At 33.8% G+C, this 61269-nt stretch overlaps 2 protein-coding genes, 2 non-coding genes and 1 pseudogene across 5 annotated transcripts; 1 reads left to right on the top strand and 4 right to left on the bottom strand.

Moving 5' to 3' along the window:
- Positions 1-11728: 11728 nt before the first annotated feature.
- On the bottom strand, positions 11729-12235 carry LOC122304608 (annotated as a pseudogene).
- A 2432-nt stretch (positions 12236-14667) lies between these two features.
- Positions 14668-14881, top strand: LOC122305969. Its single transcript, XR_006241393.1, has one exon. It is a non-coding gene; the product is annotated as a small nucleolar RNA U3 (small nucleolar RNA).
- Positions 14882-36917: 22036 nt separating this feature from the next.
- On the bottom strand, positions 36918-37870 carry LOC122304607. The gene is made up of 3 exons (XM_043116867.1): positions 37708-37870; positions 37490-37653; positions 36918-37430 (listed from the first exon to the last, which is right to left on the bottom strand). The coding sequence occupies exons 1-3, from the start codon at positions 37868-37870 to the stop codon at positions 36918-36920; spliced, it is 840 nt and encodes a 279-aa protein (XP_042972801.1).
- On the bottom strand, positions 37702-37840 carry LOC122305935. The gene has a single exon (XR_006241366.1). It is a non-coding gene; the product is annotated as a small nucleolar RNA Z247 (small nucleolar RNA).
- A 1879-nt stretch (positions 37871-39749) lies between the features above and the next one.
- On the bottom strand, positions 39750-47337 carry LOC122303782 (lysM domain receptor-like kinase 3). 2 transcript variants are annotated; one of them, XM_043115732.1, is made up of 12 exons: positions 46488-47337; positions 44025-44058; positions 43919-43926; positions 43632-43793; positions 43005-43190; positions 42529-42641; positions 41574-41670; positions 41337-41488; positions 41166-41257; positions 40470-40608; positions 40199-40297; positions 39750-40115 (listed from the first exon to the last, which is right to left on the bottom strand). In XM_043115732.1, the coding sequence occupies exons 1-12, from the start codon at positions 47131-47133 to the stop codon at positions 39951-39953; spliced, it is 1893 nt and encodes a 630-aa protein (XP_042971666.1). In that variant the 5' UTR covers positions 47134-47337; the 3' UTR covers positions 39750-39950. The 2 variants fall into 2 exon arrangements, with proteins under 2 accessions (XP_042971666.1, XP_042971667.1); XM_043115733.1 differs by having other exon boundaries at positions 42529-42618; positions 43000-43190; positions 46488-47334.
- Between the last annotated feature and the right edge of the window lie 13932 nt (positions 47338-61269).

Here is a 61269-nt window from a genome sequence, read left to right as displayed (position 1 = left end):
TTCTTCTACTCTAAAGTTTATTTGGAAGCGAAAAAAGTTGCTACTTTAGTCTCATTATTTCTTCATTTGGTCGAATTCAAATAAATTTTTTATGCCACATTTCTAATTCCAGAAAGTCATGAATGTTGAAAAATTGTATTAGTCTTTGAGAGATGACATTAGGCTAGTTTTGTTTATTTTGAGCATTCACTTTTTTTTCTTGATACATTGCCACTAGTCACCACTTTGTGCCTATTGATTAGCTTTTCTTTCTTAAACTTTTTTCCTAAAGTGTTTCAAGAATAGACTTGTTGAATTAGCTTTAGTATGATGAAAATGTGGGGATTGATCTGGAATGTCCCTACGGTCCTCTATCTCTATTGTCTCAACTTTTTAATGTTTCACTTTACAAGTGCTTGGGCTCACGTTTTTATTTATTTACATTTTTTTTCCTCTTTTCTTTCCTCATTAGCTTTTTACGATTTCTTTCTTCCAATCACCTTTGAATAAACCGCCCACACCAAATACTTTTGCTTCCCTTTAGTTTCAAAATTTATCTTTTTTGCTACTTCTATTTTTATTGAAGTATAATTCCATCTTCTAAAAAAATTTTAAAAGTATAATTATTAACATTATATAATTGTGGTAATGCTTTATTTAAAATAGTATAATTATGCGCAATTCAACTATTATCACACTTCCCAACCAGTTTATTGCCAGTCTCTAGTAATTAAAACAACTAAAAATTAAAGATAAATGCTATATAATTAATTTTGATTTTTTTCATTTTCCTTAGCAAAAAGTTCAATGGAGGATCAAAATCCTACAAATAGTAAATAAATTTCACATGCCTTCAATACTCACTATGAGTGAAAGTTTTAGCCTACACAAAACACACTCCTTAATTCAAGATAAACGTAACTCGAATTTTTTTTGAAAATATGCTTCAACTCAAATCTTGTTAGGGTGTATGCTCAACAAATAAAATCACTCTGAATGTGATATAACACTCTTAACAATATAATATGTAAGCGGAATAATGTAAGAAAAATAAAATATCTCACATATAAATTATAAGAAAAAAATGCTTGGTAAGAAAAAATAAATAGCCTCATGGAAGGATGCCGAAAATAGAATTTGTGTCACACTTCATTATATAATCATATTAATATCTAAATTATACAATTCTCAAGATTAAATAAGAACTTTATTCGCACGTAATGTATGGTAAAAGAAAAGAAATATATAATATGTGGGTCATTGTAACGATAAGAAGTGTTTTTAAGAATAGTTAGACTTTTAACTCTTTTTGATATTTTCATTTCATTCATTTTTCCAATATTTACGGTTTCAATAAGGCAGTATATATTTTCTTCATTGTATACTTCTTCAATTTTATGATCTATTTTTTTTGTTCTCTCTTTCTTTTCTTTTTCTTTTTGCTTTTTCTACTCTCTCTCTCTCTCTCTCTCTCTCTCTCTCGTTTTGTTTTTTCTTTCAATCCCCACACTTTCTCCATACTAATTCAGTTTCAAAGCCATGAGTCCAGATTTTTCATTCATTTTGCTATTCATAGAGTGCATTGACTCATTGGCCATAATAAAATTGTCCAAGATCAATCTTCCAGGAATGAAAGAACTTTGTGTTGCATAAATAATCTTAGGGAGGATTAATTTCAATCTATTGGCCAGCACCTTTGCTATGGTCTTATAAAGCATATTGCAAAAACTAATTGGTCTGAATTGGAGACTTTGGTGGAAACTTTGATATTATGGATTATAACAATATATGTGTCATTGATATCATCTATTCAGGCATTTATGTTTAGGATTTCAAGAACTGTTGTACAAACATCTTGGTTTATTATACTCTAGTGATTTTTATAAAAGGCTACTGAGAAACTATCGGGACATAGGGGCCTTAAAGGGTTCATTTGAAATATTTATTGTTTAACTTTAGTAGCAATGAATTCTTGTATCAATCTTGCATTTATCTTAGTGGTAACTCTTGTAGTCGAACACAAAAGGCAATCCTCTACTCCTTCATGCAATGATGTTGTAAATAAGTTTTAGAAGAATTTTTAGAATAGAAAACTTATATCCATAGAAGAAGTGGCAAAATTCCCTTCCCCTTCTAAAATTTTATTGATATTGTTTTGGTTTGTTCACATAAAAAAATTTCATGTTTTTATCTTCTTTCTGCAACTATAATTGTTTTTTTCTTTGTATTCATCTTAGGTTTTCTTCTTTATACAATTATTCCACCTCCTTCTACAGTTCTTTTATTCTTCTTGTAAATTCTCCATTATTGGTCATTTGACGAATTTTGACTTGGTTTAGCTTGTTATTGATTATACCCTTTTGTCTAGGTCTGCAACCCGACAGATTAGAAGAATTCGGGTCGGGTCAACTTGGTTTTTTTTTTTTTAATTTTTATTTATTTATTTTTTAAGATGGCAATGAGTTTGGGCTTGTACTGAAGATGGAAATAATAGAAAAATGACACATTTGCAACATAATAAAAAACTATTAACACCATCCACAAATAAAAAAAACAAAAATCAAACATAGAATCAAGGGAAAAAACATATGAAAAGAAAAAAAACTTCATGGCCATAAAATTCAAACGAAGGTAAGCAAAACAAATCAAAGTAAAGGATATTCAAATATTTGGAATAGATTCAAATCCAAGTCTTGTCCACAACATCAACAAACCTCTTGAGTTTTCAACAAATTGACCACAGATAGAGGATGGATGAGGATCAAAGCAAAGATGATAATGACATTTAGATAAACTTCGGGGCTGGGATTGGGATGCAGAGGGAGAGATCACTCTCATCCTCATCTTCTTCCCTCAGAAAGCCTCTCCTTTTTACTAAGAGGACCAACAATACCTCCCAACTTGCTATAATTGGTGCCAATGTTGGCTTGGAGCTATCCACATGACATAAAGATAAAGACTCAAAATGGATCCCAAATATGAAAAGGAATGTAATGATGAACATAGGAAATGGAGGCAACGACCACTTCGATGAATAAAGGTGATGACAATGAGGAAGAGAATGGGGTGGGCTAGTCGGCTAGGGTTTGATTTGGATGAAATGCTTAAAATGTGACTTTAGGCGGGTAGAAACTAGCAGCTCAAAGGTTCGACTTGAAATTTAGTTTAACTCGCATTTATTGGTCAAGTTGGGTCATTCAGACGAACTGATTCTGCAGTTTTTCTTCCCAGACCTAATTTTAACAATTTCTCTTTGCATTAATGTAAGCCAACTGTTGTATTCTCTAGATTGTTATTTGAAAGTGCTGAGCTATCCCAAGCTTCATCGATCAAATTCTGACACTCCTCCCTTTTAGCCCAGCTTACTTCATACTTGAATATTCTTCTCCTATTCCTTCCTTCATTCATATGGTTTCCCACTGTTATTAGTAATGGACAATGGTTATAACTTTGAGCTGCTAAGGTTCTCACATTAGTAACTGCATATAAATTATGCTATTAAGACTTTTCCAAAACTCTATCTAGTCTTTCTTTAGTAAATCCACTCCCTTGTTGTTTTATGTGTATTTGGAACATTGGAAACCTAAATCACTCAAACCACAATTGATAAACTGTCATAATTGCATGATTAAGCTGCCAAAGTGAATAAATTGTTTAACCAAAAATGAATTAAGTACTTAATCATGCAGTAAATTATGATACTTAAGTCAATTAATAAATTAATTATGATATTTTGCACTTTAAAGGATTTATAATGAAGCTGTTAAGTCACATAAGAATTAATATCTCAATTTTACCCCTCTCATTATGAACACTTAATCTTAATTGTTGTAGAGTATTTTTGGAAAATGGCTGCTAATTGGACTTGTGGCATAGAGGTAGGAGCATGTCGAGGTGTTATGTGCTGGAATGAATATGGGACTAGAAGGCACAGGAGCACGATCTGGCCTTAACATTGTCATAGATCAAAAGCTAAACGGATCAAGAGCTAGCTTCAAGCTGGCGCAATAGATCACGCATGCAGGCAGAGTGCTAAAATGAAAGAGAGAAGCACGTATGGGTGCAGGGGCATGAACCAAAACCATCAAGTGTTAGAGCAAGAGCCAGCCAATCACGGGCAGATCACGCAAGGGACATAAAAGGAGCATTTCGATTTTTGGAGAAAAAATTCATTCTTCTTGCTTTTTTTTTTTGAGCGATTTTTATTCTTCAATTTCTGTTTGGATAGATTTTGATATGTGGAGAGGATATTTGGATTCAAAGATGTTAGGTTAAATTTCTAAGCCTAAGTTTTGGGGAGTAACCCAAAAATAGATTGGTTCAATTTGCTTTCTTTTCCATTGATTTCCATTTCACAACTTGTTGAGTTGCAATGCTATTATATTAGGAGAAGTTTGGAATTCTTTCTCATGAATCCTGATCTATTGTTGACGCTAGGCACAATTGATGCTTGAACTAATGCAAAATTTTGATAGTCTTCTTTCATTGTACATCTAGTTTTGCAACTCAGTAGGGAATTTGGCTAAAACATAACTTGTGCATGATTTATCACATCTTCCAACCATAATCCTTACGAATGGGTTGGTGGTTGAGTAAAGAGAGTATTTTTCATTAACAATCTGTGAAAGAGTGAAACCTAAAACTTAGGTGTTTGATATATTGTCATTTAGGAGTTGATTTTTCTACAATTTCAAATTTCCTTATACCCATTTCTCTAGCATTCATTTTTCTCACTTCTTTTAATTTACAATTATCCAGAAAATTATTCCTTTAAAGAGAGAAAAGACCTTAACCATATTTCATTATTACACTCTATATCAGTAAATAAATATATTTTTCTTGTTTCTCTTATTAGCTGTGTAAATAGCCATCTCATAAACAAGTTTCTCACAAAAACGCAACTCATTATATATTTGATCAACATAAATATTGTTGTCTCCGTGGAAATGGCTATGAAACTCGTCAATGTACTACTTTAATAGTTTCTGCACTTGGAAGACAAATTTAGAAGGCCATCAACAATCTTTAATGGTTTCTCTAAGACCTTCCATTTGATTGTATGGTTTAAAAACTACACCATGTTTCTCATCTTGTTGAATTACTTCATTGAAATTTCTCATGCATAGCCAAGCCATAGTAGCATATGGCCTCGATCCTCTGCGTAATCTCCAACTTTCTTCCCTTTTAGCTGTCATTGGTCTATCATAGAAGCCTATTAGTAGTCATTGTGTCCAATTATCATGTAATGTAACTAGAAGAGAGATATGTCTTTGACTGAAAGAGTCTGATTGTACTTTCATTTGACTTTTCTATAGAAAAGTTAATCCTCCACTCAACCCTTTACTATCCACAACAAACTTTGTTCAAAAGCTAATTGATTCCTGATCTTTTCTACCTTCCTCCTATTGCATTTTACTTTTATTAGAGAAACAAATATTGTGCACTTTGTTCTCACAAAATGGTGAAGATCTTTGAGTGTCTGAGATTTTTCAAGCCCACGGTAGTACTAATTTAGGCAAATCATTGTTGTTGGCAGGGTTGCATTGTAGCCAACACCAATTCATCTTGATTTAAGCTCATTTCAAGTGAAAGCATACATTTGGGCTTTTTAATATAGGGGGTTTTGAATTCTACAAACACTAATTCATTGCTCTACATTTTTCTAGAATCTTTTTTCATTAAAAAATCATGAGTGTGTTAGTTAAGATTGTTTTATGGTTGGACTTTCTCTAGCTCTTCTTTTCCAACTAGAATTATTTTTTGTCTTAAAAACAAGCTTAATTTGATCAAAAGTGAGAATCTCAAGTGTACTTACAAGATTGTAATGTTTGCTGGGGTCTTCTTGAATGCTAGTTGACTTGCAAACTGTATCGGTCTCCTCAAGCTCCATTTTGTCTAGAGTATCATTTCCTTCCGTGATTCCTTCATACACCAGGCTTGATTTAGTTGGGCTGGTTTGACTTTCCCTCTTCGAGTTGTTACCTTTTGAAGATAGCTTAGAATTTTGAATTGGCATGTGATTCAGGAATTCTCCCATTTCATAAGCTTGATCGATGTTAGTCTCCTTGAGAAGGAAATGACCATTATGTTTCCTAGAATCTCCTTGAATGCTAGTTGACTTGAAAATTGTGTTAGTATAATTAAGCTCCATTTTGACTAGAGTATCATTTCCTTTTGTGATTCCTTTTGGCACTAGACTTGGTACAACTGGGTTGGTTAGACTTTATCTCTTTGAGTCGTTACCTTTTGGAGAAAACTTAGGATTTTGGATTGGCATGTGATCCGTAAATTCTTCCCTTTTATAAGCTTGTTTGATGTTTTCCCTTAAAAGTCTTCCACTGTGTCCCTTCAATTGAAATTGATTGTTAGAATATTCTTGAGATCCTCTGCATTTTCTTTAGAGACTGATGTTAGTAATATTACCTTTGGATATGCCGCTAATCTTTCCGCTTGAAATTAATTGACTTTCCCATAATCGTTATGTTCCCCATCATCAGAGCTCCTCCGTTTTCAATCCTTGACTTGAAATTGTGTTGGCCTACCATCATACCTTCTCATACCATTGACATTTGGGTTTTCCCGATTGACCATATTGAATCTACTCATCCCCTAGCAAGTGCTTTTCTCGATTCATCTTTGAACAATTCCACAAATGCTTCTCACCAATATTCAATAGCTTGCCTCATACTAGTAGTTTTGTTATGTCAACTTCCACTCCACTCTTAAGAACTTACCCCACCTAAATCTTTTTCCATAAACATGCACCATTACTACTTTTCCAATTGTAGAGCTGAGTCTTTTATCGATCTCCTTAGTCATTCCATCCAAAACATATTTTACAATTAAATCCATAAAATTTTTTCGTGAAAAATAATATGCTTTGGTGGTATGTTGTCGTTAAGTTTGTATACAAACAAGGCAGATGTGAAACAACCATGACCTTCCCTACATCACTTTTTTTTTTCTATTTGGTTCCTTTTGGGATTCCATGAGGAAAAGGTTCATCCCTACTTTGACATTAATCGACCCTTCTAGTTACCAAAATTTTGACATTGTTGATCTAAATACTTTCCTGTTCATGCTTTTATCTGCTATAATCAATATTAAAAGATAATCTTTCTATTGTAACAAACTCTTTCAGAGCTTGTTCCGGAAGGATAATTTCTTGGTCCTCTTGTTTTGTGAGTTTGAGTCCTTCCCATAGTTTGGACTTTGGATAATTTTTTCTCCATTTTCTCACATTTGTAGACTATTGTCTTAGAGATAGAAAATCTTTACCTCAACAAAGGACATTCATCTTACCCTTCAAAGAAAGAAATGACCGTTGTACCACATCCCAAAGTGGAATGATGATATAATATATAATATAATCTTCTTTTATGTTTTGATCATGCTTGCCCAGCGGCTCACTCAGCTACTAGCTAGCTTATTTGTATTTTTCTTCTTTTCAATATTTTCTTTTGTAAAAATGGTGTCAGCCATTTGGCGAAATATCCTAACTGATAAATTTCTTGTCTGAAAAAAAATGCTTATTAGTTTGAACATTTTATGGAAAATGATATTTATAAATATATAACCTCTTTTGACAACCTTATGGAATATCCAATACATATTTTTTTAAAAAAAATATTTTTAGACTTTTTTTTTTCTTCTTTCAAATTTAGGATTTTTTAATTAGATAAAAAGATAACTTTTTGTGGAATTTGGTTATAGTGGTCAAATTGAGTGCTCTCTAAAATTGGCCCAAAAACTCAGATGAAGTTTCTAGATTTTTGTCAAGAATTTTATTTGAATTTTGAACTTCAAACTAAATCCCTTTTCAAGTTGTAAGTCTAGAAGGTCTAAGGGGAAGAAAATCCCACCGATTAAAAGTCAATCCATTTTTATAAGGATAAATTTTTCCTCCAAACTAGGTCACACATCTATAAAAATGAGATGTGTCCTTTGAACATGTGACAAATGCATACTTTCTTAAAAAGTATAGCTTAAAAAAGTATCATTTGTTCCTTTATTGAAAAAAAACCATATGATTGTCATATGTTTATGAAATTTTTAAATGGATTAAAAGAAGTTTCGCCCAACCTAATTTAAAGAAAAATTCTATCATTTTTATATGGTGTTTGTACAATGAGCTTCGTGTCAACGACCATGCCCTTCCTTTCACTTCTCATAGACTCAGCAAAAAGAGACAAATAAGAGAGAACAAAGCTTGCAATAGTTGTTGGCAAAGGAAGGCTTAAATGCTCAAGTTATCAACCAAAAAACTGAACATGTGAGAAAATTCTATATATTCAATGTGTATTTTAAATATACAAGGGTAGCCTATTTATAATGTAAGAAGGCTTTATAATAAAGGAAATATAATCAATGCCTAAATACAAATATTCTAACTTAGAATATTTACAAAGAGAGTGATAGACACACAATCTTTTTTTAATCTTTTATATAACTATGTTTTAAATGAGTGATCATTTTATAAATTAGTTTATAAAAGTAATATCACTTTACATAAATACTCTCATTTTAAAACATAATTATATAAAGGGTTGTTAAAAGGTTTTACGTGATTTTGAACATACTGTTGGTCTCCTAACATTGGCTGAGGGGTTTGTCTCTTGCTGTAGGCAAGTTTATTTCCTAGTCCTTTGACTTAGGAGAAGAGGTGTAATTGTATAGTTCTTATAAAGTTTTGCAATGAAATGGCTGATGAAATAATAATTATAAAAAGTCACTACTTTTTTCAGTTATAAAGGTAGATATTTTTCAAAACTTGTTCTAGGGCTTTTAAGTCTGGGAATGTATCAATTGCTGTTATTTTTGGTTGTTTAGTTGGTTACTTTGATAGCTTGCATAAGCCAATAACATTAGTTAAAGATTTGGTTGCTTGAATGTTACTTTTGAAATATCTAACTAATGATCCCAAAAACATAGATATCTATCAAATGTTTGCTATATGGTTGAGTGAATTTTTTTTTTTCATATTGTGGGAAAAAAAAAAAAAAAAAACTTATTTTGGTTGATGCATCAATTGCAGTTTATCTTGATGGCTGTGTTTGCATATCAATCCTACATCCTCTTGGTGAGGACCCGAATGGCTATGAGCTTATAAGTGAATTCAAGACAACAGTTTATACGGTATGTCATAAACATTTCAAACTAAAGCTCTCTTACTTTCATTTTATAAATATGGTAAATATGAGATTGGAAGTCTTTGCTTTCCAAGTTTTGGTTCAAGGAAGATTGTTGTGTTATGTTCATATTCGAAAGCAGTTGTTACACTGTAGATTAAATTGCAAAATATTTTATATTATTTCTTTGTAAGTGCAAAATACTATTAAGCTTTATTTGTGGATATCGATGAGTGTGTGAATATACTGATGGTAGGTTGGTTTGGATAGACTGAAGTATAAAAATAAAACTTGTGATGGTTTAATAAATTAATGCATTTAATAGTGGTTCAACGAACTAATATCTCTATTATAACTTACAAGAATAAAAGACTTCGAAGTAACTATTATATTAAGCTTTTGTAGATTGCATGTATACATATTATGTACTTGACAGGAAAGTGGTGTGAGGCGTAGTTATATGCATGAAGAAAGTTCCATGTTTATTAATATATGAAAAAAAAATTACTTTACTGTAGAAACGAAGCTTGCTCTCTTCTTTAGTTTTTTTTTTTCATAGGAGATAAAGAGAAGTTTTAGATTAAAAGAAAAGAAAAAAAGAGTTGGTGTCTATTCTTGGATAGTTGAGGGTTGAAACAGTGTGCAAGTGGATTTGAATGAATGTATGAATGTTAAGTAGATTATATGCAAGTGTAAAAAAATTACTACAGTTTCAGTTGTAATATTTTTATTTTTATTTTTTGTAATCAAGTATTTCTAGCAACTGAAAATCGTTAGAAATAGTTTAAAACTCGTCGCAATGGCTTTGTTTCAACGATTTTAGTCCTTAAAAAAATGTTAAATGCAACAAAAGAAGTAAGTGCTGCTTCTGATGTGGGCTTTTTGTAGCGATTTTTTGACCTTTTGCAGCAATTTTAGTCATTGGAGAAAAGGTTAAATGCAACAAAAGAAGCAATTGCTTCTGATATGGGGTATTGGCAGAGCTTTTTTCGATCTTTTGCAGCGATTTTAGTCATTGGAAAAAATATTAAATGCAAGGAAGGAAGCAAACATTGCTTTTGATATGGGGTAATTGCAGTGCTATTGAGAGCTTTTGCAATGATTAAAATTGTTGGAATTGCTCAAAAGCAGGGATCCTAATGGAAATTTCATAACCCATTCAACCCATTCCCAATGTGTTATTTTCTAATTTGCAATGAAAATACATCGCTGAAATTGATACTATTTGCAACATTTTTTTTTATATTGTTGCAATTGATCAAAAAAGAAAGATTACAGTGTTGAATGTGCAAAGAAATAAAAAACGCTGTAATATATCACTTTTTTTGATATCGTTGCAATTGATCAAAAAAGAAAGGATTATAGTGTCGAATGTGCAAAGAACTAAAAAACGCTGTAATTGATATATTGCAGCGTTTTTAAGTAGTATTTACAACGTTTTTGAGCATTGCAAAAAGTCAAATTCTTGGTAGTGATGATCTCATATATGATCTTTCTATAGTAACCATTGTGACTTAAGCGTGATTTTTTTAATATTGTCATTCGAACAATAATCTAATTACCTCTCCGTACCCCTTGGTTTCTTGACACATGCAGAGTACCCTTAATGCCATTTTGTACATATATATTTTGGTTAGTAGATTATGAAAAATAAGAGTACCATTCCAAAAATACGTTATTTTTTATTAAAATATTTGACATTTCTTTCTTTTATTATTACAGAGAGTCATTCATGGCTTATCGAACTTAAATGAGGGAGTTTTAAAATGGGATAGCCGATAGATCATATAAAACAAACATATATTTTAAATAACTCAAGTCTAAGGTATAAATATATATTTATATATATATTAGACTTTCTTTATTTCTTCTTATTTTACTTTCAGCCCCTTTGGTTTGTAAAAACTATTCATAATGTTTGATTACTGATATCGATCAAAAGAGACTGAGATTATTACTTTGGCCGACTATTATGGTTCTTGAAATTTTTTATTACACTTTAAAATTCAGGCACGATATTTCATATATATATATATAGGACATAATTATGTCATATTGTGTGTATATATATTTAAATAATTTAGAGAAAAAATAGATAAATTGATATATGGTAGTATATCCTAACTCAATCTCTAGGCTTATTGTTTGCTGGCCAGTTTGGACCTAATTAGTAATTATAAGACGCCTACCTTTAATTAGTAGTACTATTACTTGTAAGGTTGAACCCCCAATATTTGAGCCTTATGGGAAGCCGATCATCTTGTGTAACACATGCATGGTGCTTACTCAAATTAATTCCCAAGTTTAAGTGAAGTTTTTCATTCGATCGAGTAATTAATTATTCGATAATATCTAAATACAAATGAAGTAGTAATCTCATTCAATTTCAAGATACGTCGCCATGCCGGCCACAAGTAATACGCTTATGCCTAGGATTCTCAATTTCTCATATTTTTTGTGAGCATTGATCAGAAAGCCCTTCACGATTTAATGACTGTGCAACATGGGTAATGGGTGCTTCATATAACAATATTATGTATGGATAACTAATCACAAGCATTCAATTCAAACGAGGGATATTTGCTTGCACTAAACAGTACTTAAAAAGTGACGATAGTATCTTAGAGCTTTACTTTCATATTGAAATGAGCTGCCTTGCTAGCATAGTAGGATCCTGCCCATGTGGTTGATATCTTTCTCATGACGCTCCCAATATTCACAATGCTCCCGCTGCTTCGCAAATCGATGTGAGGCATGAGTTGTTGCACCAGTCTCAATTGCTCCAAGGTGTTGATTTTCCAAGTTTTTCTAATTGTATCAAGAGGAAGCTTAGCCAAAGGACCGGTGCTTCCGGTTCTAACATTGTTTAACATTGTTGATTAGAATGTCGATGCATCTGCACTTGGATAAAATAGTGTTCACGGCTGATGCTACACTTTCATCAGATGCGACATCAAGCTTGAGTGTCTTGATGTTGTTCGGCGAGAGGTCTGACATTCTTGCATGTGTTGGGGTATGTCGGAGCTAAAGACATGACAATTTTGCTCAGCAAATGCCATGCAATACTCGTAACCAATGCCACCTTTGGCACAGCCAGTGACTAAAACAACCAGCTTCTTGTCATTCATCATGGTTCTTCTTTTTTCATAAATTACTCTTGCATGCATAATGTAAGGTTTAGAAAGGAACTATGATATCTCCGCCTGCATGTTTCTTGTTTATGAACCTAGGTCTAGTCTATTTAAATATGCTTCAATGTCTAGAAAATATGCTTCTTTGATTAAGGTGGGCCGGTTGAAACTTTGACTCTTCACCTTTGAAACGGATATACATGTGAGGGGAGACAACTTTTCTATTGTATGATACATTTATGTAAAAAATAATATTAAATATAAAGTATGTAAGCTCTACGCATTTTTTTTCTTAAAAAGTAAAGTCAGTCACATTAAAAAATTAAAATAATATAATTGGACTTTCACTTCACCCGACACTCTAGAGTGTAGAAGCTAACACCTACCACCCTAGACTCTAACATCCTACAATACTCAAACACTCTCACTTTAACTTTAATGATTTGACATGTTACTTTTTAAATACAATTTTTTATTTGATTTGGACACAACTTTGATGCGGGATCGATATAATATTTTGATTTTATATTCGAACAAACTTACATTGTTACTCAATCCATCACAAATATTGTATATCTCTCTTTTTCTACCACACAATATAATATTGTTACTCAATATAATATTAAGCCTTTTTTTTTTTTCATTCTCTACAACAGTAACACTAGATCAGCACAACTGCACAGACCATAATTATCTCCTGCATGTAGCTATTTCCACAAGTAACACTAGATTTATAGTTTTGGATATGTTAATCTAAACATGTACAATGTACTAATATACGTTATTATTATTATTTATTTGCAAGAAAATTATCTTATAAGATAATTTATAGGCATATATATTTTACATATAATTTTATGATTATGATTATTATTTTTTATATAGTCACGTACCAAAAACACGTATTGCTTGTACTACACATATCATATACCTTATCAGTCTCTTCTCCCAACACCAAATCCCTGCATATTATGTATATATAAAAGCTTTAAAAAATAGTATAAAAAAAAATTCATACTTTCCATAATTTTGTCATGTACGGCTAGCAGCGGTACTATTATGGATCCGACTAATTGCCTCTTTATGCAAAAGTCATTGAACTATCGATCTCCTGTTAATTAAATTCAATTGCCAATGATCACATGAAAATATTTAACCAACCCCACAATTGTGTAGAAAATTTATTTTTATCACGAGAATGCTAAAAGCAATGTAAAAAGTCATCGTTTTTCTTATATGCTCCTAAAAGAACTGATCATTCGGAAGGACATTATGTTTTTATGTATACTCGTCATATAAAGTCGCATTTTAGTTTTGTGAAATGTTATTTTTTGAGTACTAGCGCATTGATGCTCAGGGCAAGTTTTACATGTGTTTTGTTTACAACTGAATTCTTGAAAGCCAATTTTGATAAATATATCTGTTAATTACACATTTGAGAGTAATACAATATTTACCAACGTTATATCACAAGTTAGAACAAGACATCCCACTTCACATTCTAAGAGTACTTTTTACAAACACTTGTCCTATAGTTTCAACTTGATCGACAACCATAATAGCCTATTTCATAAAGAAAACCAGATTACAAATACATCATGAAAATACTGCAATATTTCCTTATATTATTCTCTTATTGGGACCCATAACTGCACTCTTCTTGTTCTTATTTTTCATCTTCTATTGCAAACCGTAGCTATTGATGAGATATTCTCAATGCACAACTTTTACCATGATAGATTTATAGCTCCACACACATACACACACACACACACACACACACACATATCTTTATGGATTCTTTGTAAAAATGATGAAGATTCAATAATAATTATCTTAGAAGGCGATAATCTGACCATTAACTTTTTTCTCCTAAAAAATGAGGCTTCAAGTTCGAATTTTGGCTAGGTTCGATTTGGCCATGAAAATTCTCATCTCAAACTCAAAATTCTCATCTCATCATTATAATTTTTCCAAATCCTTATACAAAATATAATAAATAATTCAATTTTTTCTTAACTTTTTTAAATTCTAAAATAATAATAATATTAAAATATAATATTTTATCTTAAAACTCAAAATTTTCATCTAAAAAGAAAATTCTAATTTACCAAACCATACCTAAATTTTTTAAGGGAAAGAGCTAGAGATTTCATCGGTTCTATCGGTAAATAGAAAGTTTATGAATCTTGGGCATGTTTTTGTTTTCAAAAGGATAATAGAGTTTAGAAGCATTTGACAAAAAGGAATTAAATTCTCTTAAAAGTTCAGCATAAAAGTTAAAAACAAGAAGAAACCGATAAACCAATAGCATATTATATGCCATGTGATCAGGAAATTGGCAAAAAGGTAATCACAATAGCATCCCACATCGAGAACTTGAAGAAGAAAATGGATGTTTTAATAGCAAGACTTGCTTGTCAATGGGCACGACCTTACTTGAACAAGATCTGTTCTATAGGCTCGTACCTCTGTATCCTTGATCGCTAAGGAGACAGTACCTCAAGTCTGGTGGATGAACTATGTCTGTGTGATCAGAGCATGATTAACGGCTTCATGGTCTTCGGGCTTATGAACGCAGTAGGGGATCGTTCATGGCTAAAAGTGCCTGGTTGTGATGGTCACACGGTTGTTTGACAGACATTTCCAAGTTCTTTTTTAATTTTTAATTAATAATTTCTTGGAAACATTAGCATTCTATGTTTGTTAATATGAATAAAAGAAATTAAATCCACTTTATAACTAAAACAATAATAAAAGAGAGATTTTGGCAATTCGGGTTGAAGAAAAAATTAATTCTTTAATTAAACCCAATTTATAACTAAAAAAATAATAAAAGAGAGATTATGTTCTCTATCCCCATGATCTGCCAAATTTCCTTCTTCGTGATAGTATAAATGAAACATACTCAATGACTCTTGTATGTCTTGTGCATATTAAGATTTTTTAAGCCTATAACAAATATGCTTTTATTTTGGAGTAGCCTTGCAACTATTTGAAGAGATCTTTTGTGGAGCAGGTGTGTAACTGGTTTGATTCAGTCCAATTTTGAATATATTTTAGAACCAAGTCGGTGTGTATCGATTTTGAGATTTGAAGAACCGATATTGCACCAGTTACACTCCTAAATTGATACTTTTGATTTTACTGGTCCGATCTAGTTTTTTCAATATATTATATAGTATATAATAATTTAATGATAATATATTATACTATATAATATAGTGGTATTTTATAGAATATTATAATATAATGTGATATATTATAGGACATTATAAATCTTGTATATCCACCGTGAGTTCTCCATATTGGTGAAATGGTACTACAATGGGTTTGAGTTTCTTTAGAAACTCGAGGGATTTGACACAAGGTGACCTCCTATCTCCATTATTATTATTTTCCATAATGGAAGCTTTTAGTAAATTGATCGCAGGTCTTTGGAAGGTGAATTTCTATATGGATTTGTAGTAGGGGAAGCAAGAATTGGCCTTCCTGAGATGACTGACCTCTTATTTTTAGATGATACTCTTATATTTTGTGGTGATGACCATAATCACATTTAAGCTTTGAGACTCTCTTACTTTGCTTTGAAGCGGTATTAAGCTTGAAAGTGAATCTCGCCAAGTTAGAATTAGTTCTAGTTGGAAATGTCCCAAATGTCTTGAGCTAGCCAATATTTTGGGGTGCAAAGTTTCAACCTTGCCAATGAAGTATCCCGGTATTTCCTCCGGTGCTTCCTCTATGTCAAAGTCTATCTCGGATGAAGTGATGAGAAAAATGGAGCATAAATTGGCTAGCTTGAAGAGGATATATTTGTCTAAAGGTGGTAGAGTTACAAAGATAAAAAAGTATTCTTTCAAACTTGCCCATTTACTTTTTATTATTATTTCCACTACCACGCAAGGTGGCCCACTAGTTAGAGAAATTGCAATGAGATTTCTTATGTAGGGAATGGATGAAGAATTCAAGTTCATTTGGTAAATTAGGCTACGGTTTGTATTCCAAAACGCAAAGGATGATTAAGAATTCATAACTTGTTGATTTTCAATAAGGTCTTATTTGGTAAGTGGTTGTGGAGATACCAAAAATAAAGGGAAGCTTCATGGAGGGCTATCATAGATTTAAAATATGGTGGATTGTGGAGAGGATGATGCTTGAATAATGTAACAACCCGCTAGAAATTCAATTGTGAAATTTCTATTAACTTTAGGAATCTCGTGAAAAACCCATAAGTTTTCACGAATCCATTAATCGTATAGGTTTTTGTCTAACTACATAGTTAGTGTTATTATTTACTATGGTATCAGAAGTATATTTTTGATTATTGGAGATAGTTAGAAGTGTCAAAATGTATTATAGTTTGTGCCATTAGACTCGGAGGGTTATTTAAAGTCTTATGGCGCAATAACATTTTTTCATATTTTCGGACAAAACGTCTGTTCAAAACTGTAGATATTATTGGATAAAAAGAAATATCTTGAGGTAATTTTATTGAATATTATTGGGTAAAAATATTTTGAGTTGATTTTTATAGATATTATTAGATAAAAATATCTTAAGTTGATTTTTGTAGATATTATTGGATAGAATATTATGAGATAATCTTTTATAGATATTTTGGGTAGGAGAAAACCACACTTAACTCTCAACTCCAGCCTTATCACCTCCCTTATCTCGTCCATAAATGTGTCCAGCCAGCACCCATGAACTTATCTTCAATTACTCCTTCTAATAAAAGATTATCAAACACTCTCTCTCGGACAGATTTTAAGAGATCTTTTGCATGCCCATTTCGAAGCTGTTGTAAGTGTTTTATCATAAAGTATCCTTCATATAAGTTGTTCCTTTTTGAGTCTAGTTTACATGGATATCTTATTTGACCCATTTGAAGATCATTTGGTTAGTCAAATATTGTGTAAACTATAGAAAGGTCATTCTAGGAGATAAACTGGAGAATATGTTATAGTTTGGAGTTTTTGACCAAGCTAATGGATAGATATTGGTCCGAAATTTTTATGGAGTATTGTTAACATGTATATGTGACTATTGGTTGAGGATTTTTGCATGATTAAAGGTTTTGATGAAAGATGTTCTTAGATTTAGAAACTTAGAAACTGGAAGAGGAAAAACAGTTTCTGTTTTGAGAAAGTTTAACTCTTTGGTGGTCTAAACCTATTCTAATGACTTTGATAATTTTATTGGAGGATCCTAAACATCTTATATACATGTTATATTATTATTTTGAAGATATTTGATATTAGTTTCAAAGATATGAAATTTTATGCAAAGAGATATTCAAATAAGTCAAAGTGTGGATATTCTTGGCTAAATTTATGTTTTGGTTAATTTCTAACCATATGATCTTGAATTAGAAGCTTATATATGTTTTAGGACATCTTTTTAAACTATGTGATGGTTTGGTTTGAAGATCATATATTTATAAGTCATAGATCAAGAGATTTATCAAAACTAGTTGAGGGAAAAGTTTATGTTTTTGGACTAAGTGTAAAACCAAAAACTCCAAATGTTATTTTGTGATTTTGGTGACTTTAGTTTGATGATTTAAAGCATGGTTGATGTTAGGATGATATTATGAATATGTTAGAAGTAAGATTTGATTTTTTGAAATTCTTGGAGATGTTTTGATTTAAGGTCAAAACTTGTGATTCAAGTGCTTGGATCTTTTTACAAAAAAGTTTGGTGTTGATTATTAGCTCTTTCTAAATGGATGTTTTAAGTATGGTTTTGAACTTAGGATTGGAAGATGTTTGTTGCAAAATTTTGGTTTAAGCATGAGTTTTGAAGTTGGAAGGAATTGCAACAAAAATAAAGGGAAATGACCTATGGATGTTTCGACCATAGTGTGTTCTTCATAGTTGTGTTTTGTTTTAAATTTTTCTGAGTTGATATTTAAGTTTAGGACAAGATTTACATGAGGAATGTAAATTTTGGAAACTTTTGGAGTTAGTATGCAAAATCCTTAAGTTATGGGTAAAACGGTCATTTTCCCACATGTAGAGAGTAAAATGAAAATTTTACTCTTTAAGTTAGTATTTTCCATATTTCAAATTATTAGTGATTTAGTTCTAACTTTTAGAATCACTAATTACAGTTTCTCGTGATCGCACTTGAAGTTTTATAAGAAACGCGGAGATCGAGGTAAGTTAGCTTTTAACTTACTAGCAGTCTACTGTGTATGTGTGCTAAGTAAAAGAATTACAGTGTATGTATGTATGTTATCATATATGTCATGCTATGCCAAGTTATCATGTAATTGTCTATTATACAGAATTTATTCTGTCATCAATTTTTATCTGTTATACAATATATTCTGTCATGTATTACTATACATTACAAATATGTCATGCTAAATATGTTGTTTGTTATATGTTATGCCATGTTACGAAATGTTACTATCTCAAGTTGGTTATGTATTTCAAATTATGTTCAAGTCACGTTATGTTACGTCAGGGCTTCAGTCCTTTCATATTCCAGTCACGTTTCATCTTGAGTATATTCAGTTTATGTAGAATACATGGGGCCACAACAACTGTGGAGTATGTATTTTTAATGTTAAGTCAAGTTTGTGTAGAATACATGGGGCCACAACAACTGTGGAGTATGTATTTACACGTAGCATACATGGGGCCACAACAACTGTGGAGTATGTATTTTTCATGTTAATTCAAGTTTCAGATCAAGTTCATGTCAAGTCAAGTTCAGTTCATGATTCAATTTAAGCTATGTCAAATATGGTATGTTGTACGCTAAGTTATGCTTTAATTACTTATAAATTTGATTATGCATTTATGCTTTTACTGTCATACATGCATCATTAGTCTGTATGGAAGTTTTTTTGTTAACTTGCTGAGATTTGTAATCAAATCTCACTGTGGTAGTCCCAACTACCATTCCCCCCGAATGGTAGATCTTGTTACAGGACCTGAAGGAGGATCAGGAGCTGACCAACTAGACACAGTCGACTGAACGACGGTGCGTCGTTAATGTTAATATAGTAGTTAAATTACTACTTGTACGATGGAGTTGCATCTCCAGTACTTTTGGATCATAACTATTTTGGAATAGTGCTGTGATCTTAGTTATTTAATGGATCTTTATGTATGAAGTATGTTTTAAGTATTGGGATATTTTCAGTTTGGTGCATAGTATTGCTAAAGAAAAAAATTATCCGCTGCGAATATTGCATAATGTTAGATGCATGTTAGGATTATTGCATCTTATATGTCATGAACGGGGGCAGGTAACCTTGTGTTGCATGTCTCGACGCTTCAAATGTCCGTCCGATCCCAAACGAAATTTGGGGGCGTCACAAATAAGGTGAATGAATCACATTGGGTGGTGCTCTGGAAACATATAAGAAGAGACTGGACAAACTTCTCTCGATACATATGCTTTGTAATTGGGAATGGCTCCAAATTTAAATTTTGGAATGACTTATGGTTTGGAGATCGAATCCTATAGGAAGCGTACCTAGCTATATACGACATTGCACAAAGACATGAAGCTTCAATAATCGAGCTCATGGATCTATCTAATGGTTCTTCTTAATGAAATGTCATCTTCCTTAGAGCTTGCTCCAGATTGAGAAATTGGAACTTTTATAGATTTATTCAATCTTGTGTATGATTGTAGAGTGAACGGAGGAGTTGAAAAGATCTTGTGGTCTCCATACAGAAGGGGAGATTCACTCATATATAGTCATTCTATAAGTCTCTTATGACACAAATTACAACTCATTTCCCATGGAAGAATGTATGGAAGACTAAGGCCCCATTAAAAGGTTCTTTCTTTGTATGGACAATTGCATTATGGAAGATTCTCACCTTAGATAACCTGAAGATCAATTCTTGAATCATTATGTTGGATTGATGATATATGTGTAAGAAAAGTGGGGATTTGTGGATAACCTATTACTGCATTGTGATACAGCTATGGGCTTGTATCTTTGCCATAGTGGGGCTCCATTGGATGATGCCAAGAAGGGTAGTTGATTTACTGGCTAGTTGGATAGGCATCCAAGGCAAATCTCAAAAAGCAACAATGTGAAAGATGGTTCCAATCTATTTATGGTGGTGCATATGGATTTAAATGAATGGTCAGAGTTTTGGAGATAGTTAACAATTAAGCAATGGATGAGCTTAGAATGTTTTTTCTTAATACATTATTCTATTGGTCGACTTTAATTAATAGACTTTAATGGCATGAAAGTACATGATTTTCTTCTATATTTGGACACTCATGCATAGGTGTTGCTCTTGTATATATCTTGCGTATTTGGCTATGCCTATTTTGTTTTAATAATAAAGCTCTTATTTGATACAAATAAACTTAGGGTAGCTCACCATGCTCCATCCATGAGAAGAAGAATCCAAAACTTGAGGGTTTAGTAAAATGGTTTGACCATCAAGTTATCTTTTTGAAATGACAGTTGATTTCAGTCCCTCTCTTTTTCATTCATCAAATATAATAATTGAGCTTGCCAAGATAATTTTACTACGTATAGAAGCAAGAATTCCATACGAAAATATTAACAGCTTGCTATGATCAGTCTGAGTTTTGTTTTCGTTACCATGTCTTGAGGTTGAGGCAACCCGGCCAAATTCTAAGATTATAAGAGGGATATAAAATCACAAGCAGTATCTGTTGTTATATCTTGAAAATTAGATATCAAATGTATTTCCATCTGAAGTAATATAATTTTTGAGTTGTATTATATAAAGACTTTCCATTGTTCTTTAATTAGAACATCTTACTTTTTGATTGGTAATCTTTTGTGCCTCCACGAGTGTACATTGGTGCATGCAGGAGACCAGAAGACTAATGAAGCTAGTTCCAAATTAAATTGTAGTGTTCAACATGTCAATCGTCTTGGTAATGAAACTGTTTTTAGACTTATTAGATATACATGAAGTGTTGAAAATATAGAGATGTGATGGGACGGTGTTCTCTTAAGCCATATGGCTAGATAAATGTTCTTTATAGTGTCTTTTTAATGAATATGAAGTTGTTTTCCTATTAAAAAAATGACGCCCACATTCATATTAAGATTATTACTTCTTTTTTTAAAATTTTTATTGTGTTTAATTTGTTTCACGAATTAATGCACATGACATTTCCAATATTATTATACCGTCCATAGATGGTAAACTCTTCCAAATTAAATCCTCAAATTAAACACATGATAATATGATATGATTCAGATTTCTATATATATATATATATATATGTTAATTCAATATTACAGAAATTAATAGTACAGTTACAACGTGAGGATAATATTAATTACTTGACAACCACTACAACATTTTGTGGCTTTTTCCACAATAGAAAGTGGTCAGAAAAAGCTAAGATTAATGGCAAAAAAGAATTTTCCGACCAAAATTTTTCATGGGATGTTGGTGGCATATAATAAGTGACGAATACTATTTTGCCACCAATTTTTTTTTTTCATGGGAAAAGGTAGATTTTTTCCACGAATCCAATTTGTGATAAAAACTAATTTAGTTCGTGACAAAAGCAGTTTGGATTTAAGCCTTTGTGGTCTTTTAAATTTATTTACCCACTAATTTTTTGGTAGAAAATAATACAATTCCCACGATAATATTTATTGAAAATATGGTGACATAAAGTTTTTTGTGATGTATATTGTTGTGCCAAAAATATGTTTGTAATAGACTTTGTGGTGCAAATTATATCACGAAGGTCTACAGTTTTGTGGCAAGTGCGCATTAGCTAGTGAGCATATAGTGGTAAAAAGTATTTTCCATGAGTTGCATTCATAGCAAATGCTCAGATATTTTACAAAAAAAAATTGCAAAAAAAAAAAAAAAAGAAAGAAAGAAAAACAAAAAGAAAAGAAGAAAAAAGAGATTTAGCCAAAAATAATCATAGCAAATAGTCTCCATTATAGGCTTAAATAAATATATTCCAACATTAGAGATTAAAATTGACACTTATAATAATTTAAAAAGAAAAAGGGCCAAACTTATCCATTCCCAATACATTTGTTTTTACAAACTTGAGTGGATGTCCCAATACATTCAAGATTTAGACACCAATACCAAATCCCTTACAAACTCAAAACTGCTCCTCACTTAATCCCAACACTTCAAAATAATTTATCTTTATCCAACTCCATTCCATGCTCAAACATCAACACAAATGAAGCCAAATTACCTGTAAAATAATGGGTGTCTAATCAACTTGACCTACAAATAACTAAAGTTCAACATTTATCAATAAAAAATAAACTAGCAAAAAATGAACACTATTGTAATATCATTCTTAATGAACGCTACTGCAATGAACACATTCCAATGAACATTACTACAATGAACACATATTCCAATGAACACTCCTTCAACCACGAGTAAGCACTTTAGCAAAAGGATAAAAGGATATTATTAGTTGAATTGGGGAGCAATTATGGTCATAACCTGATAATATATATGAACTATATACATAACAAAATAAAACCATTTACAGATAATATTCATATGCATCTCAAAATAAGCTAATATACACATCAATCATAGTAATATAGATTTTAAAATAAAACAAATTAATCATGTATGTTAATATGCATCTCAAAATGAAGGAAGATATGCATCCATTATAATAATATACATACCAAAATAAAATCTCACATAATACATTTTAGTAGCAACAAATACTTGGCTAAATCTATTGACTTTCACTTATTAATATACAATCAATACATGGGTGCTAAAAATCATTGAGTATTGGCTAGACAAACAAAGAGAAAAAATCAGAGGCACTGGAAACCCTCTTACACAAAAATAAAGATATTAGAGGCAATCAATATAATTGTGCAAGCAGTTTTAAGTAACACATTGCCCAGCAGGTCATACCTGCACGTTCTTTCTAACACATTGCCCAGCGAGTCCACCATTGGTACCAAATTCAAATCTGAAATACCAATTAATATAAAGGTGTTTGGTATACCCCAGTATGTCAGCTTCATAGTAGAAACAACCAATTTCCTCTTCTAAATAATAATCATAATCATAATAATAACAACAATAATAATCATAATATAAGCAATCATCAGGACTTATTTATATTAATTGGTCCAACAAATGGCACCAAAACTTGTTAAATGACAACCCCATATTGCTAACAGTTACTTCAAATCCATGTAATTTCAAAAACAACTACCCAAACCTTGCTAATCAGCATAAGGTGCTCAGCTATTACTAATATGGGGTAAAATTGTTTAGTCACAGAACAATGTTAGAAACTGCTTTACCACTGCATGACCATGCTCATGCCATCCTCTCTATCTCATATTTTCTTAAAACAGCCCTTTTTATCAGTAAAACAACCATGTTTTTCATTGATGCAAGTTGACAATATAGAACCTAGATAAATTAAAACCTAGATACAAACCAAAAATAATACAATGAAATTTTCCTATGAGGCTGCAGGAGCCCAGACGACATCATGCAGGGACATTCTTTGATCTCTGTAATAGCAAGTGCAAGTTATTATCAATGGCACAAATACTTTGATATTTATATATACAGACTATTTTCAGACACTAGCATCAATTTTCATACATCAATGGCACAAATATTTTCAGACATCAATGGCAAAGAACAGAGATCCACTATCTATTGCAAATAACAAAGATTAGTGAAACTCACAAATGCCTACAAAAACTAGGGTTTTGAGTTAGTAAGAACATAACTCAGTGCAATGCAACCAAGAAGAAATTCAAATACGTACAACCAAGGACAGATCTCGAATACATACCCTAAATCACAAAATGAATCTCATATGAAAGCATATATATGATGGTGGCTTGAATGCGGGTTGCGACAACGACGTGGAGAAGTCGAGAGGGAATTATTGAGGTATCCAACCATCTACACAAAAAATTAAAATCTGAAAACCAAGCTCTTAGTTAATCAGAAAAACTACAAGGGGCTCTTATAGAGATGAGAGAAATAGAGAGATGAGGGAGAGACCGTGGGGTATCGGGGCTTGAAGAGGGAGAAACTTGAGTGGATGCGAGAGAGCTTCTTGCACGGCTGAGAGGAAATCGATGTCGGTGGCTAGGCTTGCGACGGCGCACGACGGCAAGGAGGGGGAGAAAACAGAGAAATAGAGAGGGAGTAGAGTAAGGGTTAGGGCGCAATGGTGGACGGAGAGAAAGGAGGGGGAGAGGGAGAAGTGGTTCGGCGACGGCGTCGTGGTGCTGTCGATGGCGGCAGCACGGGCTAGCTAGGGTGGTCACGGGAGGGGCCGGCATAGCTGGGGGGGAGGGGCGATGCGAGAAAGAGGAAATGAGAGGGATTAGAGTTTTGGGCGCCGGGGGGGGGGGGGTTTGTTTTTGTGAGTATTGGCACCGATGCTATTTCATTGAGTATTTAACTTTTAATTAGGGCTAATATTTTCATCGCTAAAAATAGATAAGCCACACTAATAAGGATACAAATTAAATAATTTTTTGTGATGACTTTATTTTATGATAAAAAGACAATCAACTCGTCACAATAATTATTTTTCTACTAAAAGTCTATATGCTATCTATGTTTATTATTCAAGAAATAAGTTAGTCACAAAAATTACGGAGGTGGTAGGAAAAAATCTTTTGTCATTAAATATTATTGACCACAACAATCTCATGGGAAAATGCCTATGTTTATTCTCTCCAATAATTTTAGTGACAAAAGGCCATTTTTTCTCATGATATTATGCCGCGGAAAAAAAACTCGTGGCAAAAGTCCCAATTTGTTGTAGTGAACAGACAAAAAAGGTAATTAAGTGTTCATGATCGATCGATCCAGTAGTACCTTTGCATGCATTCCTGCGCGCACGTTGCTTGCTATTATTCATGCTGCATGCATGCAGTCACGATGGATCATGATAATCATCGAACTTCGACAATACGATCTTTGTCCCCAAGTATTCTTCCCATGTTTTCCAACGCATTCTTTGCTGTTCTGTTCTGCGCAATTTCCTTCTTAAGACCATACTCACCTGAGTCACCTCTTCCCATTTGCCTATCGTCTGTGAGAAACTCAAACGCCGTAACTTCCTCCCATAAATCTACTAACTTTACTTTTATATTTCTCTTTTGGCATATATAGTTCATAAAGTTCAGTCATAGGATGTCTTCCAATGATTGTGGGGTTGATTATAGGCTCCAACAAACGCTTAAACACCTGGGAATTCCAAAATAATCAACAGTTTTTCAATCATTATTTTATGATCATCACATGTTCGTGTGTATATATATATATATATAGATATATATCATGGGGATACTGATCAGATCGACCATCAGATTACCGACATGTAGATATTGTAGTACGTACATACCGTCCGGCCACACAGTGTCCATTGAGGAATTGCTGTCAATGAAAACCGCCCCAATGGAGGATTCAACAATATCGGCAAGTGCCTTTGGTGCGTCAATCAGCCCATTGGAATCAAAGGGTAATGTGAAATCCCAACTCTAAACTCTTGATCGAATCTCTAATATTATTCATGAATGGCAAACATAAGTCGCGAGCAAGCAATGTTCTGTCAAAATAACCATTGAGATAAATATTAATTAATTAATGTATTGTGTCACCTATTATTTTTCAGTATTAATTAATGACCAGATTTTGTTAAGTGATGAAATACAATGTGACCAGTTGGGAAGCAATCTGCCAGCACAGTCACCAGCTCAAGGTACATCTACGTGCAATGCTGATTGTACAGAAGGGACAAGAAAGAGAGGTAGTGGAATTGAGGATGAATCAAATGGGACAAGAAGACACTAGCATTGATGTTCTGTTTTGTACAGACTGTATTTTTCTGTTATGGATAGAATATGCCCACTATGGTTATTTTGTTTTCTAGCTGGTTTGTTGTCTAGCAACAGCAGGTGCTCCTTTATTTCTTTCTACACGAGCTTTGTATGTATATATAAGGTGTAAGGTCATTGTTTAACACATATACAACAGTGAAATTTCCTTCTCAGCAAAAGTTTTCTCACTCATTTGTTGAAGTATCCAAACTTTCTATTTTGTTATATGGTATCAGAGCTATAATGGATGAAACAAACCCCCAACAAAACCCACAACCACAACCTACTCATAACCAACACTCTGTCCATGATCCAAACCATCCAACCAGTCCTTATTTCATTGGCAACAATGATGGCACTGGAGCTATCCTCGTTACACAAATACTAGATGCAGACAGCTATCATCCTTGGGCCAGATCAATGAAGAGAGCACTTAGGATCAAAAACAAACTTGGCTTTATAGATGGAAGTCTATGTGAGCCAACAGACCCCACTAACCCTTTGATGGAACACTGGCTTAGATGCAATGACATTGTCATTACTTGGCTTCAAAACACCATGGCAGTGGGAATAAAATGCAGCACTGTGTATGCTGAGACAGCCCATCAACTTTGGCTGGAACTAGAGCAACGATTTGCCCAACAAAATGCCCCTAGAATCTTTGAAATCAAACAGGCTGTCTCCACTCTGGTTCAAAATCAGGATGCAGTAAGTGTCTATTTCTCTAAACTGAAAACTCTTCTTGATGAGTTGCTTAACTATGAATCTATTCCTAACTGCACTTGTGGAGGCTTGAAAGTGGTAGTTCGACACCAACAAAGAGATTGGGTGATGAGATTTCTAATGGGACTAAATGAGTCTTACAAGGCCATTAAAGCTCAAATCCTTTTGATAAAACCTTTTCCTACTTTGAATGAGGTATACTCTACCATACAGCAAGAGGAGAAAAGGAGACAAATTTCTGTCGATGTCTCTCTCAATGAAACCATGGCTCTAATGGCTAAGGGACATTCAAAAGAAAATGGAAAACAAAATTTTTTACAAAAGAGAGACAAATATTATTGCACACATTGCAAAGTTGCAGGTCATTCACTTGAGAGGTGTTTCAAGGCCAACCCCAACAAGCCTGTTTGTTCCCACTGCCAGATGCCTGGTCACACAGTCGACAGATGTTTCAAGATACATGGGTATCCCTCTGGTCATAAACTTGAAGGAAGGGGCAAATACACAACAGCTGCAAGTCAGGCTTCTGCAATCATGCCTCTCGACCAGCAACCACAACTTGACAAGGCTCAAGTATCATTGACTCAGCAGCAGTACTCTCAACTCATGGCCATCCTTCAATCACCAGTTAACCCTCCTTTCACTCCTTCTGCAAATCAAGTCCAACACTTTGTCAATACAGCTTCTGACCTCCCTAACATCTCTGGTATATTTAAAATTTCTGGCATAACCACTGTTCCATGGATTTTGGACACTGGTGCAACAGATAACATGATCTGTTCACCCTCATATTTTTCTTGTTCTGTCCAGTCTAAGGTTTCTTGTTCTGTGGCTTTGCCAAATGGAGCTACAGCACCAGTCACTCACACTGGCACAGTTCACCTCACAGACACTTTAATTCTTCAAAATGCCTTATGTGTTCCCTCATTCTCTTTTAATTTAATTTCTGTTAGAAAACTCACTCAACAACTCAACTGTTGTGTTGTTTTCTTCTCCAATTTTTGTTACATACAGGACCCTTTGACTTGGAAAACGACTGGAATGGGTGAAGTGCAATCTGGTCTCTATCATCTGCTGCACTCAGTGGTCTCTCCTACAGCTCTTCAAGACACCTTGGCTCAAATGACTACTCATCCCACCATTTCAGCTTCTGTTATAAATTCTACTACAGAAATTGATCTCTGGCACTACAGAATGGGACATCCATCTCATTTCGTTCTTCATTTAGAAGATGCCATTCCCAAGTCCATTAATCCTAAACCATGCTCCATTTGTCCTCTAGCTAAGTTACACAAACCTCCTTTCCCTATCAGTCAACAAAAATCAGAAAAATGTTTTGATTTAATACATTGTGATCTTTGGGGACCTTGCAATGAAATTAGTTATGATGGATCTCGTTATTTTCTAACCATAGTTGATGATTTTAGTAGATGCACATGGATATACATGCTTAAATTAAAATCTGAAGCTGCCAATGCATTACAAAACTTTTGTGCCATGATTGAAACTCAATTTGAAACCAAAGTCAAAATCATTCGTAGTGATAATGGGGGGGAATTTGACATGAAACAATCTTATCTTGAAAAAGGCATTATACATCAGAAAACATGTGTTGAGACCCCTCAACAAAATGCTATTGTTGAGAGAAAACATCAACATATTTTGAATATTGCAAGGGCTCTAAGATTTCAAAGTGGAATTTCATTAAAATATTGGAATGATTGTGTCTTGACTGCTGTGTACCTTATCAATAGAACCCCCTCAGTCTCTCTAAACAACATAACCCCTTTTGAACTTCTATTTCAAAGAAAACCGATGTACTCTCACCTAAGAGTGTTTGGATGCCTTGCCTTTGCAACCACTCTCACAAATGGGAGGCATAAGTTTGATTCAAGGGCCAAGAGATGCATTTTCCTAGGATATCCCTTTGGAATCAAAGGATACAAATTACTGGATTTGGCAACCAAGAAAGTATTCATATCCAGGAATGTTGTTTTCCATGAAAGTGTATTTCCTTGCAAAGAAACATCTCCCATTGATTTATACCTACCTCAAAATCCTCTGATTTCTACACCAAATAACTTCACTCAACTTGAGGACCAACCTGAATTCACCCCAACCACTGAATCCACACAACTTGAAGAACCACCTGCCATCACCTCTAGTCCCATAGAAAACTCAGAAATTGATAACACAAACAATTCTCAAGTTGACCAACCGACACCACATTCTGATCAGCATATTCATCATTTGCCTAGAAGGTCTACCAGAATCAGAAAAACTCCATCACACCTACAAGATTACATATGTCAGCAGACCAGTTCACTCACTCCATTGCAGAACTTGGACAAGAAAAAGGGCTCCATCACCTCAGGTACTCCCTTTCCTCTTAGTGCTAGCATCTCTTATGATAGGTTATCCAATTCTCACAAAGCCTTTGTCACTTCCATAACTGCACAATCTGAACCTAGAAGCTATCAAGAGGCTGTAAGTTCTTCTGAGTGGTGTCAGGCCATGAGAACTGAGATAAAGGCACTTGAGTTAAATGATACATGGGCCATTGTTGATTTACCACCAAATAAAGAGGCAATAGGTTGTAGGTGGGTATATAAAGTGAAATACAATGCCAATGGCAGCATTGAGAGATACAAAGCTAGACTAGTGGCAAAGGGTTACACACAACAAGAGGGTTTAGATTATCATGAGACCTTTTCCCCAGTAGCTAAACTTATTACTGTTAGAACCCTACTTGCTCTTGCAGCCATAAAGGGATGGTTTTTATACCAATTGGATGTCAACAATGCATTTTTGCATGGTGACTTAGATGAGGAAGTATACATGCAATTACCCCCTGGCTACGTTAAGAATGGGAATACAAAGGTGTGTAGACTTCACAAAAGTTTGTATGGACTCAAACAAGCCTCACGGCAATGGTACTCAAAGGTGTCTAGCTTCATCACTCAACATGGTTTCACACAATCTAAGGCAGATTACAGCTTATTTGTTAGGACAACTCAAGGTTCATTTACAGCCATTTTGATTTATGTCGATGACATAATCATAGCTGGAAGTTGCATGAAAACTATTAATAGTCTCAAAACCTCTCTTGATGCCAAGTTCAAAATTAAGGATCTAGGAAAATTGAAATATTTCCTAGGTATTGAGGTGGCCAGATCACAGCAGGGCATACACATATGCCAAAGAAAATATGCTCTAGACATCTTGGGAGACTCGGGTACCATAGGGTCAACACCAACCAAAATTCCTCTTGACCAGAACATTAAGTTATCTAAAGATGAGGGGATTCTACTGCCTGATCCTTCTATCTACAGAAGGTTGATTGGGAGGTTGCTATATCTAACTATAACAAGGCCTGACATCTCTTACTCTGTTCAATTATTAAGCCAGTATATGGATAAGCCTAGAGCACCACATCTCCATGCAGCACATAAAGTTTTGAGATATATCAAGAAAGCTCCAGGGCAAGGCCTATTTTATTCATCAAAATCACAGCTTCAGCTAAGAGGTTATTCAGATTCAGATTGGGGGGCTTGTTCAGACACTAGAAGATCTGTGACAGGCTATTGTGCATTCATAGGTTCATCTCTAGTATCCTGGAAATCAAAGAAGCAAAGTGTGGTTTCAAGATCATCATCTGAAGCCGAGTACAGGGCAATGGCAAATCTTTGTTGTGAGTTAACTTGGCTGAAGTATTTGTTTGAAGACTTACAAATTGAACACAAACAGGCTGCAACTCTACATTGTGATAACAAGTCGGCCATCTATATTGCTAATAATCTAGTTTTTCATGAAAGGACTAAGCATATAGAAATTGACTGCCATCTTATTCGAGACAAGATACAAAGTGGGAGTATTGTTACTGAGTATGTGCACACTGGATCTCAAGTTGCAGACATCATGACTAAAGCTCTAAACTCTTCAAGTTTCTATTTTCATATGGCCAAGATGGGAGTAGCAGACATCTACTCTCCACCTTGTGGGGGGCTGTTAAGTGATGAAATACAATGTGACCAGTTGGGAAGCAATCTGCCAGCACAGTCACCAGCTCAAGGTACATCTACGTGCAATGCTGATTGTACAGAAGGGACAAGAAAGAGAGGTAGTGGAATTGAGGATGAATCAAATGGGACAAGAAGACACTAGCATTGCTGTTCTGTTTTGTACAGACTGTATTTTTCTGTTATGGATAGAATATGCCCACTATGGTTATTTTGTTTTCTAGCTGGTTTGTTGTCTAGCAACAGCAGGTGCTCCTTTATTTCTTTCTACACGAGCTTTGTATGTATATATAAGGTGTAAGGTCATTGTTTAACACATATACAACAGTGAAATTTCCTTCTCAGCAAAAGTTTTCTCACTCATTTGTTGAAGTATCCAAACTTTCTATTTTGTTATAGATTTTGATCGTTACATTTAATTATGTTTTAAATTATTAGTTAAGCAATATATATTTTTTTATCGATCACTATATGTAGGTCATGATATAACAAAAATGATTGATATGTTTATACACACACACAGACATATATATATACATATAGTTTGTTATAAAGACTAAAGAGTGACATTGTACGTACATGTAATTATTTTCCAAACAAATATCATATCATCTATACTTATAAAAATACTATCGTTTTTACATATTACAGTACCATGAATTCAAACATATTTTACACACAAAAATAATTATTCCCCTCGTAAAAAATAATTCTACAATTTTTTTTTAAAAAAGAAAAATTATATCATGAATTAAGTTAATGTGTAAAATATATTATTTAAATAATATGAATAATATATTTTAAAAATAAAATAACTTAAAAAATAATCTAAAATGCTCGTATAAAAACTTTATTAAATATTTTGAAAAAACCTTTAATCGTGATTGCGTAGCATTGAATCCAAACGTGCCGTACAAGCTAGTTTACGTAGTGGAGTGTTTTGAAACTATTCTACTATTATTTATTATTTTATTATTATTATTTTTATCTATTTTTTATTATTATTAATAACAATTTAATATTTTATCATTAATTTTATATCTTTTATTATTTATAAAAAATCTAATATCACCTCCCTGCCAAACCCAATCTTAAAAATTCCAAATTGGATCATTAATTAATTCTAAAGCAAAAGAGGTATACAATCTGACTAATCCTTTAATTAATTGGCCAAAACATGCCGTACAAGCCTGAATATACAGATCTTCACCGCTCTCCATTTTAACACTTAATTATTCCTTATGAGTAGTCAATTACTTATAATTAACCTGTGAGTTTCTACCAATTTTCTTCATTCAACCCGCTATTACTCCTAAAATAATATCTTTTTACTGATACTGTGTTGGATTCCATTTAGAGTAATTCAAGAAAAAGTGTTTTAATTCGTAAAAATTATTTATATTTACAAATAAGGCCTTCACTATTTTTTATAAGGAAAATTATTATCATTCAAAGAAACTTACATTTTCATTATTTATTCATTAGAAAAATTTACATCCATGATCATAATATTTTAAAATGTCTCTATATTAAACATGACATCATAAATTAAAACAATACATTTAAAACTCTAATAATACACTATTTTCTTTTATGATTAGTCTGATCTTCATAATTACTGATACTCTCTACAGACAAATATCTAAAAAACAACACTCTCTACTTTAAAAAAGACTCAAACTCATGTTTTGTTAAAAAAGATGACTCAATCTCTACACATAAAAGTCGGAGAAACAACCTCTCTTTTTTATTTTAATTAACAATGAAGAAATAAAAAAGCTACTATGCATGGGGCTCCTAAAACTAGGGGTGTCAAATCGTCATGTTAACGAGTTGTGTTCATATCGTATCAAAATATATATATTATACTATATAAGTCAATTATAACCCGATACGTTAAGCTTATCTTGTGTCAAAATCTTAAACCCTAATACGATACCTTAGCATAACGGGTCGTGTCGTATCAACCCGTTTTGATCCATTAGTGAATATTATAAAATAGATCAACGCGACACAATATGACTCGTTTTAAAATGTTTATGTAAATGGATTGAATAGGCTTAAAATTAACCCGTTTGACTTGATTAAATTAAACATAATTTTATCTAAATATTAAAATTATAATATTTATAAAACCTATAAAACTAACTACAAGTCTAACTTTACAATCTAAATAATAAAAATATTGAAATTAAGAATTTTAATTTCAAATATAAGGGTATAATTATAATTTTAACTTTCTCAACGTGTCATAACGGGTTGACCAATTATCAATCTATTAAGCAATTTTGTCTTAACGAGTTAGCCCGTTTTGACTTGAACCTGTTAAGACTAAACCCTAATCCGTTATTATTATGTCGTATTCGTGTTGGGTTAACGGATCGTGTAACATATTATCACCCCTCCCTAAAACAAATTGAAGGTGACATAATATATATATATATATATATATATATAATATATATATATACACAAATTTATTGATTGACAATATCAATCACATTAACTTACCATTATAAGAAGGGGCGATTTATTCAGCAAATAGTGAAACATCAACACCAAATAATTAAAAACCCATAAATATAGAAACAATACAGACTTGTTTGGTTATCGGCCAGTTCAAATAATATGTTTTGTTAAAAGTTAAATAAAATATTATTAAATATAAAATTATAATATTATTTTTATTTTGAAATTTGAAAATGTTAAATTTTTTATTATATTTTATGTAAAAATTTTAAAAAATTGTAATTATTTGATAAAATGAGTTGAAATAAGATGAGATTTTAAATTCTATTTTTTTTCAAAAAAATAAGCTATGTAATTAATAGTATTAACTTACTTGTTCCAAAAGTCATAATTTATTGTGGCGGAGATACCTATGCAAGACATGTTTAATGGCAGCTTGAGCGAGCTTTTCGGTGTCAACATTGGTTGCCCGGAGACAAGTCAGTGGTCCTGGTGGCAAATCCGAGTACAAGGAGTAGTGCTCCTTCGCAAAGAGTAGGTTAAGCACCACGTCCCCCACGTACTCCAGTCTCTCGTACAAGTTGCAATGATCCCCTGAGAACGAAGATTGCGTGAGTGCCTGCTCCAGCAAGCTTTTGTTCTCAAACTTGTATCCTATTATTTGTTCAACTTCGTGCAGGTGTTGGTCGGGACACTCCTCCTTCTTCTGGAATGACTCATTGTCCTCCTCGGCCTCTATAGGATTGCTAATCAGTTTTTCTTCTTCTTGTCTAAAGAAATATATTCAAGTTGATGAAAATTTGAATGATTGAATTTTTATATTGTATTTCTGTTGTACGTATACAAGAACTTTAAATAGACTCTGAATAGAACAAAATTGTAACTGTTGTCCTACTTAGTTGCCTATACAACGTATGCATTCAAAATTGAAAAGTTGTTAGCTATACTCCTAAACAAGTGGAGTTTGTTGAGGTGCTTTGAACTCTTGAAATAGAGGAGCCTTCTGTGGATGAATTGGTCTTATTGACCTGTTCTTCTACATGCCCCCTCATGGTAAGGAACGAACCCTAAGATTGTCACACAGAAGAAGAAATCTACTAGAGGGCAACGACTTCGTAAGTGCATCTGCATACTGATCTTTGGTAGAAACAAATTGAACATGAAGTTGACCACGAAGAACTTGATCACGAACATTGTAAAAGTCAATTTCAATATATTTCGTGGGATTACTAGTCAAATAAGTAGCTCCTATGTTGTTGCACCAAAGAATCGGAGAAAGGACAATTGGAACATGAAGATCAGTTAGCAAAGACTTTATCCACTGAATTTCTGCAATAGCATTTGCAAGAGCTTTATATTCAGCTTCTGTGCTACTTCGAGCAACAATTTGCTGTTGTTTGCAGCCGCATGAAATGAGATTGTTGCCTAAATAAACACAATAAGCACCAACTAATGTTCTTCAAATAACCCAATATGCATTTGACGTCTGCCCAATGTGGCTCCATTGGATTTTGCATATACTTGCTAACTTTATGGAGTGCAAAAGCAAGTTCAGGCTGAGTAAAAGAAAGATATTGCAGCCCTCCAACTACACTTCGATATAAATGAGGGTCATGAAAAGGTATACCATCAAATTTTATTAAGGGCTGTGAAGTCGACATTGGAGTAACACAAGGCTTTGCTTTGTCCATTTTATTGCGTATAAGGAGATCAAGAATGTAGTAATGCTGAGATAAATATAGACCATGATCACTTCGGATGGCCTCAATGCCCAGAAAGAAACTAAGTTCACCCATGTCTTTTACTGCAAAGTTGTCCTAAAGCAAGCTTATCACTCTGTTAATGGCATGTATATCTGCACCAGTTACAATTATGTCATCGACATAAATTAAAAAATAAATAAGAGTGGAGCCATGGTGATAAACATAGAATGAATGATCCGCCTGACTTCCTATAAAACCAATGGCTTGTAGCTAATTAGTCAAGCAAGAAAACTATGCTCATGGTGCTTGATAAACATTGTAGAGTGACTTTCGCAGCTTACAAACATGTTGCAAAAATTGAGGATGAATGAACCCTTAAGCCTGAGTCATATAGACATCTTCTTGCAAGAGGCCATGCAAGAAAGCGTTTTGGACATCAATTTGTCGAAGATGCCAACTACGAAAGACTGCTAGTGATAGAACCAGCCTTACAGTGGTAGGTTTCACCACAGGACTGAATGTCTCACAAAAATTAACACCTTCCTATTGATGGAATCCTTTGGCGACTTGGCGTGCTTTACACTGTTCAATACCACCATAAGCTTTTCTTTTAATTTTATACACCCATTTGCAGCCAACAAGATTGGCATTAAGAGGTTTAGGAACCAAAGTTCAGGTTCCATTAGCTAACAAGGCATCAAACTCTTTATTCATAGCCTCCTGCCAATTGTGATGTTTAACTGCAATTGAATAGCAGGTTGGTTCTTTTTCTTGTGGTTGGATTGTGGCCAGAAGTGTTTTTGGAATGGGATATCGAATATGGGAGTCAGATGCTAATTTTGACTTGTGGATGTTGTTTTTGCTTCTTGTAATCATGGAGTGTATATTTTGATGTTGCGAGCAAGGTAAGGGAGGAGGTGCTGGACAATCTTCATGTTGAGGTTGAGTAGCATCCTTGGTAGGAGAACCCAAAACAATATGAAGATTAGTGTGAGGACTAGATGTTGAGGCCATATGCAGAGGGCTTGGTGCAGCAAAGAGGAGGTAGAGGGTGATAGATTGAGATTTGGTGGGAGGACAATATGAGCAGGTTTTGGAGTAGGCTCAATAGACTCAGGGATTGTATATGGATAAAGAGATTCGTCAAAGGCAACATGACGTGATACGAAGATTTTTCCTGTAGATACATCTAAACACTTGTAACCTTGATGACCAACACTATACCCAATAAATATGCAGCTTTTGGATTGAAAGTCCATCTTATGTCAATTATATGGACGTAAATAGGGCCAGCAAGCACAACTAAAGCCACGTAAAAAATTATAATCTGGTTTGTGATGATGGACCATTTCATATGGTGATTGATGCTGTAAAATTGGAGTTGGCAATCTATTGATAATAAAAACTGTAGTTAAGAATGCATCTTCCCAAAATATTTTTGGTAAATTAGAGTGAGCAAGTAATACCAAACCAACTTCAACAATTTGCCTGTGATGCCTTTCAATGGCACCAGCTTGCTGATGTGTATATGGATAGGTTATTCGATGACTAATTCCTTGATTTTGTAAATGTTTAGTTATGCTGCGATATTCACCACCCTAATCGGATTGGAGAGCCTTAATTTTTGTATCAATTGGCATTCTACAACAACTTGAAAATATATAAAGGTTTGATATGCATCAGATTTGAGTTTCAAGGGAAAAAGCCATAAGAATTTAGTAGCATCATCCAAAAAACTTTTGTAGTAATGCGCACCAAAGGTTGATAAAACAGGAGCTAGCCCCCAAACATCTGAATATATTAACTCCAATGGTTTCAAAACAGAAACATGTATAATTTTAAAAGGCATAGCATGGCTTTTAGCCAGCTGGCATTCAGAATAGATAGAAGTATTTTTATTTTGGATAGGTAATAAAATAGCCTTATTGATAGTTGGAAGATAAGCATGACCAAGACGACAGTGCCAGATATTGGCAGACACAAACACTAGATAGAGCTTGTGGCTGAAGACCAGCAAGAGAAGTTGAGAAGTTGAAAAGACCATTATTGAGTGGTCCTCGATGCAGGATGTTCCCCAAGTAATCCTTCACAAGGAAGAAAGGAGCATGGAATTCAAAGAAAACATTATTGTCTAGACAAAAATGCTGAACATATAGAAGATTTTTCTGAATATCTAGGACAAGCAAAATTTGATTAAGTACAAAACACTTGGAAGGAGATGAGAGAGTGGAAGTTCCACTTTGGACTATTTTCAGACCTTCACCGTTAGTCACTTGGATATGATCTTGACTACCATAGTCTTCATTTTGAAGATAAATATTGTCTACATCATTGGTGAGATGATGGGTAGCTCGTGTCGGGATGCCACTCATTATCAGTATGTTGATAGTGCGCAGCAACCTGGCTTGTGGCTGATTTTTGGGAGTTTGTTTGCCCTGATAAGAAATATTAAAACTGTGATAGCATTTTCTGTATGTCCTGGTTTGAAGCATACCTGACATATAATTGAGTTTGATGGACCTTGATCATGGGAGGTGAAATGACCACCACATTCTCTGCCACGGTAACCACCGCGACCACGGTTGGATTGTTGAAAATTTGCAGTCGTGCAAAAAGTGGATTGATTTTGCTGTTGAGGTTGCTTGGTGGCCATGTTTACTGAAGAAGCAGCAGCTTGAAGGGACTAATTATTGTGATTAATTTGTAACTCACAGATTAGAAGAAGTGAGTAAAGTTCCTCCAAGGTGATAGGATCAAATCGAGAAGTAATTGTTGAAGCCAAGGAATCATATTCCTGGCCAAGTCCTGCAAGCACATAGGTGATTATGTCATCAAGTTTAAGTGGCTGTCTAGCAAGAGCAAGTTCATCAGCCATTCGCTTGATGGAGAGAAAATATACATTAGAAGACAGAGCACCTTTTCGAGCATTTGCTAGCTGAGTGCGAATCTAAATGGCTTTAGCACATGAAATGGAAGAAAAGGTTTGCTCTAGTGCAAGCCAGACCTCCCGAGAGGTTGTATAAGACATTACTTGAGTGAGAACATCTTCAGTGAGCGAACCATTAATGGTGGCGAGGATCAAAGAATCCTGATGAAGCCGTTGAATATAGTGAGGATTGGGAATTTTAATAATAGCATCTGTGCTGGGATAAGGAGCATCAATTTCTTGAGGTGGGTTTGGGATTATGCCACCAAGGTAGCCAAAAACAGCTTGACCTTTGAAGTAGGGTAGGGCGTGAGCTTTCCATACAAGGTCATGAAATATACTCAAGTTGATGAAAATCTGAAGGATTGAATTTCTATTTTGTATTTATGTTGTACGTATACAAGAACTTTAAATAGATTTTGAATAAAACAGAACTGTAACTGTTATCCTACTTAGTTGCCTATACAACGTATGTATTCAAAATTGAAAAGTTGTTAGCTATACTCCTAAATGAGTGTGTAAAATGCTGTAAAATTATTTTTAAAAAGTGAATAAATATAAGATTTATATAAAAAAAATTAATTTTTTAATAATAAACTCTATTATTTTTCAAATCGACTATATAATACTTACATTTTACGACTATATATAATATTACTCATATTTACTTGACTTGAATAAGATCGATGGAAAGATCTCGACTAAGCCAGATTAGACTAATTAGGAAATTATAAAGGCATAATATATATATATATACACACAAAAATTAAAAAATACACAAATCTTTTTCAAACTCTTTGTAATCAAGTTTTGAATGCGAGATATTTTTATAAACTAAATTTAAAAAAAAATATTATTTTATATAAAATTTTTGTTTTAAAAAATAATTATATATAATAAAGAATTATATATGTGTGTATTATTAAATATATAAGAAATTTAAATGAGGGGTTGTTGAGAAGGTGAGAGAAATGGGTAATGATAGTGTTACACCTTATTTAGTATTCAGTTATTATTATTAATTTTTTGTATTTTTCTCTTTGAATCTGGATTAACAATCTCATAACATTACCTTCATGCATACTCTAAAAGAAAATGAATTCAATTAATAAACATAATCATCTAATTTAATTAAAAATAAATTTAATTTTATAAAAATTAACATACGCTCTTTTAGATTATGCAAAAAGGTCATGTTATAAAATTTTTAATTTAGATTAAAAAAAATTAAATAATAAAATAACAATAAATAAAATATAAAGATAACGTTGCCCAAAGAAATATAAATAGACAATGAGTTAAAAAGAGATTACGAGTTAGGTTAAAATAAAGGATGGAAAAGAGCCCATAAGAGAAATGATAAGACCCTTTTACATTTTCTTTAACTTTCTAATAGAATAATATTATTTTAAATATTTATTTTAGTTGTAGAAAAATTGCAAATGGCTGGTATGTTATCATTGCTCTAAGATATGAAAAGATATCAAAAGATAAAAGATGAAAAGGATTGGCTGAAAGGCGTGAAAATGGGAGCAGAAAGTTTCACTTTATTTTATAAAAATAAAAATAAAATTACTTTCTTGCTTGGGTAGTGGAGAAGGGAAATTTCCGAGTCACTTCTGGACAAAACTACAGAGTTCTTCGAAGTCTGTAATTAATAAACAAGTTAATTTTGTAATTTAGATTTTCTTTGAGTTTTGTTTAAAACCTTGATCTTAATTACTGATATATGGTACTACTGACATTTGTAGTTTCAATTTTCATTTGAAATAGTTACAAGCCCCTAGCCTGCTCTGTGATGAAGGATTCGGAATGAAATGCCAAAATCTTAATGAACTCCACAAATTTATGTGACACATGAACATAATCCGGCATACATAAACAATAACTATAAACTAAATACAATTTACAAACCCTCCTCTAGCTCTCAATCATTTACAATGAAGATGTCTGGAATAGCTTATTATTGGCATTGTTCACACCAGAAAAAACACTCCTGCTATGCAAGTAAGGTTGCACTGTCTAGGTTCTACCTTCCCGACATGAGATTGACAAGAGCTGGATTTTCATAGAAGGAGCGAGCATCCCAAATCTCAGTTGTGGATGAAAGTGTCATCAGGGCAACCACAATAGCTCTCATACTTGGACGTAGTTGCGGATTCTCTTGTGTGCATGCTTTGGCAATTTGGGCCACCTGCAACTCAAACATGTAGCTTTGATCCAATTGAAATTATATAAACAAATAATAACAGGCTTCTTTATAAGAAGTTGCTTCACCTTCCGGACTGAGTCGAGTGGGTAGCCATCTCCAAGCCGAGGGTCAACTAGTTTGCCTAGGTCTTCTACAGGATCAGATTGATTAAGAACATCATCAAACTGTGAAACAAAGAAAATACACTAAGTATATGTTCCAAGTTGCTTTCTAAGAATCAATCTGTAAGTGGTACCAGATGAGGAAAAGCCTAATAAAGGCTACAAATCAATCTCAGAACAGCAAGGGGGGATGAATGGAAGGAAGGAAGGAAGGATGGATGGATAGAATATTTACTAAACCAACAAGGCCCTTGGATTCATCATCGGAACAATTTGGCTTGACCACAGCTTCCTTGGCAGAAATAAGTTCATAAAGGACAACCCCAAAAGCATATACATCTACTTTGGGAGAAACATCTCCATACTGAGCATATCTGCACGCAAATGGTAAAAATTACTCCAATTTCATAGACAAAAAACATAACGAAAGTTTTTCCTCCCCGATTTGAAAGGAGTCTGTGGGATCAGATGGTACAGAGAAGCAAACTCATTTTCGTTAAACCCAATCCCAAGGTTCTAAAATAAACCACTTTCAAGGAGAACATCAGCGGTTGCAAGGATTACAAAAAAGAATTGCATAACCCGGCACCCAAAACCCTATACAAAAATTCTTACGATAAAAGAGCCTCCAAAATTCCCGATGGCAGCTGCCATGTCCCATTAACCACTAGTGAAATTAGCTAACTAGCAGGCCCAGAACATCTCATAGATATGGATCTAATGTTAGAAATTTCTCATCAATTACACACTTTCTAAGTCCTTGGAAATTAGTTTATAGACTGGGTAAGATCTACAAAAACTTCTCCAGATAAACTGTTCATTGGGAATATCTAGTCCATCTAACTGCTTGCATCTGCCACGACATCCCAAATTTACCTCTAATTGCTGTATTTTCTACTACCTTACAGATCTACAAACAAACACCACTTACTCGGGTGGCATGTATCCAAATGTTCCCACAAGACGGGTGGGGAGTGAGGAACCTCCAACTTCAGTCAGTTTAGTTAAGCCAAAATCTGCAACCTGCAATTCAAATATTTTAGTACAATGACCTGAACAAGCTTTTGAGAATATATAATAACAGCAGAGGTACTAATGCAACCTTTCCATGAAAGTTCTTGTCTATCAATATATTTGCTGATTTAATATCACGATGGATATAGACAGGAACAGTATGCTCATGGATGTATTCAAGACCTCTGGCTGAATCAAGGGCAATTTGTACCCTAGTAGACCATGGCAATGGGTCCATCCCTGGAAACATGACAACACAATCATAACCATCGATCTCTATATGACATCAATTATACAGAGCCTCACAATGCACATGTGATTTTACCTGATGAGCCACGCAAATGTTGGCTTAGGTTTCCATTCTCAATATATTCATAGACTACAAAAAGGGACCTCTCAACGCAATATCCAATCAAGCGCACCTGCCATGATTTATACAAGCGATATGTATTGTAGGGAAGATAGAAAAAAAAAAAATCACAAATTTAGAGATCCATATATGTTTCGGAGAAAAATACACTAATGCATGACTTGTGTGATCTTACGACTTGTACACAGCTGAGTCATCAAAAAAGCCTCCCGGCAGAACATCTTAACTATTTATATTTCATTCTATAATCTCAAAAAGCATAATCACACAAAAATATAAGGACTTCCATCTGCTATTATTTTGATTCTTGTGTCTGCCTGGATTTTGTAAGTTGAAGCTCTTAACTGTGGCATCAACATTTAGATGGCATGTGAGACCTCTTGGCCGAGGTATATGTGGTTTTATGTGCAGCTATTCTAGTTACTATCGTCATTCGGTGGCTGTTGTTTAGTAGCGGATGGCATTGACAGTGGGATAAATGGCATCATTGATCCATGAGGGATATATCGAGTGAGTTTCTGTACATGGATTTGGTCGTCTACAGATATAGTAAGCATGTAAATGAGTCTGTTAGTGCTGTAATTCACATGAATACCTCTGCATGGACAAACAGTCACAGAACCATACAGCATAAACTTTAACCAAAGGGCCATTGATGCTTCACTCGGGAATTATGTTAAATTCATAACTAAAATTAGATAATTTCAAAGAGGTGAGCATAATCTCTCCCGCATGTAAAACAGAATGAACATTTCTAGAAAGCTTTCTCACTTATGTGAGCATCGTCCAAAGGATATGATCGATTTAGGTTTTAAGATATGTTTGCTCACCAAAAATTAGAAAATAACATATCATCCAAGCAGGCTTTTAGACAGTAAATATACTGTTCTTGGGAAAGATGGTACATTACCAGGTTCAAGTGATGAACACGTGTTAAAACATTTAATTCGGCAAGAAATTCTCTGGATGCGAGCATATCCATTTTCTTGATCGCCGCTTTCTGCACAGATAGAGTGATGGGAGCTGTTAGGAAAGAGGAAAATGATAAAGCAAATAAACAAGATAGCATGCCTAAATCTGGTGTGCATGCATAATTATCCATGTAGGATATTAAAAAAGGCAACACGCAACATTGAGCATATAAGATGATGAATGTACATTCCATCTTTAACCTGTGCAAAGGATCTGATAGTTTTTCTATTTAAAACATATTCCTAGCAAGCAAGTTTCTCAAAAGGATGTAAATCCTGGACACTACATAACGACGACTGACCAAGAAAATTGGACAAGTTGCAGAGAAAATTACATAATGAGCAAATCTTCCATGTATCATTAGTGTGAAATGCACCTATGATTTATAAAAATACAAATGGCTACATACCTCACCTCTCAGCTCTGCATAATAAACAGCCCCAAAACCACCTTCCCCAATCTTATTAGCCAAACTAAAGTCATCAGTAGCTGTGGCTAGTTCTTCATATGAGAACTCTACTGATTTGTCAACTGTTATGCCTGCAAGACCAGAAGCTGGACCAGTTGATTCCTCATCCTTGTAGGAGGGGTTTCCATGGCCTAAATAAAAAATAAAGGGAAAACCAATAAGTTAGACCATCATTAATTTTCCATTCAAAACAAGTGTAAATATAATCAATTTCATTGGTTGCATCAGTCAGCATGAATATAAAAAGTTGAAAGCATTCAGTGTCATTGCTTAAATGGGATCCCCAAGATTATTCTGGCAGACTATTTTGAAGAACACCATGATAGGTCAGAGTTCCAAAAAAATTGATCAAACTCCGAAAAAGTGAAATTTCTCAGCAACTTCAGATAAACTTATAACTCTGGTGAGAAAGAAATAAAAATACTATCAAATATAACACCTATTGTAACTTTCCTTGAAGGGTGGTGGGGTGGGTGGGTCATAAGAGCATGCTTTGCAGTCATTCATTGACATACATCTAGAAGAGCAAACAAGAAGGGGAGGGGAAGAAATTATGAAGAAAGTGTATATACCATGCCCATTCTGAGCAGATAGATACTCAGATGCTGCTAAAGGCAACCTTGCCTCCACCACCTTCTTCTTTCGGTAACATCTGAGATATATATAAGCTGCAAATAACACCACACCAGCTACTCCTCCAATAGCTATGCCAGCAATAACTCCACCCGCTAATCCTGGTTACGGTTGAGCACACGTCAAGCTTAAAAGTAGCATTGGCTTTCACTGTAATATCTAGCATTTGTCTCCAAATATCAGAGTAAATAATCATTATAAAACCAACTGTAGGCTTAGGCCAAACCTGTTGAGCTGCAAATGGGAGAGAATGAAAAAAAAAAAAAAAATTGTGAGTATAGAAACAAATGTATATTTAAGTTTGTTAAGAATATTGAACTTATAGAAGCTACCTTGAAGGCATGGGTGGATACGTATCATTTTGATCTGCAAATAAAAAGAAAGAAAAAGAAAAGGCAAGTTAATTAATGAAAATCATGGCCTCCAGAAACTTCATTGAAAGGAAAAATGGTATACTTTTGATGCTTGAACTTAATGAAATTACTTGTAAAAATACCAAAGATCAAGTTTACTTGTTAAAAAGCTAACAAAAATTTTAACTACACTATTACAACACTTGAGTAAATTAAACATGAAAGACAGAACGAAAATATATCAAATTTACTATCATGTACCAGTCATAACATAAAAACCAGATTAATTGATCATTGTGTAACTCATATATCAAAGATAAATCTTGTTGTGCAGATGACTAAATATGTTGATATATATAACAGCCACAAAAGCATGCTGTATATATTATGTGGAGAACCGAATTAAAAAAAAAAAAAAAAAAAAAAAAAAAAAAAAAAAAAAAAAGAACAGGGGACCTAATCCAATACAAAAGAGATTACACTACTAGCTAGACACAGGTACAAACTTACCTATGTGGCACAAATAATTACAAACCAACTCAAGCCCCCGAACTGTATGCTTTACTATTCACGCTTGTTCACCGATTGCTACCCTCATGTATCAAATTCATGAAAGTTCACTGTGCCAACCCCTTAGCGTCTGCACTGAACCTCAGTACTCTTCAATTCTTTGTGCCGAAATGACCTCATGCAATTTCTCTATCTTAATCTAGAAGTGTTTTCTCTAGCGTTTTAACCAACAAAACAGTGCTTCAAATGAATTCTGAAGATGATTCAGATGAGACCGATCTGAAATTTTTTAATAAAAAAACACTTGGAACACCACAATGTGTGTGACCATTTAACCTAGTGTTTTTCGAGATATCTAATGCACCTAGAACTAAACTTTCAAATATAATGTGCTCTTGAAGCCACATTAGAGTGAGATATCTAACACCTTCTGAATGGAGATTTCTATTTCTAATCCTAGATTGACCATTCAAATGAAATTAGGGTGATTCAAATGCAGATGAACAATTTTGTTAAATATAAGACATTTTATCCCAAAAATTAAACCATTCAACAGCCTCTCATGAAAACTTAACCCAAGGAAAAAGTGTAGTCAAGACTGACCTCCTATAGTTCAAGTTCTATGTTTCTGTGTCCACTTAACACCTTAAGTGCATGAGATCAATTTATGACTTGCGGCACTGTATTTGTAAATACATGCAGCATCCCCAATACTCTAATGACAGGACTCAATCAGCTTGGACTTAGACACTACTCATATGTGTTCAACACAACTATGGACCAAACAACTTAGTCATATTGCCTTTTCCCTATTGATAAGCAGAAGAAGAGGAGGAGGAGCTATCACTACCACTGAAGGGGAAGATCAAGCTAGAGTAATGTTTCTAAACAGCCCGTAACTAATTCATTGTGCTCATGGCTCATAGCTGACATTGCAAAGAAAGTAAAAAATGTGATAGTGGGCAGAGCAGCAGGCTGGGGAGGGTGCATGGAGTAATATCTGAAAACTGCTACGCTTGCAGGTGTCTTAGCAAGAGTAGATGGTGTTCAGTAGATACTATTAGGCTAGATGTGCTGTCATTTTGGATACTCATGTGGCTAATCTGCTTGAAGAGGGCACAGCTCATAGAGGAGGGTTATATTGTGTACCCTCTATGAAGTGGGATCGATAAAATATTTTGATATAAAACTCGTGTTACAGGCAAAACAATCAATGTTTAACTCAACAAACTTGGATATATGATCTTAAAGTTAGTTAGAATTTATCTCTAGTGATTAGCCCTACTTACACTTTATCTTTCTGAAAACAAAAGAAGAAATGTTATGTGCAACTAGGTTGTTACATAGATGACAACATAGTATCACTTGACTGGTTCACCACAACATATTGTAATAAAGAGGGGGCACCAATGTGAGCACACACTCTCCCATTTGCCCGGACCGTGAGGCCTAGCAATTTGAAGCGACCGTTTCCTTTTATGGCTGGGCTTGATTGCCCAGCCAAAGGTTACATGGAGGGGTGAGATACACCAAGAAACCCACCACTATTAAGAGGTGAGATACACCAAGATACACCATAAAATTAGTCAGGCAGGAGCCACATGAACATAAATTATAATTTACCCTTAATATTCCAGTTAACATATCTTTTCTACAAGTTTGTAAGCATAAAAACTTCCACTACTTCCTAAAATGAAGAATTGGGGAGCCCATTTCATATACAGCCACGAACCATAGTATCTCTTTACATCATTCACATATAGAGAACAACAACTTCTAAGAAATATGTAATCGTTAAAGAAAGTATCCAAGTAGTGCTAAAAGAAATCAAATCCTGACTACTTTTAACACCTGTGAATTCTAAAAGAAATAAAATCCTGACTACTTTAACAGCTGTGAATTCAATAAGCTAAAGGGAAAAATAATTGTCACCTTTGCCCGGAATATACACCACACCACTTCCTTGGCTGAAATTCACACCCGGGTTGTAATTTTGCAGCAAGGTTGTATAACTTGAATTAAGACCAGCCCCCACCGCTACCGACTCCAGATTGTCATTTGGCCGAAGTGGGTATGTAACAAACAACCCGAAATCCTTCGAAACCGAGCTGTCCCCACACGAACATGTTACTGTCACGTTCAAATTCGTATTCGTATCCGGTATATTATTGGCGTTATAGCTATTATACTTCTGCAACAACTCAGTCGTGGTCAGGTTCGCATACAGTTGCTGCGCCAACTTATTGTAGGTGTCACCGGATTGAACCGTGTAATCAAACATGTAACCCAGAAATTCGCCGTCGATACATTTACATGGGAATGGAATATTGACACTTATATTCTGTTGGATACTGTCTTTGTTGGCTATCTTTTCCTTGTTGTAACTCACGATAGTTTCAGGGTCAATATTAAGGGTAGATTGGAAACGTTCAGCTAGGATTGTGGTTGTGAGATTTGAATTCTGCCACACGTAGTATGAAGCTAAAGCTACATCACATTCTCTACTACATTTGGATTCGGCTATGGAACAAAAGACCGCGACCAAGACGAACACCAAAAATCCCAATTTGGGTTTCATCGGATTGGGCAGAATTGTGACCCTAATGTGTGAAGCTTTGGCAAATCGAGAATTGGGTTTCCGGCGATCGAGGATAAAAGAAACAAATTTAAATGGAATATGCCGAATCCTTTGGACCGTTGACTGGGTGAGTTATTGGGCGGTTTGAAAGTTTAAAATCTGCAGCCGGGTGGAGATAAGCTGACGTGGAGGATGGGGATTGGCTGGAAATAAATCCTAAGAGGTTTTTCCTTCTTATAGCAGACACATTGTTTAGGTTTAAACAAACCGAGAACCATGTCTGTGTTTGATTGTCGTCTTCGGTGTCTGGAGCCGACATGAGAAAAGTAAAAGTAAAATTCGCGCGTATTTTAGTTGGGAAGACTGGGAGAAGTGTTATCTTTGGGTGGTTTGTGAAAGTAATTAAGATGAACTCGCTACCTGATTGGAAGAGCGACGACAATATCCTAATCATAATTCTTTATTTTTTTATTTTTTGGGCATGTACGATGAGGAAGAGCCCATCAATTTTCCTTTATATATTTTTTTGTGTAATATATATAAATTACAAAAACGGTAGAAATCGGACCCGGTAATCTTCTAAACTTTTTCTGATCTATGTATTATTAAGTAACGTCATTTTTATATATTTTAAGGGACTCTACTGATATAATTAGTTAAAATAATTATTTTATATTAAAAAATATAATATTAAAAAATAAATAAATAAAAATAATTACACAAATTTTTTTTAAAAGTCTTCAATATTTCCCGGAGGTAACTCAATCAGTTTAGCTTACCTGCTGTAAAAATAAAAGTAAACTCCATCTATTCACTTTTTGACATTGAAATATCCGGAAGTGTTCTTTTCTGATTACATGATTATGAGTCGCTAAATAACAATTAGACTAGAAATGGTCAAGAATGCACGTACGTGGACTTTGACTGCCAGGTGCACGGGTCATCGTTCCTCATTTCCAGGTAGCAACCGCGCGTAGTTACACACCAATTAAACATCTTAATTTGAAGCTAATCCAACACGTGCGTACAACGTTTGAGTTTTGATGATGATCTTATATAAATGTATACATTATTCCACAATTTTTAGATACTCTTGATCCGATCTTTATATATGGTCACACCTGACAGATTTTACAAAAATTTAAGGTATAATTTACAGCAAAAATGTCTGATCTTTTCGTATCAACATCAGGTGATCATGATATGATCTTAGTCACCAGTTAGGCTTGAAAAGAATGACCAGGCATTAATTGCAACCAAAAACAGCCTCGTGCACGATCAATGACTTTTATCAGAATTTGATGGGGGAATCATTGATGATGAGCTCGACGCTTGATCTGGCGGTCAAATTAAGCAGCCGATTCCACATGAGTAGTTTTGGCCAGGCTTCTTAAATCCAAAAGAGAAGGGAGCTAGTACAGGAAAATCAATCAATCACATGATGGTGACGGGGGATACGCCTTGAAATATTCAAATACACGTTCAGACATAAGATTAAGAATAGTCAAATAACTAAAGATCGGTACTTAATTATATTATATATCGGGACCTTATCACCGCGTGCATCATTAGTCGCCAGATGGCGGCCTGATGAGTAGGGTACTCCAAAACACATTGCAATAATTCACCGATAACGCTGTCGCATGTGAGTGGAATTATGGAAGAGTATTATTGCATTATTTATGTATGTGTAATTTCTTTGCGTGACATTGAATTTGAAGACTATGTCAAATCCAGAAAGTTAATATTTAGAAAGATTCAGCCAACAAGATAATGAGCTATAATTTCCAATTAATTCTCAGTATGAATTGCCAAAGCAAGCCAAGTAATCCCCACATGCGCTTTGAAACAGCTAGCTAGCTTTAAAACAAAAGAAAAAGAAAAAAAAAGCTGGCTTGCTAGCTCAAAGTAACTTAACCATTTTTCAAAAATAAAACTCAGACACTACAACAGAAATATTATTTTAGGATGAAAATTTTCATTTTTTATCCCAAATTATAGGGATTTCATCCAAAAAATATTTTGAGACGAAAAAAAATTGTCTCAAGGTCGTCCCAACATCACTATCCCAGAAGGTATTTTAAGACGAAAATTACTATTTCGTCTAAAAAAATATCTTTAGAGACGATTTTGAAATTGACCGTTCGATATCGTTCAAACAGGTTAGTTTTTTTTTATCATGGTTCAATTCCGTTCCAGAATGACGTTCGAATGATAATATACTGGGCGTTCAAAAGAAATTAAATTGGTTGAACGGTTATGAAAATATGTTCAAACGATCACACATTTTGATAACATTCAAACAGTATAAAAGAGATTTTCGTTCTAACGTTAAAAGAAAAGATCGAACGATAAATGGATCGAACGATGTTGAGTTATGTTCGAACGATACGCTAATGAATTGCGTTCGATCGTTTTTTGACCAATCTGATATCGTTCGAACGTTACATGGTCATTCAAACGAAAACTATTTTATTAAAATCCCATAATAATAAAAAACCAATTTGACATTCATAAGATTTGAAAAACATACATTAGAAACAATTTAGTACTCACGAAAGTTTTATAATAAGTGCAAACTAATAAATAATCACGAGACTGACATTATTCATACATAATTAGATAATGTCATAATTTATACGTAAAAAACCATCAGTTACTTGGAGGTCTGTACTGTTGCATAAGCTGCTGCATTTGGAGTTGCATTTCTCTCCTGAACTGTTCTTGTTGTTCTTCATGTTGTTTGAGGTGTGTCTCTATCTCTCCTTGTTTTACCAATTGAGCATCTACCTCATGCTGCCTTGCAACCAATTTTTCGATTCTGCGATTCGAATTCTCTTGTACTATAGAGGCCGCAGAGGCAAACCCAGAAGAATAGGAAGATGAAGAAGGTTTTACACAGCGATCGAAACTCCTCAAATATCCTGAACGTTGACCCAGAACTTGTGTGAAAATCTCAATTTCATTTATTGAGGAGTTTTGATCTTACGTAGATTCAGTACGTATGACAACCATTTTATCCTACACATAAAATAAATAGTTAATATCATCATAAATATTCTAATATATTCATTTAGAACAATTTATAATACTTACATAATTCTCATGAGCATTAGGATACTTCCACTCTCCATTACGATTAGTATGTGATGCAGCATATAATTTTGTCAGATCATAATTGGCATCTGAATCTTGCTATAATAAAGTTAAGATATAAAGTCATTATGATTCATATATTCAGTTAACTATATACAAATAAAAAAAATAGCAATACCAATTTCTTAGAGAGGCGGTGGAAAGATCTTGAACCTGCATGATAAGTAATCTTCAATTTCGATCTATTTGTTTTGTTTATAGAACTTCACTCCTACATAGGAATTGAAAATATTATAAAGCGAAATTAAAAATAGGATGACTAAAATAATTAATATAATTATACCTTATATGATGGATCCTCAAACATGTCACAAAATTTTTTCCAATCAGAAGGTTTGACATCTTGAAAAGGATGTTGGGGTGCATCTTCCATATTCTCGAGCTTATTATAGTGCTCATAACACCTCACCTTATATTTGCGGAATGCATTACTCATAAACTCTTCCACAGTCTTACGCTCCTCTCTCCGCCAAAATTTAATTTGAAAGCATCCTGTAAAAAAAAAATTTAGACAAACATATTATCATTTATAATATTCTAACTTTAAGTAAAATAAAAAAATTTACCAACTCACTATCTGTTTTAAACATTACCAAACAACGCTTCTTGATAAGCTCTTTAACATCTTGGGATACTTTCTTCCATGAACTTGTTGTCAAAGGTGCATAAGTTTGTGTAAGAGCACCTACATGCGATACAAGCTAGGCTGCTGATTGTCCTTCGCCTCCGGTATGTTCGTCAAGAATATTAACCTTGATTTTACCCATCTTACGATATTTTTCTAACGTCACGCCTCTAGTAGTGCCTCGACCTTGATGAGATTGTACTGTGAAGTCATCATGATTTATAACATTGTAATCAATTTTCTATTATAACCTTAATTAATAACTTTTATGACTATTAGAATTTTTCTTATTCTGTAGAGTCAATCTCTAATGGTAAGTCTGAAGAAGAGCTAGGAATAGATAGAGATGGGTTGCGAACTTCCTTTCTTTTCGGAAGCATAATTTCAGAAAACTGATATAATATTCATTAAGTAAAATAGTGCTCATCATCAAGTAATGTGAAAACATAATTCGTCAATCACTATCTGTATCAGTATCATTTGACAATTCAGTCTCATCATCTGTAGATACTTCAGATGAATCAACATTTTGCTCAAGGGTTGCATCAACAATTTTAACCTCAATATCTTCTCTATTTAATGGAATCATCTCATACTGGCTCAAATCCACAAATAAATTAAAGACGGACTGACTCTCTTGGTATGCTTCTTGAGTAAAGGCATCATCTTCTTCTTCATCTCGTCCTTCCGCCTGAGGGATAATATCATATATATTTCTTGGAAAATATTTTTGTACTACTCGCCATTGATTTCCTAACTCCGGGTCATCTAAGTAGAATACTTGAGATGCTCGAGAAGTTAAAATAAATGGATCATTCTCATACCATTTTCTTGATGTATTAATACTCAAAAAATATTCATCATCACGGACTCCACTTCGAGGATTGCTTAAATCCCACCAATTACACTTAAACAGATACACTGCAAGCTCCCCCAAATATTTCATTCCAATTATATCAACAATCACTCCATAGAAATCAATATTTTCTCTATCATGACTTCCCTCAACTAGGACACCACTATTTTGTGTTTTCCTATAGTAATCTCGATCTATTGTGTAATACATACTTCCTCGAGAAATACATGCATAATACATACAGTTCATCTGATATATCGTTTGGATTATTGGCATGCATTTGTACAAGATACATATTGAGTAAAACTTCTATTATATCAATAAAAAAAACAATCAATATTTTCTGAACTATTGGATGAGTAAAGCATATCTAATGTCATTATTCATTGTTCAAACCATCTTGGGAACTCCTCTTCATATTTCTGGTCTATATCATTTACTCCTAGTTCCTTGAGCATGTTAATATGATCTCTGAAATTGATGATTACAGATTACCACATGTATTTTATATTCTTAGAATTTTGTGAAAGTAAATGAGCAAATATTAAATTAAGAAAAGATTAGTATTTACTTCAAGTAATTCTATATCTCAGGGCAATTGTTCAGCACGTACCACTGAGGTTTCTCAAACTCTCTTTCACATAAGTCATAACCACGCACTGCACCAAGTGGACGTACTTGTTGGAAAAACACGAAAAATAAGCTCTGTCAACTTCAAAGTTTCTTTCTGGCCGATCAAACCTAGTGTCAACTCCGTGGAAATATTTGGAACAGAAGGTATGCCACTCATCATCAATATATGCTTCTGCAATTGATCATTCTGGACGAACCTTGTTACCAATTGTTCGTTTCAACTTCCCAAGGAATCGTTCAATGGGATACATTCATCTATACTGAACTGGTCCTGCAAGTCGAGCCTCACGTGGCAAATGGACGGCTAGGTGAACCATGACATTGAAAAATGACGGTGGGTAAATAATTTCTAGCTTACACAATATTATGGAAATTTCCCATTCCATTCGATCCAAAGCTTCTACATTTAATGTCCTAACAAATAAGTCTTTGAAAAATAAACCCAACTCAGTCAAAACCACGCGCACGTCTCTAGTCAAGTACCCACAGATACCAATAGGCAAGATACGCTGCAAAAAGACATGAAAGTCATGACTTTTTAACTCAATTATTTTCCAATCATTTGTTTGCACACACTTTGTCAAATTCGAGGCATAACCGTCCGGTAATTTAATTTTCATTATTCACTCACAAAAGGTAGCCATTTCATTCATTGACAATGTATACCATCCAATCGGCATGTAAACGGACGAACCATTTTCTTGTAATTGCATTTCCGGTCTTATTCCCAACCACTTCAAATCATTCATTGAGTTTAATGTATCCTTCGTTTTTCCTTCAATTGACATTAATGTTCCCAATACGGATTCGCATATATTTTTTTCAATATGCATAACATCAAGACTATGCCGTAATTTTAACTTTGACCAGTATAGAAGATCGAAAAATATACTATTCTTAGTTCAATTCAACTCAGATGTAGCTTGTTTTCTCTTTTGATGTTTTTTACCAAATTCATTACAACCAACATCTACAAATTGTGCAAGTAAATCTTCACCAGACAAATATGGTGGAGGTTGGCCCTATTCAACAGTACCATCAAATATTTGTGAATTTTCCCGCCATCTATGGTCACCATGTAGAAATCGACGATGACCCATGAAACATAATTTCCTCCCGTAAGTGAGCCATTCAGATTTAGTATGTTTGTTACAAGTTGGACATGCCATTTTCTCCTTATTACTCCAACCTGACAAGTTTCTATAAGCTAAAAAATAATTTATTGTCCATAAAACGGCAGCATGTATCTTGAACGACTTGCTTGTTGATGAATCAAATGTGACAACCCCATTCTCCCACAAATCTTTCAATTTTGCAATCAATGGCTGTAAGTGTATGTCTATATCATTTCCCGGTGATCTCGGACCTGGAATGAGTAAACTCATCATGAAATATGGATATTTCATACACTTCCATGGTAGTAGATTATATGGCATAAGTACAACTGGCCAAGTATTATGATTAGTACTCATGTTTCCAAACGGATTAAATCCATCTGTTGCCAACCCAAGTCTCACATTACGTAGTTCTTCTGCAAATCATGGGTGTTCCTTATCAAATTCCTTCCACACCTAGGAGTCAGCAGGATGTGATAAAATATTATCGTTTCTAACTCTGGCTAATGAGTGTCATATCATGTCTGCAGCCGTTGCACGTGACATATATAATCGTTGTAATTTAGGTGTCAATGGAAAGTGGTGTACTACCTTTTGCAGCACATTTTGTTTGTTAGATGTCCATCTTGATTCGTGGTATATGGGACATTCGTTCAACTGCTCATTCTCTTGCCAAAATAATATGGAATCATTCTTACATGCATGTATTACATTATAATCAAATCCAAGTCCTCGTTTCAATTTTTTTGCTTCATAGAAATTACAAGGTAAAGTATTATATGATGGCAGTGCCTCCTTAAACAACTGGAGTAACATATTGACAGCCTTAATTGATAATCGGCACATTGATTTTATGTGAAGCAGTCATACAGTAAATGATAACTTACTGTGTCTTTTGCATCCTGGATATAGCTCATGTTGTGAATCATTCCACAATCGTGCAAAAGTATTATGACCCCCATTATTTGAACTTGATGTGTCCGTGCCACCTTCATGCATAAACATTCCTGCATCGATGTCACCTAATATTTCCTCCATATCCTCATCATATTCATCTCCAATAATATCTGGTTGTACATCTTCATCGATCTCTTCTTCTTCATGTGGAGCATCGAATGAAGTTGGATATGATTCGCTGTGTAAGACCCAATCAGTATAACCCTTGTCAATACCTTTCACAAACAGATGCTCTCTCACCAAGTCTATCTTATGAGAGCATAAATTCCTGCATTCTTTACATGGGCATCTAATACGCCCATCACTATCACATGTAACCAATGCAAAATCTAAGAATTTCTTAACACCTTCAGCATATACGTTATAATTCTGACCCAATCGATCGCTAATTCGCATCCAACTCTTATCTATGCCGACTATCTTCATTACAAACAATCATGTATGCATCAACAAACAAACATGTATCATGTATCATGTATCAATCAAGGAGTATGCCACCTTACACCGGGTGGTTGGTCCTATCCCATTCGGAATTGTAAGATCATAGTCGCAAACCTATCCTCTATAATCTGTCACGTCCAACAAAATTTCGGCAGCATCTCCCCATAGTTCTCCAAATATGCTCGTCTAGTTGTGTTCACCGACGTTTAACACATATTCGGAGTATAAGGAATGAATCTACCAAAATCTTAATGCTGGACGTATAACAGATATAGATCGATAGTTTGCGATAATGATCTTACAATTTCAAACTATCCACTTTGGACAATTCAAGAGTTATCAATCTTTCAATTCATCCAGATTGATAATTCTCAAACGGGTCTAAGGTTTATTTTGATGAACAAGCAATACAAGATATGCTAACACGTATCATACAAACAACGCAAGATATGCTAATTAAAAGTCAATTGATTAAATTAAATAGTTAGTGAATAAATATTATTAAATCTTAACTATTTGTATTTTAATTCCAAACTTTAATTTTATTAATTTAAATAGTTAGTATTTAAATATTATTAAATCTTAACTATTTTTATTTTAATTCCAGACTTTAAATTTATTAATTTAAATAGTTAGTATTTAAATATTATTAAATCTTAACTATTTGTATTTTAATTCCAAACTTTAATTTTATTAATTTAAATAGTTAGTATTTAAATTATTTGTTGAATTTTAATTATTGAATTTTAATTATTTGTAATTCAATTAATATTGAAATTGATAGATTTCAAAATTAAGTTGGATATTCTAATTTGTAATTAACATTTTAATACTGACCAACATAACATTCAAACGGTGAACTTGACCATTCGAACTTATAACGCACGTTCGAACGGTAAACGTGTACCATTCAAACGGTTCTGGAATAGATTCCAGTCGTCTTCAACCTCCGAAAACCCCAACATATATGTTACTCATTACATCAAACGAAAGCATACAATATCACAAACTCAGTGCAGCAAATGAAAACACTTATATTCAAATCAAAATGAGTCAAAGATAGCATAAATACCTGGTTTTGATAAATGAAATTGCAAGAGTACATGTAATTTCCAAAACCTTGAAAAAGCTCTTCAAAAAACAGTAAAAATAACCTCTTAATCCGAAAATATACGAGATGGATGAAAGCAAATAATATTTGGAGGCTGGATTGAGAGAGAATGGCACTGGTTATATGGGAAATGAACTGGGAGTGACACTAGGAGCGGTGAGACAAGCGCGAGATTGTGAGATTCTGTAGTCTAAATGTAGAACATTTACATTCGAACGGTAACTTACTAACCGTTCGAACATGAAATTATTTTGTTGGAAAGTTTTCCCCCGTGATTTTAACGTTCGAACGTGAAATATTACGTTCGAACGTTAATATCCTGGGTACAAAAACGTTCAAATGCATAATAGTAAGCGTTCGAACGATGTTCAAACTCAGATTCAGTGTACTTTTTTATTAGATTAAAAATTGGATTTGCACTAGATTATAGCTACTGATGTCCTATAAAAGTTCCAAGCCAAATTAAATTAAATTAAAGTGCATTTTTTTCCGAAAGTACAAAATCTAAGACATTCTATGTAATCGAAATGAATTGTTTTTTATCTGATTAGCTTTACAAATTCGAGATGTCAAGTAGAATAATAATGTTAAATTGCTAAATAAGACGGAGGAAATACTTACAAGCTTCTTATCTCGGAGATAATAATTAAGAATTATCTTTAGAAAATGCATATCTTATCTCGGAGACTGCACTTCACTGCAAAGTCTCTATGGCATACGATTGTTTAGTTTTATTTAAAGAACAATTGACATACGATTATTTAATTTAATTTAATGAACAACTTGACATCAATAGCTATAACATATATGCTTGATTATATATTATAATCAAATATTACTATATATGTTAATATGTTAATATATCCTAATATATATAACATATATATACTATCATATAATATAATGTCATCTATAGTGCTAGAATAGAGAATGTTAGTTAATTAGCTTATAACTAAAATAAAATTAGCTTAATATACTAAACAAGTCATAACATGCATTTACCATAACACTATTATATGTTACCTAGTATTATTATATAGAGAACTCTATATAGTATACTATATTATACTACATCATATAACTTATACTATATATAAGTTAATATAATATAATATAATATTATCTACTAAATGAAAATATACTATATACTATATTATAAATAATAAATATAGTAATCATGAAAAACTATAATGATAAAAATATCATCTTTTAATAATAACCGAAATTACAGTTAATATGTTCGAACGGTAAGTTCAAACGGTATTGCATATATAAGTTGTTGCGGACATCATTTTTACGGAAGCAAAACGTGTGCATTTCGTACGTTCTCCGCCGTTAACCATCGATCTCCGCTGTTCAACGCCATCTTCTCTGACATAAACAGTACCCACTCGAAGCCAATCGATCACTGGAGTGACCAATGAATATTTCTGATTTCCAGAGTCTTGTTTGGGAGGGTCATTCACTGTCAGCAGTCTTCAGCGATCGTGGTTGGGGATCTATCCTAGACGCACGGGAGGAAGCATGGGAGTCAGTCTTCTATATTGACATTGTTGCTGAGTTCTATAGAGAGCTCGGTAGTGTCAGCCCCGATGATGGAGGGGCCTACGGGATCTCCGTCTGAGGAGTACCTGTTGTATTTTCACGGGTACTACTTGCTGAGCATCTCGGTATTCCTAGGCTGTCAGATGCATATCCGAATGTAGTGCTTAAAGAGTCTGATCTTTCAGTTGAGGCAGAGACAGCTGAGGAGGAGGCATGAGTTTATATTGATGAGATCGATACCCTTGCTGATCATGAGGTGAGGGATTTGGTTAGTATATGTCCAAGTAAAACCAAGCCCATGTAAAAGAATATATAATAATTTTCTATGAAAGTATAACGAAGCCCAAACTGTTCTAAAACACAAATCCGAATTTAAAGGTAAGGCCCAGCCCAAAGCATGTTCAACCATGGTTTAATATTAACAGCAATAATGTAAAAAACATCAATATGTTATAAACTATCTTGAATTGTATGACCACATTTATCTAGTCGTCAAATGCATAGTGCATAGTGCTAGCATAGTGAGCTAGCATAGTCCCCTTTGTACGCCTATATATATCGTTGAATTCTTTAAGAAATTGATAAGTTTGATATAGAGATCAATAAGAATTTCCTCTCGTTCTCTCTCGCTCTCTCTCCTTTTTATTAAGTTTTATAACACGTTATCAGCACGATTACTCTCTATTTTTCTATCTTGCTCTCTCTTCTCTTTCCTCTCTCTTTTTGCAAAAGCCATCTCTAATTTTGGTGAACTCTTTGAGGGGATCGACGATTGAATTTTTCTCTCTATAATTTCTAACGAGAGAATTGAGAAGCAGCTCCACCAAAATCGATTCCTCCACTCTATATGATTTTAATTTCTTTATTTTCTCCTGAATTTCTTGCATAATCTTTTCTGATGCTTGGCAAGGACTCGACGAACTGGAGGATCTGATTAAGTTTTCGTAAGCAGCTAGCTAGCTCTCAGTCTTCTCTGCTTCGCAGGCCAGGTATGTTACCAGCTACCAGTCTCCTTTGAGATTTTTCCTATTTGTTAATCTGCATGTGCACCTCCTGTCTCTGTGTTCGGAATAGATCTTTCACTTCTCTTGTGTCCTTGCCTTTTTCTAGATCATTATTTATTTATTGTTTATCTGATCAAGCATAGAGTCGAAAGTTTTACGTTTTATGGGTTAGATCTTGTGAATCTTTTCTTAGTTATCAGGAAGTTGCTTAAGCACCTGTTTTTGGTGTTCAAGGATGTTTATATATTTCTTTAAGAATTGGATTTCAAGGTAGATGTTGAGTCTGAAAGCGTCTTTGTTATTTGATATATAAGCAGTAAAGGTTTGGTTTTGTGTGATTCTCATGGCTGTATTTTTTTTTGAATTGGGTTAACTTTGGGATAGTTTTGGGGGTTTAAGAAAGTCTGTCTGATTTTTTCTCGGGTCAACTGAAAGATCCGGGCGGCGCAGGCGGTAGGTATTAGAATCCTCCGCCGGCAACCCTCCATTTTCGTGTGACCATCCTTCGTCGAGGAACTCAACCTCGAACATATTTGATCCGCTCATAGCCTGTTATTGGGATCTACTGCATAAAGAAACCTTGATCTGGCAAGGTGTCGGCACTGTCGGATGTCCCACGAGTATATCTATGGATTCCGTAAATTTCGTAAAGTTGCCATATGTTAATGAAAATGGTTTGAGGGACCGACGCCGAAGCAGGAGCTCAGTATGAAAACCTTGGTCACTTTACTATTAGTTTAGCTGTCCAAGTTTGACCATAAAAAAAAAAAAAAAAAAAAGGGGGCAGCAATGATATTAGCGACAAAGTTGGGTGGGAGATGAGCTGGGTTCTACACAAAATCTGACATGAGACCCACGTGCTAACCAAGTGGGAGGTTGAGAATGCCCACACAATCAAAAGATATGCCATAAATGTTGATTTTTGTGATTCTATGATGAAAAAAAAAAAAAAAAAAAAAGAAAAGAAAAAGAACTTGGCATAAGAGCCAAAAATGGATTGCTGGAAGAAGCCGCCCATTATTATTGCTCTTCTTTTATATTATTATATTTTTCTATTTTATATTTTTATATCTTGAAAAAGTGCAAGGTATAAAAGAAAAGATGAGTGTTGAAGGCCTATTGAAACAATATATATTTCTCACGCTCAAACAACACCACTTAAAAAGGTATCACGATAAGATTAAGTGATCTTCTATTCTAAATTTCTGATGATTTTGAAGTTAGAGATCTTTGATCTTAAATAAGTTTTTCAATATATTATTTACAATTCTTGAGATAAGTATTAATGATTACATCTCAAGATATATTTGTGGTGAATTAAAATTTAGATAATTTACATTTCAGTTATATCTGTAGTAAATTTTTATTATCATAATTTATATACAAGTTTTATTTATTCTTTTTGTACTTGTTATGAATTATTAATGATATAATTTATTTTAGAATGAAAATAGAGCATCCCTGAAGGATCGTGTACCAAAAGCTCATTATAATTTATGCACCTGAAGTTACATAATTGAAATTGTGAAAAATATATATATATATATATATATATATATTTGAATGAACGTCTCGAATGTGCTCCTGAAGTAGCAATATCGAGTATGCTCCTGAAATAGCAATATGAAATGCAAACGTTCACAATATATTCTAAATTTGTATCAGGTCTTTCAGTGACTGAGCAAAATAATGAGTTTTTGATAATAATCATTAGTCACGTCTTACTAGATCTATATCATTCCCTGAAGTGAATGATAATGAATTTATATCATTCTATTCCCTGAAGTGAAAATAATGATGCGTTTCATTCAAAGAAACTAAGAGATTGAACGTGATAATGAATATCTTTTCGAGCCAGAAGTTCGTATTGGAAAAGCTGTAAGCTTTCTTTTTGAGATGATATTATACAAATTATTGAATCAAATATTATGATGCATCAAAAGGTGATATGATTCAAAATATTTGTATCTTTTCATGGTTATCTTGATCATCTAAAATCAATTACGATAAGTCGAATGATTTTCATATGGACGTCCATAAAAGAACCAGAAAATTCTTTTACTATAAAGTTTTACCACCAGAAGTGGAAAGAAAAATTTGCTTAAAGCAAATAAGATGAAATTATTCGACGTTATCTTGATTATCATATGTGAACCAGAAGTTCGGATAATAATTAAATTTTAGATGCAATAAGATAAAAATGTCTCATATTATAGCTACTAAAATCCCAGCGAGGATTGAAGTCCCTGTAGGACAATTAAGAAATTCAGCAGTCTAAAGACATGTCTAAAGGCATGTGAGACGTATTGATACAAAAGATAGAACATCTCAAAAAGAGAAAGACACAAATAATTGGTGCTCCTGAAGAGGCCATACCCACGAAACAAGCAATAAAGTCAATCCAGATTTTCTTTATAAAATTCTCCTATATAAACTCTTGAAGAGTACAAATCTCCTAAAGAGTGCCTCCTGAAGAGGTTTATCATGAAAATGTCTTCCCTTGAAGAGGGACAGGTACCTGAAAATAACGAGATCTCGTTACATTTCATGAATAATGGAGAAATTATGGATAGAAATAAAATCGTTGTCGACAACGTATTTCCATATGAGATGGCAATTGACATTACCATAAGTAATGTAGCAAGTGAATCAAGAACCGTCGAAGAATACCGACGTAAAATATTGGCCAATAT

The sequence above is a fragment of the Carya illinoinensis genome, chromosome 3, assembly GCF_018687715.1.
Source record: "Carya illinoinensis cultivar Pawnee chromosome 3, C.illinoinensisPawnee_v1, whole genome shotgun sequence".
NCBI lineage: Eukaryota > Viridiplantae > Streptophyta > Magnoliopsida > Fagales > Juglandaceae > Carya > Carya illinoinensis.
This window is presented reverse-complemented; position numbering and strand designations above follow the sequence as displayed.

Bases quoted from the DNA above. Each gene is read 5' to 3' on its own strand.
- LOC122304607 (XM_043116867.1), bottom strand. From the start codon at position 37,870: ATGGCTGATGAACTTGCTCTTGCTAGACAGCCACTTAAACTTGATGAC. The intron at 37,654-37,707 runs GTGAGTTACAAA...CTGCTTCTTCAG, and splicing joins TTACTCACTTCTTCTAATCT to TAAACATGGCCACCAAGCAA. The intron at 37,431-37,489 runs GTATGCTTCAAA...ATTTCTTATCAG, and splicing joins CAAACTCAATTATATGTCAG to GGCAAACAAACTCCCAAAAA.
- LOC122303782 (XM_043115732.1), bottom strand. From the start codon at position 47,133: ATGAAACCCAAATTGGGATTTTTGGTGTTCGTCTTGGTCGCGGTCTTT. The intron at 42,642-43,004 runs GTGAGGTATGTA...CTTTCCTAACAG, and splicing joins TTATTATGCAGAGCTGAGAG to CTCCCATCACTCTATCTGTG. The intron at 41,489-41,573 runs GTAAAATCACAT...TCATGTTTCCAG, and splicing joins ACATTTGCGTGGCTCATCAG to GGATGGACCCATTGCCATGG.